Raw genomic sequence first — 72,089 nt, 5'->3', positions numbered from 1 at the left:
CCTGTTTCACATCACCTTCTTATTTCAACTTGTCACATGGCTATTAGTCCTAAACTTTTTTGGAATGTGTTGCATGCATTAATTTCAAAATAAATGTTTATCTTCAAAAAAAAATAGGCAGTTGATTAGGTAAAACATCAAATACCTTGTCTTTATATGTTTTTTTTTGTTTAAATACAAGTCAAAGTATATTTACAAATCACTCTTCTTTGTTTTTATTAGGATTTTTCATACTGTCCCAACTTTTTCGGAATTGGGGTTGTATATTGAAAATACGAAATGTTTTAAACAGATCTATCTACATGTGCAATTTGAAAACCAAGTCCCATGTTTACTTAAATATACAGACAGGTGACAAATTAAAAGAAAAATCAACAGGTGTCTTAAAAACAACATGCAGCTCCAAAATCTCCTGCAGGTGTTAAATTGGGTTGGAATGTGTTGTTTGCAAAGGCCATAGCATATGATTTAAATCATTTTCTTAAGCAGTTTTTTTTACTTTAAAGACAGATATATACTAATCTAGTGTGTTTTTTTATTCAAAATTATTGTGAAAACTACTTTAGTAAAGATTACTGTTATGCAATTTGTAAAAGCAATGTTATGTTAACTTTTTTCCATCTGTGGTTTCAGGACATGCAGAGTGATGAATCTGAAATGATTGTGAAAACAGTGAAAGAAGCATGTGTTGAGGGCTTAGTCGTGACTGGTGGAGGGAAAGAGGGGATATTCATCAAAGAAGTGAAACTAGATTCACCTGCTTCCAAACATCTAAGTGTGAAAGAGGGTATAAAAAAGATTGCAATCTTAGCTACTGATCCCCTATTTAATTTGTAACTTAAAGTTCTAATTTTTTTCTAATTTACATCCCACCAGGTGATCAAATACTAAGTGCTACAGTATACTTTGATAATGTTTCATACGAAGATGCACTTCAAATTCTTGAGCATGCTCAGCCATATAAAATGGAATTCTGTCTAAGGCGCAAAGTGGAACCAAGCATACCAGAAAATGCTGAAATTATACATACAAAGGTAATTGTAATCAAACTTTTCTTACTTTAGGTTTTGATCTGTAGTGTAATTAGTACTCCTTTTTTTCCTTCCCTAGGAAAAAGAGCAGGGTCCACCAATGATGAGAAGTCAGAGAAAGATGAAAAAACAGCAAGAACGTATCTCATGGCCAAAGTTCCCATCCTTTGGCAAGGGACCCAGAGTGCAATTCAAGAGATCTCACAGCACATCAGAAGCAGAGGAACACAGGAAATTAGAGATGAGCCCACCAACAAGTGATGCTGAATCTCCACTGAAATGTCCAGATGGAAAAGACAAGAAAAAGAAACACAAAGTTCAACTAAAAATGAAGATGAAGGGCCACAGGAGCAAGTCTGTTGAGGAACCCCAGAGAAATGAACAGTTGGTTTGGGAAAATCAACAAGTGGAGGATATATTAGAAGAAAAGGTTCCTGAAAGACATGAGGAACAAATGCAAGAGATCCCACAGGTCCTGGGTGGAGCTGAAAATGAGGTTTCTTCCAAGACTGGGACTGATGATCCATTTCAGAGTTTGTCAGCAATGGAACGGCATGAGGCTCATTTAATTAGCTTGGGCAACACATTAAAGACTACAGATATTTCAGTCACTCTTGCAGAGGGAGGAAAAATAGAGAGTTCAGAAATGAACATCAGAATTCATCAGAAGGCAAAACCTGATATTGGAACAGAAAACCAAGCAAAAACTATCAAAGCTTTGTACACAATTTCAGATCCATCAGCCTGTGACAATATTCTATTATCACAGGCAGAGGCAGAAATATCTCAATTTGACAATGACCTCAACAGACAGGGAACAGAAAAAGATAGTTCTGAGAAAAAAATGGAATCTGGAAATGCAGAACTTAGCATGCCAAATTTAGATACATGTGTAGAAGTAACAAAAAAATCTCCAAGGATTGGTGATGAAAAGCAATGGAAGGAGGTGTTTGAAAATGAGAGTTATGGGATTCGAACCAGAGGTCCATTGGCAGACATGGCCACATCAAAGACCCACTTTGTGAGCACAGTCAATGGGCTTCAGTTCATTTCACCAGATTTTTCTGAGATAACACAAGTGGGGAAAATGTCTGATGGCATCAGTGATACAAAGAAACCAACTGTTACTTTCCAACCAAAACCTGGAAGTACTGATTTGGCTGGAGACAAAGAATATTCACCTTTAGAAATCAAAACTTGCAAGTTACCACCAGAAACTACTGATTTCATTCTAGTAGATCTAGATAGAAGATCAGCATCAAAGTTTAAATTGCCAAAGGTAGATGACACTGGATTTGTAACCCATGAACTAATCAAAATGACAGCGGTGGAAAAAAATACAACCCATCTACCAAAACGAGAAGATATTGAAATTCCAGGAATGGAAAACAAAGAAACAAAACCCAATCTTCAGACACCTGAAATTAAGGTTCCAAAAATTGAGAAAATTATAAATGTTACAAAGCAGAAAGAAATCCAGGATCTACAAACAGAAGAAGAGTTCAATGTTGAGGATGTTAAAGTGGCTGTTTCCAAATTCCCTGCTTTTAAACTGCCTGAGGGGGACATAACAGGCGTTCTTGTGCAAAGAGAAATTACAATTATGGAACTAAAGACAGATAAGTCTATGATGACCCCTAGGGGATCTCCACATAAAACATCCATCACAAGTACAGACAGTAGCACGAGTTACCCTAAAAGTAAAGTAGGTGAAGAAAAGTCACCAGCTTCTGATACTGTAGATAAGGGCACAGCAATCAAGATGCCAAAAGTTGAGCTACCTTATATTGATGAGCAAACATCAACAGCTTTGATGAAAATAGACCATTCACAGATAACAGATTATGGGAGATGTAGAGACATAAACTTCAAGCTCCCAAAGCGGGAAGATATTGAAATACCAGGGATGGAAGCCATAAAGGAATCACAGCTACAGAATACAGTAAAAGTAGTCAGTGACACAGACCTTAACCAACCTGAAAAGCCGAAAACTAAAAAATACGGTGACAAGAAAGGTCATGAAAAGAAATCAAAGAAACCAAAAATATCCATCCAAGGATTTGAAATAACTAAATCTGATATTGAGTCTACAGATATTAGTACTGAATTACCAAAGAAGGATTCCTCTAAAATGGATACTGGAGAAACAAAGATCCATGAAAAACACAAATTCAAAACCCCCAAAATAGGGGAAGTTGAGAATAAAGATGTTCCAGTACAGGAAACCAAAATTTTAGAAGATAATATGGATAATGGCACTGATATAAATGAAGATGGACAGTCTGCCAACATGTATGGCAGAGCTCAGGATACTGAAACTGAAGGACAAGGGAGGAAGTTCAAACTGCCAAAATTTGAGATTAGTTTTCCAGAAGTAAAAGCACCAAGAATTAGTTGTACATCAAAGAAAGATGATGACAGTTCTGTATCAGAGGAAAGTGGTAAAGTGCCAGTAGTGCATTCAGCTAAAGCTGAACTACCAGAAGTAAAACCTGAATTGAGCACAGACCTACCAGAAAGTGATTCTGAAATAACTGAAGTGAAAATTAAAAGGCCAGGGTTTTCATTCCCCAGGTTTGGGATATCTAAATCAGAACATACAGCCCCAGCAGCTGATGTTAGTCGCACAAATGTTGATATGTCTTTACCAGAGGCACAAACAGTCATGGAGGATACAAACACAAATATTGCAATATCAGTGAAAGAAGGTAAACAAAAGGATGCAACAAAGTTTGGTTCTCCAACAAGGTTCAAAATCCCTTCAATCAAGTTTCCAAGTTTTGGAGCTAAAGTTACTAAGGCAGCAATGGAGACCTCTGATGTACATGTTGGCGTTAAACGAGCTGATACAAGTCTGCCCGATACAGAGTTAAAATTATCTGCTGAGCCGATAATTGAGCCGATTTTAGTTGATATAAAAGAGCCTGATGTAGACAAACAAAAGAAATGTGTCAGTATGGAATTTATTAATATGGACATCCAAAATGAGGCACAAGTGGGTAAATTCAAATTGCCACAATTTGGAATCAGTGTTCCTGAAATAAAGGGACCAAAAGTAGATGTAAGTTCAGACAAGGCAGAGATTGACATTTCTGTACCAAAGGCAAAAGTAGAAGTTCATCCACCTGATGTTGAATTGCAAGGTCTAAGAGCTGAAATAAAAACTGACCTGCCAGAAATAGATTCTAAAGATCTTGAAGTGAAAATGAAGACACCAGGCTTTCCGTTTCCTACAACTGGATTTAGTAAATCAGACGTTAAGGCTTCTGAAGGTGATGTGAGTCTCCCAAATTTTGATCTGTCTTTGCATGAAGGAAGTATAGAAATTGAAAGACCAACTACTGATGTTACTATATCATTGGAAGATGGAGAACAAAAAGACCCACTAAAGTTTAAATTGCCATCAGTTACCTTCCCAAAATTTGGAGCCAAAGGCCCAAAAGGTACATTAGAGGTCTCTGATGTGGGTGTAGATGTTAAAGGACCTGAAATAAGTCTACCAGATGCAGAGATAAAATTGTCATCTGAGCCCCTCTCAGTGAATATAAAAGGGCCTGGTGCAGACAAAGAAATGAAATCTCTCAGTATGGAAATGAAAGATCAGGACATCCAAATTAAGGAACAAGGGAGCACATTCAAATTGCCAAAATTTGGAATCAGCCTTCCTGACGTAAAAGGGCCAAAAATAGATATAAGTTCAGACAAGGCAGAGATTGACATTTCTGTACCAAAGGCAAAAGTAGGAGTTCATCCACCTGATGTTGAATTGCAAGGTCTAAGAGCTGAAATAAAAGCTGACCTGCCAGAAGTAGATTCTAAAGATCTTGAAGTGAAAATGAAGACACCAGGCTTTTCATTTCCTAGATGTGGCTTTAGTAAAACAGAAGTTAAGGCTCTCGAAGGTGATGTGGGTCTCCCAAATGTTGATGTGTCTTTGCCTGAAGGAAGTATAGACATTGAAAGACCAACTACAGATGTCAGAATACCAATGGAAGAGGCAGAAAAAAAAGAGCCAACAAAGTTTAAAATGCCTTCAATCAACTTCCCAAAGTTTGGAACTAAAGGTCCAAAGGCCGCAGTGGAGCTCTCTGATGTGAATGTAGACGTTAAAGGACCTGAAATAAGTCTACCAGATGCAGAGATAAAATTGTCAGCTGAGCCAATCTCAGTGGATATAAAAGGGCCTGATGCAGACAAAGAAATGAAATCTCTCAGTATGGATATGAAAGATCAGGACATCCAAATTAAGGAACAAGGGAGCACATTCAAATTGCCAAAATTTGGAATCAATGTTCCTGAAATAAAGGGACCAAAAATAGATGTAAGTTCAGACAAGGCAGAGATTGACATTTCTGTACCAAAGGCAAAAGTAGAAGTGCATCCAGCCAATGTCGAAGTGGAAGGTGTAACGGCTGAAATAAAAGCTGACCTGCCAGAAGTAGATTCTAAAGATCTTGAAGTGAAAATGAAGACACCAGGCTTTTCATTTCCTAGACTTGGATTTAGTAAATCAGAAGTTAAGGCTCCTGAAGGTGATGTGAGTCTCCCAAATGTTGATGTGGCTTTGCCTGAAGGAAGTATAGAAATTGAAAGACCAACTACAGATGTCACAATACCAATGGAAGAGGCAGAACAAAAAGGTCCGTCAAAGTTTGGTTCTCCAACAAAGTTTAAAATGCCTTCAATCAACTTCCCAAAGTTTGGAACTAAAGGTCCAAAGGCTACAATAGAGGTCTCTGATGTGAATGTAGACGTTAAAGGACCTGAAATAAGTCTACCAGATGCAGAGATAAAATTCTCAGCTGAGCCAATCTCAGTGGATATAAAAGGGCCTGATGCCGACAAAGAAATGAAATCTCCCAGTATGGATATGAAAGATCAGGACATCCAAATTAAGGAACAAGGGAGCACATTCAAATTGCCAAAATTTGGAATCAGTGTTCCTGAAATAAAGGGACCCAAAATAGATGTAAGTTCAGACAAGGCAAAGATTGACATTTCTGTACCAAAGGCAAAAGTAGAAATACATCCACCCGATGTTGAAGTGCAAAAAGTAACAACTGAAATAAAAGCTGACCTGCCAGAAGTAGATTCTAAAGATCTTGAAGTGAAAATGAAGACACCCGGCTTTTCATTTCCTAGAATTGGATTTAGTAAATCAGAAGTTAAGTCTCCCGAAGGTGATTTGAGTCTCCCAAATGTTGATGTGCCTTTGCCTGAAGGAAGTATAAACATTGAAAGACCAACTACAGATGTCACAATACCAATGGAAGAGGCAGAACAAAAAGGTCGGTCAAAATTTGGTTCTCCAACAAAGTTTAAATTGCCTTCAATCAACTTCCCAAAGTTTGGAACTAAAGGTGCAAAGGCCACAGTGGAGCTCTCTGATGTGAATGTAGACGTTAAAGGACCTGAAATAAGTCTACCAGATGCAGAGATAAAATTGTCAGCTGAGCCAATCTCAGTGGATATAAAAGGGCCTGATGCCGACAAAGAAATGAAATCTCCCAGTATGGATATGAAAGATCAGGACATCCAAATTAAGGAACAAGGGAGTAAATTCAAATTGCCAAAATTTGGAATCAGTGTTCCTGAAATAAAGGGACCCAAAATAGATGTAAGTTCAGACAAGGCAGAGATTGACATTTCTGTACCAAAGGCAAAAGTAGAAATACATCCACCCGATGTTGAAGTGCAAAAAGTAACAACTGAAATAAAAGCTGACCTGCCAGAAGTAGATTCTCAAGATCTTGAAGTGAAAATGAAGACACCAGGCTTTTCATTTCCTAGAATTGGATTTAGTAAATCAGAAGTTAAGTCTCCTGAAGGTGATGTGAGTCTCCCAAATGTTGATGTGCCTTTGCCTGAAGGAAGTATAAACATTGAAAGACCAACTACAGATGTCACAGTACCAATGGAAGAGGCAGAACAAAAAGGTCGGTCAAAATTTGGTTCTCCAACAAAGTTTAAATTGCCTTCAATCAACTTCCCAAAGTTTGGAACTAAAGGTGCAAAGGCCACAGTGGAGCTCTCTGATGTGAATGTAGACGTTAAAGGACCTGAAATAAGTCTACCAGATGCAGAGATAAAATTGTCAGCTGAGCCAATCTCAGTGGATATAAAAGGGCCTGATGCAGACAAAGAAATGAAATCTCCCAGTATGGATATGAAAGATCAGGACATCCAAATTAAGGAACAAGGGAGTAAATTCAAATTGCCAAAATTTGGAATCAGTGTTCCTGAAATAAAGGGACCCAAAATAGATGTAAGTTCAGACAAGGCAGAGATTGACATTTCTGTACCAAAGGCAAAAGTAGAAATACATCCACCCGATGTTGAAGTGCAAAAAGTAACAACTGAAATAAAAGCTGACCTGCCAGAAGTAGATTCTCAAGATCTTGAAGTGAAAATGAAGACACCAGGCTTTTCATTTCCTAGAATTGGATTTAGTAAATCAGAAGTTAAGTCTCCCGAAGGTGATGTGAGTCTCCCAAATGTTGATATGCCTTTGCCTGAAGGAAGTATAAACATTGAAAGACCAACTACAGATGTCACAATACCAATGGAAGAGGCAGAACAAAAAGGTCGGTCAAAATTTGGTTCTCCAACAAAGTTTAAATTGCCTTCAATCAACTTCCCAAAGTTTGGAACTAAAGGTGCAAAGGCCACAGTGGAGCTCTCCGATGTGAATGTAGACGTTAAAGGACCTGAAATAAGTCTACCAGATGCAGAGATAAAATTGTCAGCTGAGCCAATCTCAGTGGATATAAAAGGGCCTGATGCCGACAAAGAAATGAAATCTCCCAGTATGGATATGAAAGATCAGGACATCCAAATTAAGGAACAAGGGAGTAAATTCAAATTGCCAAAATTTGGAATCAGTGTTCCTGAAATAAAGGGACCCAAAATAGATGTAAGTTCAGACAAGGCAGAGATTGACATTTCTGTACCAAAGGCAAAAGTAGAAGTGCATCCACCCGATGTCGAAGTGGAAGGTGTAACAGCTGAAATAAAAGCTGACCTGCCAGAAGTAGATTCTAAAGATCTTGAAGTGAAAATGAAGACACCAGGCTTTTCATTTCCTAGAATTGGATTTAGTAAATCAGAAGTTAAGGCTCCTGAAGGTGATGTGAGTCTCCCAAATGTTGATGTGCCTTTGCCTGAAGGAAGTATAAACATTGAAAGACCAACTACAGATGTCACAATACCAATGGAAGAGGCAGAACAAAAAGGTCGGTCAAAATTTGGTTCTCCAACAAAGTTTAAATTGCCTTCAATCAACTTCCCAAAGTTTGGAACTAAAGATGCAAAGGCCACAGTGGAGCTCTCTGATGTGAATGTAGACGTTAAAGGACCTGGAATAAGTCTACCAGATGCAGAGATAAAATTGTCAGCTGAGCCAATCTCAGTGGATATAAAAGGGCCTGATGCAGACAAAGAAATGAAATCTCTCAGTATGGATATGAAAGATCAGGACATCCAAATTAAGGAACAAGGGAGCACATTCAAATTGCCAAAATTTGGAATCAATGTTCCTGAAATAAAGGGACCAAAAATAGATGTAAGTTCAGACAAGGCAGAGATTGACATTTCTGTACCAAAGGCAAAAGTAGAAGTGCATCCACCCGATGTCGAATTGGAAGGTGTAACAGCTGAAATAAAAGCTGACCTGCCAGAAGTAGATTCTCAAGATCTTGAAGTGAAAATGAAGACACCAGGCTTTTCATTTCCTAGAATTGGATTTAGTAAATCAGAAGTTAAGGCTCCTGAAGGTGATGTGAGTCTCCCAAATGTTGATGTGCCTTTGCCTGAAGGAAGTATAAACATTGAAAGACCAACTACAGGTGTCACAATACCAATGGAAGAGGCAGAACAAAAAGGTCGGTCAAAATTTGGTTCTCCAACAAAGTTTAAATTGCCTTCAATCAACTTCCCAAAGTTTGGAACTAAAGATGCAAAGGCCACAGTGGAGCTCTCTGATGTGAATGTAGACGTTAAAGGACCTGAAATAAGTCTACCAGATGCAGAGATAAAATTGTCAGCTGAGCCAATCTCAGTGGATATAAAAGGGCCTGATGCAGACAAAGAAATGAAATCTCTCAGTATGGATATGAAAGATCAGGACATCCAAATTAAGGAACAAGGGAGCACATTCAAATTGCCAAAATTTGGAATCAATGTTCCTGAAATAAAGGGACCAAAAATAGATGTAAGTTCAGACAAGGCAGAGATTGACATTTCTGTACCAAAGGCAAAAGTAGAAGTGCATCCACCCGATGTCGAAGTGGAAGGTGTAACAGCTGAAATAAAAGCTGACCTGCCAGAAGTAGATTCTAAAGATCTTGAAGTGAAAATGAAGACACCAGGCTTTTCATTTCCTAGAATTGGATTTAGTAAATCAGAAGTTAAGGCTCCTGAAGGTGATGTGAGTCTCCCAAATGTTGATGTGCCTTTGCCTGAAGGAAGTATAGAAATTGAAAGACCAACTACAGAGGTCATAATACCAATGGAAGATGCAGAACAAAAAGGTCGGTCAAAATTTGGTTCTCCAACGAAGTTTAAATTGCCTTCAATCAACTTCCCAAAGTTTGGAACTAAAGGTCCAAAGGCCACAGTGGAGCTCTCCGATGTGAATGTTGACATTAAAGGACCTGAAGTAAGTCTACCAGATGCAGAGATAAAATTGTCAGCTAAGCCACTCTCAGTGGACATAAAAGGGCCTGATGCCGACAAAGAAATGAAATCTCTCAGTATGGATATGAAAGATCAGGACATCGAAATTAAGGAACAAGGGAGTAAATTCAAATTGCCAAAATTTGGAATCAGTGTTCCTGAAATAAAGGGACCCAAAATAGATGTAAGTTCAGACAAGGCAAAGATTGGCATTTCTGTACCAAAGGCAAAAGTAGAAATACATCCACCCGATGTTGAAGTGCAAAAAGTAACAGCTGAAATAAAAGCTGACCTGCCAGAAGTAGATTCTCAAGATCTTGAAGTGAAAATGAAGACACCAGGCTTTTCATTTCCTAGAATTGGATTTAGTAAATCAGAAGTTAAGTCTCCTGAAGGTGATGTGAGTCTCCCAAATGTTGATGTGTCTTTGCCTGAAGGAAGTATAGAAATTGAAAGACCAACTACAGATGTCATAATACCCATGGAAGATGCAGAGCAAAAAGGTCGGTCAAAGTTTGGTTCTCCAACAAAGTTTAAAATGCCTTCAATCAACTTCCCAAAGTTTGGAACTAAAGGTGCAAAGGCCACAGTGGAGCTCTCCGATGTGGATGTAGACGTTAAAGGACGTGAAGTAAGTCTACCAGATGCAGAGATAAAATTGTCAGCTGAGCCAATCTCAGTGGATATAAAAGGGCCTGATGCAGACAAAGAAATGAAATCTCTCAGTATGGATATGACCGATCAGGACATCCAAATTAAGGAACAAGGGAGTAAATTCAAATTGCCAAAATTTGGAATCAGTGTTCCCGAAATAAAGGGACCAAAAATAGATGTAAGTTCAGACAAGGTAAAGACTGACATTTCTGTACCAAAGGCAAACATAGAAATACATCCACCCGATGTTGAAGTGAAAAGTGTAACAGCTGAAATAAAAGCTGACCTGCCAGAAGTAGATTCTCAAGATCTTGAAGTGAAAATGAAGACACCAGGCTTTTCATTTCCTAGAATTGGATTTAGTAAATCAGAAGTTAAGTCTCCCGAAGGTGATGTGAGTCTCCCAAATGTTGATGTTCCTTTGCCTGAAGGAAGTATAAACATTGAAAGACCAACTACAGATGTCACAATACCAATGGAAGAGGCAGAACAAAAAGGTCGGTCAAAATTTGGTTCTCCAACAAAGTTTAAATTGCCTTCAATCAACTTCCCAAAGTTTGGAACTAAAGTTCCAAAGGCTACAATAGAGGTCTCTGATGTAAATGTAGACGTTAAAGGACCTGAAATAAGTCTACCAGATGCAGAGATAAAATTGTCAGCTGAGCCAATCTCAGTGGATATAAAAGGGCCTGATGCAGACAAAGAAATAAAATCTTTCAGTATGGATATGAAAGATCAGGACATCGAAATTAAGGAACAAGGGAGTAAATTCAAATTGCCAAAATTTGAAATCAGTATTCCTGAAGTAAAAGGACCAAAAATAGATGTAAGTTCAGACAAGGCAAATATTGACATTTCTGTACCAAAAGCAAAAGTAGAAGTGCATCCATCCGATGTCGAAGTGGAAGGTGTAACGGCTGAAATAAAAGCTGACCTGCCAGAAGTAGATTCTCAAGATCTTGAAGTGAAAATGAAGACACCAGGCTTTTCATTTCCTAGAATTGGATTTAGTAAATCAGAAGTTAAGGCTCCTGAAGGTGATGTGAGTCTCCCAAATGTTGATGCGTCTTTGCCTGAAGGAAGTATAGAAATTGAAAGACCAACTACAGATGTCACAATACCAGTGGAAGAGGCAGAACAAAAAGGTCGGTCAAAGTTTGGTTCTCCAACAAAGTTTAAAATGCCTTCAATCAACTTCCCAAAGTTTGGAACTAAAGGTCCAAAGACCGCAGTGGAGGTCTCTGATGTGAATGTAGACATTAAAGGACCTGAAATAAGTCTACCAGATGCAGAGATAAAATTGTCAGCTGAGCCAATCTCAGTGGATATAAAAGGGCCTGATGCAGACAAAGAAATGAAATCTCTCAGTATGGATATGAAAGATCAGGACATCGAAATTAAGGAACAAGGGAGTAAATTCAAATTGCCAAAATTTGGAATAAGCCTTCCTGACGTAAAAGGACCAAAATTTGTTGTAAGTTCAGACAAGACAGAGATTGACATTTCTGTACCAAAGGCAAAAGTAGAAGTGCATCCACCCAATGTTGAAGTGCAAAAAGTAACAACTAAAATAAAAGCTGACCTGCCAGAAGTAGATTCTCAAGATCTTGAAGTGAAAATGAAGAGACCTGGATTGTCTTTTCCCAGATTTAGTAAATCAGACAGTAAAGCTCCAGCAAGTGATCTGAGTTCCCAAACTGCTGATGTTTCTTTGCCAGAGGAAAGTATAAAAATAGAAGGGCGAACTACAGACAGTATTGATTCAATGGAAATTGCTGGACAAAAAGATCCAACAAAGTCTAGTTCACAAACAAAGTTAAAACTTCCGTCAATAAAACTACCAAAATTTGGAGTTAAGTCTTCTGTGAGGACAGATGTTAAAGGACAAGAAATAAGTTTACCAGATGAAGATTTGTCAGCTGAGTCATTGTCAATGGATATAACAGGACACGACGTAGACAAAGATGAAAATTTTGTAATTGCACAGCCCGAAGTTAAAGGCCCAGAAGTGAAAATACAGTATCTTAATGTTAAAGTTAATAATGTGGAAATAAACAATGAAGTAACCATACCAGAATTGGATTCCCAAGTGGGAAAATGTGGAGATGAGGATACACCTGTAAATGATGCTCTAGATGTCGTCTTAGAACCAAAACAAAAATCCACACAAAGAGTCAAGACATCCTCCAAATTCAAAATTCCAGCACTTGGTGATGTTTTCAGTGGCTTTGAAGTTGAATTCAATGTACCTAAATTTGATGAAATTGAAGAATCAATGAAACCATATTCAGATCTTCTGAAACATGAACAAAACATTGCAGTTAGTGGTCATGTATCAACAGAGTGTGTATCAAAATGTGAAGATGGAGAAGCTCAGGAAAAATCGAAGACAGACCAAAACAAAGAGGGTGGGCAAAAACAAACACAACCTGAAAACAGTGACTGGTTTAGATTTCCCAAGTTTTCCTCTCCAACCAAAACGGCAAAAGACAATAAGAAATTCATTTCCCAATTACCCAAAAAAGCTGAACACAGTCCACAGAGTGACATAAATGAAAATGAATCCAAGAAAAGTTTCACAAGAGAGATTGATGAGGATAATGTCAGTCCAACTTTGTCACTAAGTTCATCTGATGCTTTTGCTGATATAAGTTCTGCACTTACAACTGAACAGATTGACCTGTCGCTGGCCAGCCCTACAAAGGTCAAAGTAAAATATTCTGAACCCACTCCTAATGCTGAAGTGAGTGGCATACATGGTGATATTATTACTTCAACAGCCAGGACTAAACTAATATCCATGGAGCCTCATCAGCCAGAGAAAGTGAACATTCCATTCTCTTCTGAAACATCCTCTTCTTCAGTGGATACTCTGAAACAAATGTCAGGACACATAGTTGTGTCAAATGTAAAAAGTGTGTCTAAAACAGAACATGCTACAGTCCTCACTAAAGTAGACACACAAGATACCCAAACATTGCCTCCAGAAAAAGTAGCTGACTCAATGTTGTCAGTTGAGGAAACAATAATGCGAAAGGGACATACTATAGTGGAGAAGCATGTTGTAAAGGAAATCTTTGGTGATGACAAAGAGAAAATATTTGTGACACAGAGAATACAGGTTTTTGATGGAGATTCTACTGAGCCTATCTCTGATGACACAGCATCCTCAATTCAAAAGTTAAGAGAAACTGTACACACTGAAAAAATTAGATTTTTTGAGGGGGCAGAGTCAAGTAAAACAATTCTAATGAGCACTGAAACATTACTAAGGCATGTAGATTCCTCTACAGATGAGAATGAGGGGAAATGATTTGAGGTGACACTTTATTAGAACCAGAATGATGGCTGTGTAAACCAGATAAATCAGGCTGGTTTCACAAATCCTGCACATTTTCCTTTAGCTTGGCTTGTATAAATTGGTATTATGCTTCAGAATGCATTTTATTTCTTGTGTAACCAAATGTGTTGTGTAAACATAATGCAAGTTAGGGCTAACACCAACACTTATTTAATAACATAATAAATTAACTATGGTTAGTTAATAATACTTAGAATACTCAGTATAGAGAAACATGGGCATTCGGCACCCATTACAGTAAAATTACTCTCTGTCCAAATTGTTTACAGTGCCCTCTTGGTCATATACAAGTAAATGTAACTGTGTCACATTTAGAGATGTTCATGGAAAAATATATAATATATGTGACTATTGAAACATAATAATAGTACAGCATTTTTTGCAAAAGTCTCATTGTCATTGTCATAATTATTGTATTGCCATGAACTACACTCATAATTAAATTTAAGCATCTAAAATTTTGCAGCTTTGTGAAGAGAAAGTACTTTTTTTTTAATAGTCTGCCAAGTTCCCTTTCATTTCCTACATTATTGTAAAACAATATATTTACATCCAAATGAATTACTGTATTTACATGCAAACATATGCCACAATAAATCTTATTTAAAAAATTGTTATCTAATTCTTGAATATTCATGATATATTTTTATGGAGAACTCAGAGACTTTGGGGGAAATTTCTTCAGTCTCTGAATGTGCACTAGATGTGTTTGCTTTGGCACAGGAGTTCAGTTGTGGTAATACAAAGCCACCAAATTATAATTTGTTATTTATTTGCTATTCAAATCTACTGTCTGACAATTCATGTATTTAACATTAAAGTAACAGTTATACTATTATAATTAGTCAAACTTCATCAAACTTCATTAGACCTCATCTAAAACCCATATATTCTGTATAAATTCCATAGCAAATACACTATATGGCCAAAAGTATGTGGAAACCTGGATGCCATTATACCCATACATGTGAGACTTCCCCAAACTGTTGTACAACTTTGGAAGCACACCGTTGTATAGAATGTCTTTGTATGCAGTAGCATCACAGTTTCCCTTCAATGGAACTAAACCTGCCCAAAACTGTGCACAAAGCAAGGTCCATGAAGGCATGGTGTGCCAATGTTGGAGTGGAGGAACTCCAGTGGCCTGCAGAGAGCCCTGACCTCAACTCCACTGAACACCTTTGCCTTACCTCACTAGTGCTCTTGTGGCTGAATGGGCACAAATCCCCACAGCCATACTCCAAAATCTAGTGGAAAGCCTTTCAGAAGAGTGGAGGTTATTATAACAGCAATGGGGGAACAAAATCTGGAGTGGGATGTTCAGAAAGCACATTTGAGTGTTATGGTCAGGTGTCCACAAACCTTTGAGCATATAATGTAAACCACTGAAATCAAGTTCTTGTGCATATGCGCATGCATATCAAGATCTGTCACAAAGTTCTACAGTCAGGTCCACAATTATTTGGACTCCTTGAATTAAATGTGAAAGTCTACACTTCAATCACATTTTTATTGTTTCAGTTTAATTTCAGTTTAATTTAAATTACGAAAATTGTGTCGATGTCCAAATACTTATGGACCTGACTGTATTTTACTCCTTCCAAATGCCAGAGGGATTTTTAACATCTGAATATGCTCTCGTTCAAGTCAGCACCATGTTTCTGCAGACCTTCATACTATACCGTCAAACACAAAGTGACAGTGACATAGTATTTCCTACAAATACCTTAACACCAAGTCATTTCTTCTTCTGCATGTAGAAGTCAGAGCTATCCTTTGCAGCTTGTGACTGTGGAGCTACAATTTTTTTTGTCCTCCTAACCTGTGGTAGACGTTAGAGAGAAATAGTTTGTATATAATGTAACCTTATTTTTGACAGGTATAGGTCAAAGGTCAAAAAGATACATATTCTCACTCTATATATCTAGGTCAAAGGTCATGATCGTAAAAATATATATAGTTATGTTAAATTGGTATCACATACATTCCTGACACAAACGTTACCATACATGGTACGGCCATGTGTATTCCAGACACCCACACACGTTGCACACATGTTCTTTCTTTTCACATAGAATATGAAACTCTCTGAGGTAGGTCATAAAAATATATATAGTTATGTTAAATCTGGACCACATACATTCCTGACACAAACGTTACCATACCTGGTACGGCCATATGTATTCCACCCACACACGTTGCACACATGTTCTTTCTAACACTCTGAGGTAGGTCATAAAAATATATATAGTTATGTTAAATCGGGATCGCATACATTCCTGACACAAACATTACCATACCTGGTACGGCCATATGTATTCCAGACACCCATACACGTTGCACATGTTCTTTCTTTTCACATAGAATATGAAACACTCTGAGGTAGGTCATAAAAATATATATAGTTATGTTAAATCTGGATCACATCCATTCCTGACACAAATGTTACCATACATGGTATGGCCATATGTATTACACATCCAAACAAAATATGACACACACACACACACACACACGCACAAACACACACGTGCACGTACAGACAAACGCATGCATACGAACCTGTTTATAAAAGTCGAGCATCCCTCTAGGTTTTATAATACTCTGTACTTAGAACAACGTGTGCGAGCTTACAACATGGCTGATGTTTGTCCTAACGTGCCGAAAAAAGTTCACCCTTTTTTGGGAAGAATAGAAAAAATGTTAGAACATGAAAAGATTCAATATTGGGTAATGTCAAACGGATGTACAGCCAGGTTTTTTTTCAATGCAGAAAAAGGAACCGTTTTGCTTTTCAAGTTCTCGGTCCCGGGGCACACGATCTTTCCTTTCACATAGAATATGAAGCACTCTGAGTCAGGCCTAGGTCAAAGGTCAACACCGTAAAACCCCGTTCTGATGCATTCCCACACACACACACCCCACACACACTAGCATGCATACGAACCATCTATAAAAGTCAAGCACTTCGAAAGTTTTAACATCGGCAAAGGTTTGACCGAATTTCCAGAGTCTATCCTTCACTACTTCCAGAATCAAGCACTTCGAAAGTTTGAACATCGGCAAAGTTCAACAGAATTTCCAGAGTCTATCCTTCACTACTTCCAGACACCATGGATTTCTCAGCAGGTAAAAATATGTATTTTAATCAATTAATAGTTAAATATAAATTGAAATACAATGTTTATGTAATTATCCAATTGGCAATGATATTGATATAAACTTAGAACTAATCTTTCTGAGTACAAAAATCATCATCCTTATCTGGTCATTATGTAATCTGGTACGATACTTTATCTAAAATTTAAATATTCATTACATTTATATTACAGTGCAAGACCGAGTTAAGCTCATCTGATTCTAGTGTATAGGTAATTAAAATTTGTCTCTTAGAGCTATGTAGTGATCTAAAATGGAAATGTTAAGTTATTAAAAGTATGTTTTACTGTTTTATAGACAGCTTGGTGATTATTTCTGATGATGAGATTCCCAAAACAACCGCTGATGACCTTTTGAATCTGAGCTCCACACGTAAGTCATAACATAAAATTATGAATGTTTCATGCTGTAAAGTCTTTCATACGTGAATATAACATTGTTTGTATCATATTCAGAAGTTGAGGGAAACGTGACTAACAGTGCTTACGACGGAGATATTTCAGGTGAGTTGATGTATATTTTACCTTCTATTTACCCAGCACAATAAATAAATAAATAAATAAATAAATAAATAAAAGCTCTTTCACATGTTCAGTGACTTATAGATACGAGTGATGCAATAGAAGACCAAGAGGAAATCATCTCGGAAACCGACATTCAACAAGACATCGAACTACAACAGATCTGTGCAGTGTGGCGTGAATTCTTCGAAGCAAAGACTGATTTATTGGAAAACTTTGGACAGATTGATTATACACTTGAATCTGGTCGAGGTACAGATTTTATCCCTTTACTGTACAGCACGCTTGAAAATGTGAATAGATGTCTCTCAGTGAACATAAAGTTGATTAGAAAATTGTATGATAGATATGGCGCAGAAACGACTGAAATGCAGTTCGGATATAGAGACTAAAAAAAAAAAAGAGAACCGAAAATTCTCCATTATCGCATGATTTCTTTTATGACGGAAACCAGAGTTTTTCAAATGGTCCGTTATATCATGATTCGTACACACCCCTGAACCCATGTTTAACTGAAGCAATCAACCGGCTGAACGAAAGTTTAATTCTGTCACACCAAGTCGTTAGTGAGAGACCTAATCAGAGTCCAAATTACGTCGTATCAAACACATCGGTGACGCCAAACGATATATTTTCTGAATTAAAGCAATGTCTGTTAGAGTTACATAATAACCTAAATGAACACGGTCATTCAGTACAATTAAACCCTGATCTAATCGATGCAGTCAATCAGTTGAATGAAAATTTAAGATCGTCAGACCAGAGCAATACTCAAAATGAAAACCCCAGCCGAAATTCCAGTCAAACTGTATCAAGTACACCGGTGACGTCACACGACATATTTTTCGAATTAAATCAATGTCTGTTAGAGCTACAAAATAACCTAATCGAACAAAGAGAATCTATGCAGATAAATCCATGTTTAATAGACGTGGTGAATCAAATCAATGAAAATATGTCATTATCTCCCGTTCAGAATATTGTCTCAACTCCAGAAAACGCTCAGGAACCTAGACCATTATCTTCTCATGATATGATACACGAACTTAATCAAAGTCTTATGAGGATAAATGACAGTCTGGTTAACTTAATCGAAAACCCTGCCAATATTGCACAAAATTCGGAAAACGATAATGAGTACAACCGTCCAATGGAAAACATACACTCGCCTAATACCCAAGATTCCCAAATGGAAAACACACACTCGCCCGATACCCAAGATTCTCAATTGGAAAACATGCACTCGCCCGATATCCAAGATTCTCAAATGGAAAACATGCACTCGCCCGATATCCAAGATTCTCAAATGGAAAACATGTACTCGCCCGATATCCAAGTAGAGCAAGAGGGTGATGGATTAGATCTTAATATCCAAGTTGAGCAAGATGGTGATGGATTAGATCCTAATATTAGAATAATTAATCGGGGAAGATTCAACAACACTGAGATTAGGAGAAGAGTGAATTTTTCTTCTATCGCGAACATTGACAGCTTTGCAGATTTTTATAATTATGTTTTAGAGATTTTAAACAGTGTGATTGAAATCGCTAACAATTTAATTTCTGCTAAGGATGTAGTCACCGTTGAAAGGTGATACGATCAATGTTTCATCACGCGTTCAATTAGACAATGGTGTCATCGATTTACGTTCTTTTCTGACCATGCTCGAAAATGCAAATTCAGAGTAAACGTGAAATTTTTACCGATAATACCCTTGAAATAGTCATCCAAATCGTCCGACCACCGTGGGGTGTTGGAATTAGAAGGAAAATAGGCCATATATTCAAATCAGAAACCATGCAGAAGAAAATGCAGCATCTATACATTTTTCACAACAGAGACAACATGTGCTTCGCCTTGTGTGTTAGCCAACTTTTGAATCGTGAAAAAAAAAATTTTGAAACCGAACAAATCGCTAGAAAATTACAACACGATGTGGGATTATCCGTAAACACCGCGGTCAGCTTCGCTGACGTATCGAGATTTGAGAGACATTTGAATTGTAAAATCGTAATCGTACACTGTTCTGCTAGCAAAGCCGGATACTCTTTCTTTCAAACTAGCAAGACTCCCCACGAAAAAACAATTTACTTGTTTTTACATGACAACCACTATTATGGGGTTAAAAGTATCACCGGACTTTTAGGAACGAGTCATGTTTGTCATTTCTGCCATTCGGGGTTTGACGTTTTATGGAAACATAAATGCACTTATAGCTGCAACGTTTGCCCCGATTGTTACAAACACCCTAAGAATGTTACTAAATGTCCAGAGTGTCAGAGACTGTGTAGCTCACATTACTGTTTCGAGAGGCATAAAGCAAAGATTCAATCGCGCAAAGGCAAATATTCTATGTGTGAAACGGGATTCTACTGCGGTAAATGTAAACGCGTGATATGGGATAAACCTTCTAATCGTGAGAATCACGTATGTGCCCATTCGAAATGCATACTCTGTGACCAAAAACTCGATGAGGATATCGAGCATAGATGTTTTATACAGAGGGCTAGGAAAGAAAGCGATAATACGGATTATGTGTTTTACGATTTCGAGACTAGGCAGGAAACAGGAACGCATGTAGCTAATTTCATATGCTGTATTGATTTTAAGGGAGAGGAGTGGGTGGCTGAAGGGGATGATTGCGTCAGTGCCTTCTTTAAAAAGTTTCGGTGTAATACATACCATGGTTACAAGTTTATCGCTCATAACGCTAGAGGGTTCGATTCATACCTTTTGTTAAACCATTTAGTGAAAGAAGGAATCACACCCGAAATCATAGCGCAAGGCGGTAAAATTTTGTGCTTCATCGATACCGCGTTTCTTCAGTCCTACGTTGATAGTCTATCGTTCTTACCCATGAAATTGAGTAGCATCCCAAAAGCCATGAGGTTTTCGGAAAGCAAGAAAGGCTATTTTCCCCATTTCTGGAACACCGTAGAACATCAGGATTACGTAGGGCCATATCCTGACCCTAAGTTTTACGGTGTAGATGGCATGATGCCTAAGGATAGAGAAGAATTCTTTAAGTGGTACAGAACGGTTTCTGACAAAGTCTTTGATTTCAAGAAAGAGATGGCGGAATACTGTGTGAACAACGTAGAAATTTTGAGAAAGGGTTGTATAGCTTTCAGACAAGAAATTCTGGATAGTACAAAGGTCGATCCTTTTAAATGCATAACGATCGCATCTGTGTGCATGAAAATCTTTAGAACCAAGTTCCTGCGTAAAGACACTTTAGCTATTCCGCCGCTTGATAATTACATCACCACTCAGAAATCTTTCTCAACACCTTCCATACAATGGCTCGAATATGTTTCAAAAACGCAAAACCTACCCATTCGCCACGCGTTGAATGAAGGTGAAGTCAGGTTTGGTACCTATTACGTAGATGGTTACTGTGAGGAAGGGGAAAACCGTAAGGTTTTTGAGTTTCTTGGATGTTTTTATCACGGCTGTGAAAAGTATTTTCCCTCAATGACCCCGCATCCTCTTACCAAATCAAACGCAACCTTCGGAGATATCCGTCAAAAATCGATGGAGAGAATTAAGAATTTGCAAGACACTCTCAATTTGCAAGTCACTCTGATGTGGGAACACGAGTGGAATGAAATGAAGAAAAACGACAATCTTGTGCTAAATTTTCTAAAAGACTTTGACTTTCCTGAGCGTTTAAACCCGCGAGATACTCTTTACGGCGGTTGAACAAACGCGTTAAATTTGCATTATGTAGCTCAACCCGGTGAGAGAATCGATTATTTCGACTTTACCTCTCTTTACCCATTCGTAAATAAGACAAAGACGTACCCGATCGATCACCCTATCATCAAGTCACCCTATTATCGTGACTTTCGACCTCTGAAATATTACTTCGGTATCATTAGAGCAAAGGTATTACCACCTAGGGGTCTGTGGGCACCTGTTCTACCATTTCGTGTAAAAAGCAAACTCTTCTTTCCTCTATGTAGAACGTGTGCCGAACATCAGCTAAAACAATGCGATCATACGGCTCAGGAGAGAGCTCTTACCGGAACATGGGCATCTATCGAAATTGAGAAAGCCGTCGAAAAAGGTTACAAAATTCTAAAAGTGTTTGAAGTGTGGCACTTTCCTAAAAGGTCTGGTAAGCTTTTTACGAGATATATTAAAATGTTCCTCAAGACCAAACAGGAAAGTTCAGGTTATCCGTCCTGGGTCGTTGATGAATCATCTAAACGTGAGTACATTTGCAAATATAAGGAGAACGAAGGGATTACGTTGGATCCGAAATTTATCACCGTTAATCCTGCCAAAAGATCAGTGGCTAAACTCGCACTAAATTCGGTTTGGGGTAAGATGTGTCAAAGACCAGACAGATCAAACACGACCTTAATTCGCAATCCTGCTGAGTTTTTACATTTCATGTTCTCCGATATTTATAATGTGAGTCAGTTGTCTTTTTTGAATGAGAAGGTGGCGATGGTACAGTGGCGTTACGCAGACAAGAGATTGATTAAACCGCTAAACGCTAATGTATTCATCGGCATTTTCACTACAGCGTACGCTAGACTTGAGCTGTACAATTTGATGGATCGATTGGATCAGCGTTGTTTGTACACAGACACCGATAGCGTCATTTTTAAAAGTAAGGAAGGTGACTGGATGCCGCCCTTAAGCGATTACTTGGGTGGGCTTCCAGCGAACTAGATGATGGCGATCAAATCGTGGAATTTGTAAGCGCAGGTCCTAAAACCTACGGTTACAAAACCATAAAAGGAAAAACAACCATGAAAGCTAAAGGCATTACTTTAAATTGTACCAATTCTGAAATTGTCAATTTGAAATCACTAACAGAACTGGTGGACAAGCGAGTGAAAAATCCGGATCATACCGGTCATCTCATAACCACGCATAACCAAATCGTGAGAGATAAAAAGGGGTTTCATTTGAGAAACAAATCACAGTTGAAAAGGCTCAGGGTTGTGTACGATAAGCGTGTTTTATTATCTGATTTTACAACTCTCCCTTACGGATATTAAGACTATTCTTGTATATATGTGTATATATTTTCTGTTGATGTGTTTTGTAAAGGAAAATATGAACGTGACTGCTTTTGACGCTAGGATGCAACTTCCCTTTTCATGTATCGTATGTGGACCGAGTAATATTGGAAAATCTTATTTTATCAAAATGTTGTTGGAAAACTGTAAAGAGGCAATGTCGGTTGTTCCGGAAAACATTGTCTGGTGTTATACGTGTTGGCAGCCTCTGTACGATGAATTATTGACCAGAATAAATATAAATTTTCTTCAAGGAATCCCTGATTCTTTGTGTGATGACAAACTATTTGCTCCAAATAAAAAAAACTTGTTGGTAATCGATGACTTGATGGAATCCGCCAGTAAAAACGACGAAGTAGAAAAGGCTTTTACAAAATACACACACCACAGAAATCTGAGCGTCATCTACCTCATTCAAAACTTGTTTTTTCAAGGCAAGACCAGTAGAACAATCAACCTGAACACCAACTACATGGTTCTTTTTAAAAACCCTAGAGATAAATTACAGATCAGCATACTGGCTCGTCAAATGTATCCGGGTAACAGCAAGTATTTTTTAGAATGCTTTCTCGATGCCGTCTCTAGACCTTACGGGTATTTATTTGTTGACCTGAAAGCTGTCATGATTCCCCCTTGAAGCAGCGTGCTCTAAGCGCGAATGCGCGAGCGCCTGCTTTTCCATTGTTGACCGTAGTGACATCTGGACACGTGTGTTTTGTTTATGTTTCTGTCATGTCTCCTCCCTGTTCTGTCATTGGCTGGGATTTCACGTGTGTCTGTATTGCTCTCAGCTGCTAGCGGTTTAGACGCTGATCATGTCCGCTTATATACCGCGCGCCTCCAAGCACACAACGCGGAAGATTACCATAGAGTTCGTTTAGTAGTCATAGGCACGGTCCATGTTTAGAGTTAGTTCGCGCTGGATTATCCCTTCCAGTTCCTCGTCATAGTTCGTTTCTCGTTTTGTTAGTCGACCCTGGTTTTCCGTGACCACGACCTAGATTCCAGCCTTACCCCGTGTATGCCTGTTTGCCAATCGCCTGACCTCTTGCATGTTTGTGGATTACGTTTTGGATCACGTTTTGGATTTGTCTGCCTGTCTCTCTTTCAAATAAACAACTGTTTATACTGCACTTGCATCCGTCCTATCTCTGCTCCGTCACGATTCGTGACAAAAGCACAAACGCCAGAAGAACTTTGTCTCCGGTCAGGGTTGTTTCCGGGGGAGAAACCGGTTGTGTATGTTCCGAAGAAGAAGAAAAAACTTTAAAGTATCGACAGCAAATGTCTGAGCGATTGAAAAAAAGCCCTCCCGTTGCTGAATTCATTACACAGGTCTCCATCCCGAAGGAGAAAGGATGTATTACGTGATGCGCCCACAGATCTCATCCTCAGCATATGTGATATGCCTTACACGTGCTCAGGGGAAACATACCACTGACAACAAAACAGTATCAGGTTTTAAAAAAACAAAAAAAATGGATCAAACTATTTGCTGATAAAAGAGCGTCTGTAGAAAGAAAAAGGAAAGTTATTAATCAATCCGGAGGATTTCTTCTGCCTTTGCTCAGTGTAGCCATTCCTTTTATAAGCAGCTTAATCGCATCCCGCAACAATGAACATGGAGACTGCAGAGAAAATGTATTTAGTCCCTCTACATCGATCGATAAACTTAGAAACATCGCAGCAGAGAAGGAAACCATAAGAAAGACTGTTGAAAACAACTTGGACGATGCAATACGAGGTATTTTATCAAGGACTGATCTGAACGAATACGATAAGGCGAAACTCTACGCGTCTGTGCTGCAAAATTTTTAAGCTTGGTTAAAGTGGGAGAGCAGGAAACCGCTCAATTGACCCTGTCTCTACCTAAAATATCGGAAAGCAAATGGGAAGCAGTGGTGACCGAACCACCCAACGACGAGATCGTGCAAGAGGTCCTCGCTAACATTTCTGCGAGAAACAAAAGAAACGCTTCGTACGTTATGGAAAAACTTTTAAAAGCCGGTGCTGCGTGGAACGATAGCTGTGAATTTATTTTTAAAGGAAACACTATCAAAGGATCTCACATGGTGGATTTGCTTAAAAATCTCACGGCCCCTCATCGAGTATCCGACAAACGGAGGCCTTTAGGTTGGAAAGAGTTCTTACAGACAGTAGCCAACCTAAATATACCCTTTTCAGCAATACCTAATGTCGGCGTTCGACGCAAAATATCTGACATAAAAAGATCTAAAGATATCTCTCACCTTGTTTCCCTACCTAAAAGCAAAGACTATGATTCCAAACCAGTTTTCAAATCCCCCATTTTTAACCGTTCTGACTGGTTTGGTTTTTGAAATGACGAGGGACAAAGAATGTTATGTTATGTTACCCTTTATTTCAATAAAATAACTTTTGTTTAACATTTTTCTTGTGAAGCATCGTCATTTAACATTCCACTACACATGCAAATGAAACATATCTAGAGAGTTAACACATTGTACACATGTAATTGAATGCTTTTTATTTACTCTAGGGTACATTTTTTTAACAAAAGACACAACAGTGTTATCATTTCTATTTAAATCTTTGCTATACATAGACATAATACGGTTAAACGAATAACCTTTAGCTTTGTGACACAGAAAAAACACACAGTGTTGCCTGCAGCAAACCGACGTAAAGTTTTGAACTTGTACAGGGTTATATTTTATTTTGCAACAGTTCTTTGTCAAAAAATAATGAATCGATCGAGGAAAGAGTTCGTAGTCTGGAGGGTTTCCGTACGAGTCAAAAAATTCTCCTGTGTTTTCGTCATTAAGGCATAACGCTAGCCAGTGCTCACCCGGCATGTGTCTCAGATGTGTGTTTACGATGAATAAAGCTGGAAACTTTCTCAGAGTACTTGTAGGTAGCTCGTCACAGGCCATCACGCCATGAAATATTTTATCTATTTCAGGACAACTTCTCATAACCTCCATTAGTTCTCTGGTATCCATGAGTTACTGGTAATCAATGAGCACGTTTCTTCGATTGTTTATTTCTAGAATGCTGTCAAAACTGGCATACACGATTAGATTCACCGTGCTCGGAAGTGGTTGACGAAATCTGAGTTCCAATCGCATATTGCCCGATTTTATTAATGACAAATGTTGCCCACAATCATCATCGGGATTCAGGTTGAATGCGAATAAAGTATATCCGTTCAGGTACTCTTCTCTGTTTATCGACAAAGCCTGATCTTTCAGCTGCTTTCCTGATGCTAAAATTAAAGAATGGAATTCACGGACCACGTTACCGGACTGAAAAACCGGACTGAAAAGGTTTTGCAGGATATTGAGTACCGTCTACATAGAGAGCAATAAACTCTGCATCGTAATGTTTAAAATTAAAAGGGTTTTTATTGTACGACCCGCTGAAGGCATCGTTGTCTACCATCCCAAATATAATGGTTTTAGGTAAAGGGCAGAGGAAAAGGTTCTCTTGTGAACAAATGCGGCTCCCTGCAGCTAGACTGAAGGTCTTCAAACAGACTCTTTCGATCGGATACTTGGCTGTGGCGCTGAGAAGTGCTTGTCCGTGACCGATTTTTACAGACGGTGAGACGGTTACTTTCTTCACAAAAAGAGAAGTGTTGAGTATTTTCAGATTGAAATTTGCATTTCCTTCCTTCATCAAACAGAATTCAGCTTTGCTGCAAACCATTTTAATCCTCAAATCGATACCGTTCAGTAAAAGTTTATCCTGAAAAAATATATCCGAGTGAATGTGTCCAATCAGGTCGAAGGTGTTGCTTTCAGCACTGAAACTGGCCCTTTTTTTGAGACCTTCGTTTCGTCCGTCCGGGTCTGTGGCGTCTATATGCCCCGCTGTGTCTTTGTAGAATAGCCCGGTGCAAAATTATGTTTCCAGTGTATCTTTTCTATAGTTGAGAAGACTTTCAAAGGTAGCACGGTATGGGTATGTACTGCTAGATTGAGAAATAAGATGATCCCCGAGCATGACATCCACTTGTGACAAAAAGTGAGGCTACGGGGTAGTTAACGACCCCAACCTTTGCATCGTTAGCTATATTGGAACCGTCGGGGTTCACGATTTTACAGGTCAGATGTAAAAAAGTGTTGTTCAAGTCGAGGTAATCCTCCCCGTTTCAGGCCACATAGAACTCCAGGGGTCCGTTGTCCGTAAGAGCGGAAAGTGGAGGTATTTCGACATAAGTGTACTTTTCGATACTTGTTTGGGTATAAGGTAATGTGAAAATATCCAATTCTGTCTTGGTACACTCTGAGGATAGACTGTGTAAGAAAGCCATGATGTTAGAAAATGTTCAGCCGATTTCTCTTGTGAGAGATGTAAGGGTGCCTGTTGCCTCTCTGCTCGGTCTTTTTCACACTGGTCTTGATTTTAGTAACCTTACGTCTTTTATTAGGAACCACGTGTCGACGCCCTGGGAGTCTTTTAGATTTTTTACGCACAATCAACGCAAGCCCCGATCCGTCTTGATTCTGAGCTTGTGTCTTGCTCATAATGTTGCTGAATACGTCTCTTACGAACACTTTAGCAGCTGTTTTTAAATGAGGCTTTGCAATAGCAAAACCCCTTTTGAGGAACGGAACCGCCATTCTAAAAAGACCCTTGAACAGTCCTCCTAGCCCCGACCCATACATGGTGGGGGCGCCTTGAAACCCAGGAAGACCATTTCCAGCCTGGTGGACATAATAATCCACGTAGGTCTGCGGATGAACGTAGCCCCTATCCATCATTTTACATACGGAACGAATGTTTAGCGGGTCTAAAGTGTAGTTTAGCAATAAATTTCCCGTAACTAAAAGGTATAGGCTTGTTTTGATCCGTTTTGACTTCGATTACTATATCGGTAATGTGGTTCTTGGTGAGAGGTACGTAATGCAGCTTATCATAAGTAATTGTGACGACTTTGTTGTTTTCACCCGTTATATGTACGCATCTCAGTAACAGGGCAAAACTGTCACCAACTCGTTGATACTCGATAACGTCTGTATATACATACATCGTGTAAAAGCCTGCTTATCGGAACACCGGGGTTCATACCGAGCATATATGCTAATTTTCCATTAGCTTTGAACGCAAAATGTTTTTGGGATACGATGCGTATTTTATTTTTCATAGGGTTATAGAATAGCTCTATTCCGAGTTCCAATTTCTTTATGTTGTTGTTGATTTCACTAACCACTTCATCGATATTTTTATAATATCCTGGAGTGATATTAAAGTTACTGTTTTGTGTTCTCTTTCCATCCCTCTGAATAATATGACACATACTGTCTTCCTCCGTTAACGAGTACCAACTCTGGATATATTGAACCTCTGCGAGCGAGACTTCCCATATTCCGTTCAAATCGATTGGTTTGGCGAATTTAGTAGTGTAGTGCGCGATCTTATTATTAGGGTAAATATCCAAAGACGTGTTGCTTGGAAGGGTCACAAAGAATCCACACTCTTCCATGGTTTAATGAATGTAGTTTTCAGTTTTGTTCACGGTGATCCTTTTGTTATGTTAACAACGTCTTCGACCGGAACCCACGAATTAAATTTATCGGGCCAACCCACTCATTTCACCAGGCAGACTTTTTTCTGGTTTCGGGTCTTTTCAGACAAGATTTTCTCAATTTTAAACATCTTGTCCTTACCGATAATTATCTTTTGTAACTCGGGGTCATAAAATGTTCCCTCAATTTTTTCACCATCATAGTCTTGTAATTTACATACTGGGGGATCTCTCGGTATCCGTTCGGAGATTGTAAAATACTCATCCGTAAAGTTTTGCTCGTATCCTTTCTCAAACTGTCTTTTTAAACGAGAAATTCTAACGATATCACCGACTTTAAACTTGAAATTTAGTTTCTTTAATTTAGGTGTGAACAGTCCGTAGAGGGTTTTAAATACTCTGAAGGAATTGGATTCGTTGACCTCGGCAGGTTTCATTTTGATGCTGGAATGGTAATTGTGATTGTACGCTTGAATCAAATCCTGAACTATGTCGATGTATTTTCTCGTGTTAAAAGCAGTAAAATATCTCCACATCCTGGTCTTTAGCGTTCTGTTGAACCTTTCACACACCGATGCTTTTTGCCCTGTACCCGTAGCAAAGTGAATAATCTCATGTTTTTTCATTAATGTTTGAAAATTTTTGTTAAAAAACTCCTTCCCTTGATCAGTTTGTAGTTTTTTGGGGACCCTACCTTCATTTAGAATGGAATCAAAAGCTTTAGTTACTTCGATTCTGGTCTTGTTTCGTAACACACGTACCCAGGCATATTTGGATAAAATATCTATACACGTGATCATAAATTTCGCATTGTCGTTACTCTCTGACAAGTTGCTCATATCGACTAAATCAGCTTGCCATTGTTCATCGATGTTCTTCACAAAAACCTTGTTTCTTTTAAACTTTGTAGATACTGGTTTATGTAGACTGTATGCATCCTGCTCTGCTAACCAGTTTTTTATTTCAGTATCATTAGCTCTTTTACCTATTTTCTCAACAATAGCTCTTTGCAAACTCTCAACACCACCATACGAACCAGGTTCTGACGGTGTATAATATATATTCTTCATCAATCGTTCAGTCATTTCGAGTGTCAAGGCAAGAATGATCAAACACCAGTGTAGATTAAGCATTTATCTCAGAACACGTGAGTAAGGTATTACATATTCAATCAAAGTAACATTTTCCATTCTAAACACACGCTGGTTTAGATACATGTTTAGTTTACATTCAAATGTTTCAGCAATACATATAAAAAACTTGTTACACACCTATGTGTTAAGGACACACGCTATTTACGAATGTCTTCAGCATTTTTGTTTTAATCGGCTTCAGAATTTTCTCGCAGTCAGAATAGACGTGGCTTGTTTTGAAGTTTCCCATGTATGCGACGGTTCAGCAGGTTCCAGAGATGAGTGAAAGGTCCAGTAATCTACGACGTCTTCGCACACTTGCTCGTTGAAAACGTCTTTGGTTTTCTCCTTGACCTCGTTCAGCACGGTTTTGATGTGAGGCTCGTCTTGCCATTCACACACGGTGGCTTCAGCGATGCCTTGAATTTTTTCCAGGGAAGGAGTGTGTTTGATTCCACACAGTTTCAGACCTCTTGCCAATGTGTATTTGAACCACGGTTTAAACAGTTTTTTCAGCAATCTGTAGGTGTTTAGGTGTAGATAGTACTCTTCAGGATCGAACAAACACACGTGTTGGAGTTGACTCGGATGATCGATCGCGCAGCCGTGACAGTTGTCCTTCAGATCTTGTTGGATAACTCTGTCCAGCAGTTCCCATGTAACAGCACGTATGATGGTTAGCACAGTGTTGGTTATACACCCGTCGGCTTCATCGTTCGTTGTCAGATAGGTCAGATTTCTTTTTCCTAGGTTTTCACCGTCTTCAAAACCCGAACTGGTCACATCATCATCATCATCATCATCATCATACAGGGGTGCACCAGAGTTGTAGAAAACGGGGTTGAATTCACAAGACATATTGCTGGTTGATGCTCAGAATACTTTGACTCGATATGTATTCAGACTCATTGATATAGCGTGTGGGAGGAGTCTTGAGGAAGGTGGAGTTTCTGATCAAGAGTAGTATATTGATGATCTCAGAAGAAGACATCTTCTAGCCTTACTTTTGTTTGCATCATTTCTTTGTCTCTTCCAGTTTTTTGGAATAATTCATCGATTTGATGGAAGTAGCGTTGCAGATCGTGCCAGCTGGTTCGGTCATACCTCACTTCACAATTCTCTTTGTTATCAGGGGCGTTGTCACCGGTTAATACAGCAGCACAGTGCAGTGAAACCTGGTTCTTGGAGAAATTTGTTGCTCTGATACAGTATTTGCATTGAAGAGATGTACTGTTCCATTTACGTCTGTACGCATCCGGGGAAAAGAAGTCCATTCTAACAATGTAGTCAAAATCCTTGCACCATTTTCTGAACTTTTTCCAGTCACCTTTGTTAAAAGTTACGTTCTCTGTAGCACGGCTCCAGTGGATGTGTCCCGAGACCGAGAACTTGAAAAGCAAAACGGTTCCTTTTTCTGCATCGAAAAAAAACCCGGCTGTACATCCGTTTGATATTACCCAATATTGAATCTTTTCATGTTCTAACATTTTTTCTATTCTTCCCAAAAAAGGGTGAGCTTTTTTCGGCGCGTTAGGACAAACATCAGCCATGTTGTAAGCTCGCACACGTTGTTCTAAGTACAGAGTATTATAAAACCTAGAGGGATGCTCGACTTTTATAAACAGGTTCGTATGCATGCGTTTGTCTGTACGTGCACGTGTGTGTTTGTGCGTGCGTGTGTGTGTGTGTGTGTGTGTGTGTGTGTCATATTTTTGTTTGGATGTGTAATACACATGGCCATACCATGTATGGTAACATTTGTGTCAGGAATGGATGTGATCCAGATTTAACATAACTATATATATATTTTATGACCTACCTCAGAGTGTTTCATATTCTATGTGAAAAGAAAGAACATGTGCAACGTGTGTGGGTGTCTGGAATACATATGGCCGTACCAGGTATGGTAACGTTTGTGTCAAGAATGTATGTGATCCCGAATTAACATAACTATAAATATATTTATGACCTACCACAGAGTGTTAGAAAGAACATGTGTGCAACGTGTGTGGGTGGAACACATATGGCCGTACCAGGTATGGTAACGTTTGTGTCAGGAATGGATATGATCCCGATTTAACATAACTATAAATATATTTTATGACCTACCACAGAGTGTTAGAAAGAACATGTGTGTGCAACGTGTGTGGGTGGAATACATATGGCCGTACCAGGTATGGTAACGTTTGTGTCAGGAATGTACGTGATCCCGATTTAACATAACTATAAATATATTTATGACCTACCACAGAGTGTTAGAAAAAACATGTGTGCAACGTGTGTGGGTGGAACACATATGGCCGTACCAGGTATGGTTACGTTTGTGTCAGGAATGTATGTGATCCCGATTTAACATAGCTATATATATTTTTATGACCTACCTCAGAGTGTTAGAAAGAACATGTGTGCAACGTGTGTGGGTGGAACACATATGGCCGTACCAGGTATGGTAACGTTTGTGTCAGGAATGTATGTGATCCCGATTTAACATAACTATATATATTTTTATGACCTACCTCAGAGTGTTAGAAAGAACATGTGTGCAACGTGTGTGGGTGGAATACATATGGCCGTACCAGGTATGGTAACGTTTGTGTCAGGAATGTATGTGGTCCAGATTTAACATAACTATATATATTTTTATGACCTACCTCAGAGAGTTTCATATTCTATGTGAAAAGAAAGAACATGTGTGCAACGTGTGTGGGTGTCTGGAATACACATGGCCGTACCATGTATGGTAACGTTTGTGTCAGGAATGTATTTGATCCCGATTTAACATAACTATATATATTTTTTATGATCATGACCTTTGACCTAGATATAGAGAGTGAGAATATGTATCTTTTTGACCTTTGACCTATACCTGTCAAAAATAAGGTTACATTATATACAAACTATTTCTCTCAGACGTTTTCTTTTCTGTTTTCTTCTGTCTTCTTCTCCCTCTATGGTGAGTGTACCCATTTCATTCTCTGTTGGAACACTGGCTGTCATTTGCCAGCTATAACTGCTAAATGCTCCCGTTGTTTATTAGCTTACATTATGCAGTCTGAGCCATAAACTACTGTTCCAAAACGCTTGGTCTGCAGACTCATGTCTACCGATTGCAGGAGAAAGCACAGCACCCAGTCCAATAGTGCACTGCCCAACACCTAAAGTGCTTTTTACAGAGTTTTTACAAACTTTCTGGATAAAGTCCACATCTACGTTGAAGGTGTATTTGGTGCCCATTCTGGCCCATTACAACACAGTGGATGGCACCTTGTTACGAACTCATAAGCCCATACTAGCATTAATCATATAATCTAGGTGCCTCCCCCTCGTATTGGAGTCACTCAAGACCTGTTTCTACGAACCCATTCAGGATGTTGATCTGAAATGACTATTATTGAAATGGGTGTTGATCAAGAGTATTGGCAAGAAAGGTTGGAGAATTGCACAGCTGAGCAATAAGCTCACCCTGCATGTGTTACTGGCTAGATGACTCTGGAGTCACATTGTGGCTGAACTCTGGGTTCCTGCCTTAGGTGACGTCACCCAAGTTTGTGACTCAGGAGGTTGACCTTGTGGTATTCTACAAAGGTCAACCTGCAGAAAGTTCCCTTCTGCATCCAATAAGTGCTTTATGGTACAAGTTAAACAATGGTCATCACAATGGCCTATGAACTGGCTGGACATCCAGCCCCTAGCTTGACATTTCATTCCATGATGAGAGTTTCATCTTCATGGGCATTATTGAGAAGATTACCACTTCAGGATATCTGTTCTGCAGTATCACTACATACCTTCTCCAAGGTCAAGCTCGCCCCTCCTGATGGCAGTCATCTCTGAATGCCATCCTGGCCAATGATTGTCTTCTTGCCAATGATTGTTCTTCATGACCTTGTGGCAGGGGGTAACGAGCTGTTAAATACCAGCCCTGATGATTAGAAAGGGTGAAATCCAGTGCTAGTTAAATAGTAAATGGTGCACTTATATAGCGCTTTTATCCAAAGTGCTTTACACTGTGTCTCATTCACCCATTCACACACACATTCAAACACCAATGGTAGCAGAGCTGCCATGCAAGGCGCTAACTTGCCATCAGGAGCAACTTGGGGTTCAGTGTCTTGCCCAAGGACACTTCGGTATGTGGAGTCATGCTGGCCGGGAATCGAACCGCCAACCCTACAATTAGTGAACAACCCGCTCTACCAACTGTGCCACAGCCACCTCCACTAGTTATGGATGCAACTGTGGTTCTGTGAACACTAGACAACTGCCAAGGTTCCCTAACACTGCTACTGACCCAACAGGTATTTAAAGATAATATGGTGCACACAAGAGTATATCCAAGTGTTAAACGCTGCCCCAGGTAGTTATTCTGTGTTCACTGAATTAGAGTTACATCAATAACCAGCATATACTATATGTCTGATGCAGTAGTTATACTAAACACAACTGTCTTACAGTTATCTTTCCCTGGAAGCTGATCTGCTTTGAGGGGAATCCACCTAGGTATCACCAGTGAAAGTATAAGTGGAAACCAAGGTCCTGCCAGTTATATCATTGCCAAGAATAGGCACTAGTTGCTGATTTATGTATAATGTGGGATGAATCAGTGGTAGAGGAGGAAAAGTACAGTAAGAAGAATTGTTGCTCATGTATATCAAACAATTATAAACACAACACAGGTTTACCAAAATAATCTTTGTTAAATATAGGTGTGCAACAATTACTGGCACCCCTATGAATTCATAGGAGAAAAATATATTTCAAGTATATTCCCATTGATATTTTAAAAATTTTCAGTACATCTGGGTGACTAGAAACAGGAAATTGTTCAACCATGACTTCATGTTTCACAGGAGTATAAATATGGAGGTAACATACAGGCCAAATTCCCTTACTCATTCATAACAATGGTAAGAACAAGGAATATAGCTGTGATGTGTGGCAAAATGTTGTTGAGCTTCACAAAATGGGAAGTGGATATAAGAAAATAGCACAAGCATTGAAAATGCCCATTTCCACCGTGAGAGTAATAAGTAAGAAGTTCCAGTCAACTGGAAATGTTATGAATCAACCTGGAATTTGTTACGAAGCGCTGACGGAGACAAGCGCAGGCGAGCGGAGAGATGGGGTGTGACTGAACACAGGACGAGAATCGACTCGGGACCGAGCAGGTAAGCTGTATATCAGGGACGTAGGCAAAAGCGTAGTGAGGGACGAGCGTGAAATCGAGCACCAGGGAAAACACTTATAATGTAACCGGCTTGGTAATCAAACAGAGACGAGGCTGCTGAGCAATTACTTCGCAAGCAGCTCATGCTAGGGAGGCCCTTATATAACCTTAGGTGTGTACAGGTGTTCGTAATCAGAACTCCGGCGAACTCGAGCGCGGGTATCACTGGGAAGTGTAGTCCTCCTCCGCCACGTCCCTGGGCGGCACTACACTTTGTGAGATGCCGCGCCGATTTCGCCATGTCGTAACAGAGCCCCCCCCCAAAGGGCTCACTCTGGGAGCCGAAGTTCTCCGAGGCCTCCCCCCCTCCGGGGGGCCGGTTTGTCTGGATGAGCCGCGTGGAAGTCCTTACGCAGACCTGCGTCCAGAATGTCTCGGGCTGGGACCCAGCACTGTTCCTCTGGTCCATACCCCTCCCAGTCTACCAGATACTGAAGTCCCCCTCTCCTCCATCTGGAGTCTAGAATGTCGTGGACGCGGTAGGCTGGGCGGCCTTCTATCTGCAACGGTTCCGGTGGGGAATCCTCCGGCACCGCTGTGGCCAAGGGGCCTGAGATCACCGGTTTGAGAAGTGAGACGTGGAAAGACGGGGCGATGCAACTGTGTCTCGGAAGGTCCAGACGATACATGACTTCATTAATTTGCCTCAGTATTCGGAAGGGCCCGATATACTTCGGTTGAAGTTTTGTGCCCGTGAGGGGTCTCAGATCTCTTGTGGAGAGCCACACCCGGTCCCCGGGTCGATAATTAGGGTGAGCCCTCCGGCGCCGGTCGGCCTTTCGTTTAGCGATGTGGGATGCCTGCACCAGCTGTTGATGGGCACGTTCCCAGACCTGTTCACTTCGGCGGAACCACTCATCCACTGCTGGCGAGTCCGTGTGGGACGCGTTCCAGGGGAATAATGGCGGTTGGTAACCCAAGACACACTGGAACGGGGTGAGCTGGGTGGCGGAATGCCGTAGCGAGTTTTGAGCGTATTCCGCCCATGGAAGGTACTGACTCCAGTCCCCTGGGTTGGCAGAGCAGTAAGTCCGAAGGAACCGTATGATTTCCTGGTTGGCTCGTTCTGCCTGTCCGTTGGCCTGGGGGTGGTAACCGGACATGAGATTAATGGCGACCCCCATCTTCCTCATAAAGCTGGCCCAAACCCGCGATGTGAACTGTGGCCCCCTATCAGTCACAATCTCCTTGGCGATGCCTAAGTAGCGAAAGGCGTGTTGAAACAGGAGTTCCGCTGTGGTGAAGGCAGATGGGATGGCTGGTAATGGAATTAAGCGCAGGGACTTCGAGAACCGATCTACGACCACCAGTATCGCGGAGTTCCCCTGCGACTTTGGCAGGTCGGTTATGAAATCAAGGGCCAGATGGGACCACGGACGTTCAGGTATGGGTAAGGGCACCAACTTCCCAGCCGGGAGCGCACGTGGGCCTTTGGACTGAGCGCAAGAGGAACACGAGGATACAATGCGCTGAACCTCTCTGGGCATGTTGGGCCACCAGTACTTCTCGGCCAGCAGTTGGTAAGTGCGGCGGGCCCCCGGGTGGCCCGTGGCCAAAGTCGTGTGGGCCCAGGTGATGAGTTCAAGACGGTACCGCTTGGGCACGAACTGCTTGTCAGGAGGACAGGCTGCTGGGATTCTTGCACTGGGAATACGGGCTAAGTTCTGTGCTAGGGGCCACTCCAAGGCACCCACTATGCAGGAGGGAGGCACAATGTAACTCTCTTGCTCCGTCGGCCATTCTGGGGCATAAATGCGAGACAGGGCGTCGGCCTTTGTATTCCTTGAACCAGGTCGGTAAGACAGGGTGAACTGGAACCTGGAGAAGAATAAGGACCAGCAGGCTTGGCGAGGAGTGAGCCGTTTGGCGGTTCGTAGATATTCCAAATTCTTATGGTTCTGTGAAGATCACAAATGGGTGTACTGCCCCCTCCAACCAGTGTCTCCACTCTTCAAGGGCCAGCTTGATGGCCAGAAGTTCACGGTTCCCCACATCATAGTTGTGCCCTGCTGGCGACAACTTCCGGGAAAAAAAGGCCAAGGGGCGTAACTTGGGACTCTCGCCAAACCTTTGCGATAGAATTGCTCCCACTCCCACCTCCGACGCGTCGACCTCCACGACAAACGGCCTGGAGGGATCCGGGTGTCTGAGAATGGGAGTTGTGGTGAAGGCCCGCTTAAGTCTCTCCAGGGCCTCCTGGGCAGCTGGGGTCCACAGCAGTCGCCTGGGCTTACCTCTCAGGAGCGACGTCAGGGGTTGCGCTACTTTACTGAAGTCTCTAATGAATCTTCGGTAAAAATTTGCAAAGCCAAGGAAATGCTGCAACTCCCTGACGGTTCGCGGAGTGGGCCACTCCACGACCGCCCGAATCTTACGCTGGTCCATGGCAACTCCCCTTGGGCTAATGATATACCCCAGGAAAGAGATTGTGTGCTGGTGGAATTCGCACTTCTCGGCCTTTACGTACAGCTGGTACTGCAGGAGGCGTTGCAGTATGTGCCGGACATGCTGGACATGTTCCTCCAGGGAGGTCGAATAAATCAGGATGTCGTCAATGTAGGCGATGACGTACTTTCCTAGCATGTCCCTCAGAGCGTCGTGGATCAAGTTCTGGAACACGGAGGGGGCGTTAGCGAGCCCATACGGCATGACCAGGTACTCATAATGTCCAGACGTGGTGCTGAAGGCCGTTTTCCACTCGTCCCCCTCCCTAATACGAATTAAGTTATAAGCGCTGCGGAGGTCCAGCTTAGTGAAGAGGGTGGCGGACCGTAACTGCTCCAAGGCTGAGGGGACGAGAGGCAGCGGATATCGGTACTTAACGGTCACTTGGTTGAGGGCCCGATAATCAATGCATGGTCGGAGGCCCCCTCCTTTCTTCTCCACAAAGAAGAACCCGGCAGACGCGGGGGATGTGGACGGTCGGATGTACCCCTGCCGGAGAGCCTCCTGAATGTACTCCTCCATGGCCAGCTGCTCCACTTGGGAGAGCGGGTAAACACGGCCCCGAGGTAGGCTGGGCCCGGGGAGGAGGTCAATGGGACAGTCGTAGGACCTGTGAGGTGGGAGACAACTGGCCTTCTCCTTGCTGAACACCTCAAGGAGGTCGTGGTACTCGGGGGGAATTTTAACTGAGGCAGGCGACAGGGGACTCTCCACAGTCGTGGTGGCCAAAGGGACCGTGGGGCCCCTCAAACAATTCTGCAAGCAATACGGGGACCATTGGGTGAGTTGCTTGTCAGTCCAGGAGATTTGGGGGTTGTGCAGTTCCAGCCAGGGGAGTCCGAGTATAACGGGGTGTCTGGTGGAGACCGTGAGATAAAGCACCAGAGTTTCGTGGTGAAGGGCGCTAACTTGAAGGCAGACAGGGTGTGTGCTGTGAGATATTACGCCTCCCCCGATAGGCGACCCATCAATGGATTGGAGCTCACAAGGACGGAGGAGGGGACGTATGGGAAGGCCGAGCTCCTGCGCCGTCTTCTCATCTATGAAGTTCTCCACCGCTCCGGAGTCGATGAGTGCTGAAAGAACAAAAGAACGGCCTGAATGTTCTATCACGACAGGTACAGAAAATGCGTGAGACCTACAAGACTGGTTAGGACTCACCCGGGCATGACAAGGTGGGTTGTCAGTGTGCCCCCCGTTCCCTCGGCGCCTCCTGTGTGGGCATTGGCGGATGGCGTGGGTGTCCTCACCACAGTAGAAGCACCGGAACTCATTGCGTCTTCTCTCCCTCTCCTCCTCGCGGGACCGTGCCCTTCCGAGCTGCATGGGTTCGCTTGCTGCGCCCGGCTCAGTTGGCAGTAAACCGTGTGATATGGAATGGTTGGTACGGCGCAGACAGTCCAGCCTTATGGTCAGATCCACGAGGTCATCAAAAGTTAGCTGTTCACCCCGACAGGCCAACTCATGCAGTATCTCCGGATCGAGGCCACAGCAGAACGCGGTCTTAAGGGCTGGTTCGTTCCAGCCACTTCGGGCAACGATAGTGCGAAACTCTAGCGCATACTCTCTTGCAGTACGAGAGCCCTGTTTGAGTTGCATGAGCTCATCACCAGTCTCCCAGCCATCAGGAGAATGATCAAAGGCGCACTGGAACCGGGCAAGGAAGTCATCTAACGAGGGTCTGACACCCCCTCCTCGCTCCCACTCAGCCGTGGCCCACGCCAAGGCTGTTCCGGAGAGTAATTCCATAAAATGGGTCATCTTACGGACCTCAGGCATCTCTGGATGACTCTCGAAGAACAGCGCACATTGTAACATGAAGCCCTTGCATCGCTCCGGCTCCCCAGCGTATCTCTCTGGTGTGGGCAGAGGCGGGTTGTGCGCCGGTGGCGCAGGAGCATGAACAGCTGGGGCAGGAGTGTGAACAGCCGGCGCTGGAATGTGCGCAGCTGGTGTCGGCTGAACATGCGCTGGGGCGGTCGGCAGTGGTGACGCGAGGGCCGGGGGCGTGGCGTTGGTGGATGCGGAAACGCTCAGTCGCGAGACTTCGGCACGCAACGCGGATATCTCATCCCGGTACACCGCTAGCGCGCGGTTTTGTTCCAGGACGAGACGTTCCCAATCCGAGGCGCCCGCTGCCTCCATAGTACGTCGAAGTAATCTGTTACGAAGCGCTGACGGAGACAAGCGCGGGCGAGCGGAGAGATGGCGTGTGACTGAACACAGGACGAGAATCGACTCGGGACCGAGCAGGTAAGCTGTATATCAGGGACATAGGCAAAAGCGTAGTGAGGGACGAGCGTGAAATCGAGCACCAGGGAAAACACTTATAATGAAACCGGCTTGGTAATCAAACAGAGACGAGGCTGCTGAGCGGTTACTTCGCAAGCGGCTCATGCTAGGGAGGCCCTTATATAACCTTAGGTGTGTACAGGTGTTCGTAATCAGAACTCCGGCGAACTCGAGCGCGGGTATGACTGGGAAGTATAGTCCTCCTCCGCCACGTCCCTGGGCGGCACTACACTTTGTGAGCTGCCACGCCGATTTCGCCGTGTCGTAACAGAATTGGACGTGTGTCTATATTGTCTCAATGCACTGTGAAGAGGATTGTTCGAGTGGCCAAAAAGTCTCCAAGGATCACAGCTGGAGAATTGCAGAAGTTAGTTGCATCTTTGGGTCAGAAATTCTCCAAAACTACAATCCGAAGTCACCTACATCACCACAAGTTGTTTGGAAGGATTTCAAGAAAAAAGCCTCTACTCTCATCCAAAAACAATCTCAAGAGTCTTCAGTTTACCAAAAAATACTGGAACTTCAAATGGGATCGGGTTCTATGGAAACCAAAATAGAGCATTTTGGCAATAAACACCAGAGGTGGTTTTGGCGCATGCAGAGAGGTAGCCATATGGAAAAGTAGCTCATGTCCACGGTTAAATATGGTGGTGGCTCTTTAATGTTTTTGGCCTGTTTTTCTGGCAGAGGACCTGGACATTTTGTTAGGATACATGGCATTGTGACTCTATCAAATATCAACAGATTTTAAATGAAAAACTGACTGCCTCTGACATAAAGCTTAACATGGCCCCATGGTTGGATCTTCTAGCACAATGATCCAAAACATACATCAAAATCAACACAAAAATGATTTACATACCACAAAATCAAGGTCCTGCCATGGCCATCCCAGTCCCCTGACTTGAAACCCATAGAAAACCTGTGGGGTGAACTGAAGAGGAGAGTTCACCAGCATGGACCTGGAAATTTGAAAGATCTGGAGAGATTCTGTATGGAGGAATGGTCTCAGATCCCTTGCCATGTATTCTCCAACCTCATCAGGCATTATAGAAGAAGACTCAGAGCTGTTATCTTGGCAAAGAGAGGTAGCACAAAGTATTGACTAAAAGGGTGCCAATAATTGTTGCACATATTTAACAAAGATATAGTTTTTATAAATCTGTTTTGTTTGCAAATTGTTTGATATCCATGAGATATTTTTATCCAGAGTATTTTTGTGAATCTTTTTAACAAAAGATCTTTGCTCATATTTACCAAGGGTGGCAATATTAGTGGAGGGCACTGTATAATGACTGTATGTTCCATTTTAATAGAAGATATACTATCATCCTTGCAATAACAAGCAAGAGAAACAATCCAGAATGATAATTTTTTGTTTTGTTTTTTAAATTGAATTTATTCTTGGATTAATATTACTCTACAGCCATAATCTGTTCTTTTTTTTCTGAGTTTGGCTGTTTTTTCGAATTAAATGGTCCTGTGGTCCACTACAGTGGACATGCTGTAAAATTAAAAATAAAAATACAATTTTAAAAGTCTAAATTGTAGATTTTTTTTTTTTTTACCCAAAATAGGTAGGAAATCAAACAAAACAAAAAAATTTGATTACACTTTTTCCTTGGGTCTCAGGAGGATATTAATTTGTGAAATTATATATACTCAGCAGAAAAAGAAACATCCTCTCACATTCAACTGCTTTTATTATCAGCAAATTTCTTAACATGTATAAATATTTGTGTTAACATAAAAACATTCAACAAATGAGACATAAACTGAACAAGTTTCACAGACATTTGATGAACAGAAGTGGAATAATGAGTCCCTGAACAAAGTCAGGGTCAGTATCAAAAGCAACAGTCAGTATATGGTGTGGCCTCCAGCTGCTTTAAGTACTATAGTGCATCTCATCCTCATGTACTGCACCAGATTTGTCAGTTCTTCCACCAAGGCATTTGCAAGTTCTTGATCATGTCTGGGGGGACACATGGTTACATGTAATTTTCCACTACAAAGACAATCAGCTGTCCTTCCTGTCTCCTCTCATCCAACGTGTTCTAGACTTTTACTTTCATTTGTGTTTTTGAGTATGATTACTTCTGGGAAAAGGTAATTAGCACTTCTAGTCTTTTTTGACACAACAACCGTATAAATTGAAGTTTATTGCTCTGGCCACATCTGTGGTCCTCATGCCTCCCTGCAGCAGGCCTATAGCATGTTCACGCAGGTGAGCAGGAACCCTAGGCATCTCAGTAGAAAGTTCTCTTTATGGTTCATTGAACAAGCATGAAAAACATTGTTTAAACCCTTTCCAATAAAGATCTGTAAAGCTTATATGGATTTTACAAAATTATCTTTAAAATACAATCTCCTGAAAAAGTGATGTTTCTTTTCTTGTTGAGTATATATTATTTTGATACAGATATGAACCAAAACCTTTATTTATACCGCTGAGAAAATCATTTTTGCCATTTACTCCTCATTTCAGCCCTGTGAACCCATTATGGAGTTTTGTGGGTGTCACCAAATGCAAATCAGCTGTGATGTGCACATGCCTTGTAATATATGGGTATTCATAAACAAGCCCTTGTAATTACAAAGAAAATCAGAAACTTTCTGAAACTTTTGTAAATCCAGAGGAAATTTTTAGTTCAGGTTGGCTTACACAAAGATTTACACACAACTTTACTGAAAGATTCATAAACGGGATCCAATGTGTCTGTTGAAAGTTGAGCCATGCCTTTAACCCTGCTAGCCCAATTATACCAGCTGGCACTGTACGTAGGTTGTGTTGTGTCTTATACATCAATGTCATGTACCTATGGGGGCAATGTTAACTCCTAAGCAAGGCCCTTAACCCTCAACAGCTCAGTTGTATAAATGAGATGTCAATCGCTTTGTATGAGGCCATCTGCCAAATCCCACATGTTATTGATGTTTGTTTGGCACCTTTGAAAAATTATCAATTTCAATAACAGTACAGCAATGTCAGTACACTATCTAGTCAAATTCATATATTTAAATTCAAAACAGAAAAGCACATTTATTAAGCCCATTTAGACATCACAATGTTTCGTAAGCATGAAAGGAATTAAAGCATGAAAGCAATAAAGAAAGCTGCTTCAGTCTAATGATACGTGGTCAGTTGTCATAAATGTATAACAAACAGCACCATAATACTTTCAAAGTGTAAGCTAGAAGGTTACACAAATCTCACCTCCTTTTAATAATATACAGACTTTTAATGGCTTATACTATATTTGAGCTGGCAAAGAATATATTACTGGATTATAATTTAATGTTGGGTAAATTACTCAAAAAACGTAATCCACTGCAGATGACTAATTACTACTTTAACATTGTAATCTGATTACATTACTGATTACTGCATGTAAAAAGTAATCAGATTACTAATTACTTTCATGTTACTTTCAAAACCTATCAAACCTACAAAAATACACTACAAAGTGAAAGTAATTTTAGCGTGCAATGTATGACATGATCAGAAAAAGTTGGATTTATCGTATCACTTGCCTCGGGTGTTGTCACTGTTTGTAGGACTACCAAACAGAAAAATTATAAAACTTTTCTAACTAGGCTAGTTTGGTGTCACAAATCAAGGCAAGGCACAACTAAGCTATCATTGTATGGGTTTAGCTGCTACAGCACCATGAAAAGTACATTATCTTTCCTTATGGTCTGCTCATATCATGTTCAAGTAAACTGGAACTCATATAGATATTTACACACCTTATTTTCCTGCTCAGCATCAGAGGATGTTACTGCTTCAGTTTCAACCTATCTACTGGTTAAAAAGAGATTGGCATATATCCATTTTTCCTCACACTGACTGTGAGCTAGCGTTTGGCAGAATTGAGAGCTGTCAGCGAATAAGACACGAGTATTTCCACATATTTTCATGTAAACCCTGTCTGATTGGTCTCGCCTCCATTCACTGAAGATATAGAATTACACGTTGTCAAACTGCTCCAAGTGGAGAATTATTCGTGGCTAAAGAAAAAATCTTCGGGGCAAAACATAATTTATTTTAAAAATACATTTTACTTAATTTTGTTTTCTTAACAGTAAATTTGTAATGCAAGTAACGTAATTTTATTGACATCAGTAACTGTTTTCAAATTATATACATTTAAAATGCAATGTGTTATATTACTACATAATCTAAAAGTCATTAGATTGCAGTAACATGTTACCCCCAACTCTGTTTATATAACATGCAACACCTTCTGTGGCTCTCCATCTAGTGGAAACTACCAGTAATGTACAGAGAAAGATGTCTCAAATAGGAATCCAAGTTTCATGAATGTATACAAAAAACACAGTAGCTGTAGGGTAGGGTAGGTTTTATAAAGGATCTTAATATATAAAACAACAGGAATATGAAAATGAAAATGTGTATTCTTTTTAAATATGAATTTTGTGAAAATATAAAAATTGTGAATCAAAATTCAAACGTACCTTTAGCCCAAACAGATAATTACATTTGTTAAAACACCTTTTAAACACACCCCAACTACTAATATGTTGTAAACAACTAGGCTATTTTACAAGCAGATTTTTTAAAAGTTTATCACTGTTTTCATTTACATAGGCTACAGCTAGCATTCTCATCCTATTTCACATATTTGTTATTGATTAACATGTAAGATTTTACTACATATTCACATTTTGTCATGTCTTTGACCATATTTCCACCACAAACTCAATTTCCCATCATCACACACACACTATATACAGTCATGGTGAAAAGAAGTACATCCTCCTTCAATTCTAGGTTTTCATTTAACATGGGATGAATAACAATTGAGTGGTCCAATTTTATAAAGGCAGTCACATGTTCCTGATTATTAATTAATCTTGTGCATTTCATTAATAATGTCTAGCTGCTAATTACGTGCTTAATGATTGTGGAAGATGGAAGGGTGTACTTATTTTTTCTGAATGTTGGTTTACTTTTTTGGGGGAAATGACTACATATTGAAATCTGTTGTATTTTTTTTGTTGTCACCTGATGTGATGATTTCCACTCGTGCAAAGCGCTGGAGCATGCGGCGCGCTCTGAAACCCGAAGCGCGAGCTCAAAGCGTGAGCACGCGCTTCTGGGTTTGTCAGTGACATTGACTTTGTTTACTTCTGACACGTGTGTTTTGTTATGGTTAATGTCCTATCTCTGCCCCTGTATTGTCATTGGTTGTTCCCTTATGTGACATCATTAGTCTCAGCTGTTTTGTATTCACCCTTAATTACGTTTTTTATTTAAACCCCTCGTGTGTCCATTGTTTGTCGTGAAGTATTGAGTATATTCACTGTACCAAGTCGTGTTATATTGTTCTCGGGTATGTTTTTTTTTTTTGGATCTTGTTTCTCGTTTGTGCTTTGCCTTGATTGATTCATGTCCGTTTGCCGTTCGCCTGACCCTTTGCTTGTTCTGACCACGCCTATGTTTCACAATTTGGATTTATCTGCCTCTCTCCTATAATAAAGCTCTTATCTTCACTTGCATCTGTCCTAACCTCCATAAGAGCTTATGTTTGTTTGTAGGAGTTCATGAGGACCACACAATTGTTATTTAGGCCTAAAAATAAAAAATGTAGAACTAAAGGAGGATGTGCCTTCTTTTTTCCCATGACTGTATATATTGTTTGTGTGTATATACAGTATATACAGTGAGGTCCAAAAGTCTGAGACCACAATGACAATCAGGATTTTTCTTTTCATTTAAAATTGGAAATAAACAGAAGGTTTTAGGATATTTAAGTATCTAAAACAAAGATAATAAATGTTCAATATCTTGAATATTTTAAATTCAACATTCTGCACTATTTCTAGGTCCCTATTTAAATGTAAGCAAATTTGTGATATTGACTAATTTGATATCCTAGTAAATGAGACCTGTATCTGCATTATTATTTTTTTCAGTGTCTGTTTCTTGACCACATTCTTTGAATGTTCTTTTAGATTTGTTTGTTGGGTTGTTTGTTTTAATAAAACCTGTACTTGCATCCAACCTGAACTTCCTTCATGACACAGGTGATTGAGGTCATCAAGGATTAGGGACTTCTAGAAGGGCACCAGGCTGATGTCTGTTTCACTAAAAATTAAAGAATTGATTTTTAACTCTTATAGGAAATGCCATACATATATTAATACAGAAAAATATATAACTCTGGTGTGTAGTGGTAATTAAGGCTTTATAGTGATTATAGCATGTAATTTTATCAGTTAGCACAAGTACCTTGATGTCACTGAAGAAGGTGCGATTTCCAGTATTTTCTGCTTTCCCGTTATCTATCTTCCGCTTAAGCTCCGTGAAACACTGAATGGCCGGTGACCTCTCAAACTTTAAACTACTGTCTCTGAAGTATAGAATAGCTGAGAGTTGCTTTTTACTAGAAATGGAAAACATTTAGTTAGAACATGTTATCTCAAATGTACAGTACTATGGGATAAACATGCAATATTTTAAAGAATGAGAGACTGTGCTTACCTTATGTCTGGGTAATTTTCAACCAATGGCGTTAAGACGTTCTTTATATCTTTCTCATTTTGCTGTTCAATGATTTTACTAACTTGATATCCTAGTGGGTGAAGCCAGTCTAAGGTTGATCCCTGAATTAGTAACATTTTAGTATACATTTTTACATTTTAGTACATAATCATGAGTATATGCATAAATATTTTTTTTGATCTGAACACATCTCTTCTATCTTACCATTTCACAGAACAGGTTCTTAAGCTCAGTCCACTGCTCATCTATTTTAGCAGCGGCATCCTCATTCTTCTTGCCTTTGCAGGAGTACTTATTCTTGAGTAATTCAGATATGTACACTTTCACTACATGGTAATGCACATCATTGGCAAAAGACTGCAGGACAAGACAGTGTTAAGATAGCATGTACCATATTCCTTTCTGAATTAATTCACCAAGAGTCCAAATCTTCAAACTTACTTGTGCAGCTGGACGTCTCATGGATTTGCTGTATCCAGAGTAAGTCTCTATTCTGTTAAACAGTTCATTGAAATCAGCATCTGTGTTGAGCCAATTCTTGGTCATTAGACCACCCAGGTAAGGCTGCAGCAAAGAAAGGAAAAAAGAAAGGCTAAGGAGTCCACATTGACAATGCTTACAAATCCACTGGCTGCATTTTTATCAATGTATAGCAATACACACACAAATGGGATCATTTAACTACTACATCCAAAACAGCCCACCTCAATTTCAACTCTAAATTGCTCCAGCAGAGCTTGTCTCAGACAGTCAATGAGTCCATCCACCTCTATCACAAGTTCTTCCACCTGCCCTGGGCACTTCTTTCTATAGCCCTCCATGTGCTCTCTGGAACAGAAACACACAATATAAAACATTTATCATACAAATCATAACCAATGCAGAGACTGCATAACTGTGATTACTGTCATGTTTGTAACGTGTTTCTGACAAAACCTACTTGACTCAAACGTAAAGTTATGTAGTGAATTACCTGCCTAAGCTTAGTGAACAAAGACTCTGGAGCATTACTTTTACTGAAGACTTACTTGAGAGAGCTAAAGCTGTTGATATAGGCAACATGATATTCAGCCCACAGGCAACAGTCCAGTAAGTCTGACCCCAACAAGGAGTGGCTCTGCTTTAAAAACCCCTCTTCAAATCTAGACCAGAAATAAGGCAACACTGGAAATGTGTACATTGATTGTACAATAGATGTCAAATAAATTTTACACTTCAGTCAGGTTTTATATGCAAAGTTTATAATAGATGCAATAGATGAATGCACCATGTGTCATGTCAGCATGTAAGAGCTTTGTTTACCTTTTGGGAAAGTGTTTCAGAGCCTCCATACATTTGCATACAGCCATCATTTCCAGATTCTCATCAATCTTTGCACAATTCTCAGAATATTTGTTGACCATCTAAATGTGAAAGAGACTGTTTTAATGAGAGAATGAGAGTACCCTCACATTTCATTAAATATCACCGGTTATCTTTGTCACAAAGGTACTAAGATTGTAAAGAACTGAACATTTTCAGGAAAATGCTTAGCCAAAATTATAAAACATACTGCGAGTTGACGAAGAAAGGCAGCACATTGTAGGCTAGGTACTGACAAAAACCACAATATGCAATGTTGTAAAGATAGATTTCTTCATGTAAATATGGTTTACATACTTCACAGACATCTGTATAAATGTCAGAGGTGAGGAATAGTCCATCTTTTGTTCTTTTGGGTGTTACTTTCTTCTTCCATACTTCATCCTGTTCAGCAATAATGACATTGCCCAGTGAGGCATGTAGAGTCTCCTGATTTAAAAAAGAAAAAAAGGAAGGTTATGCACACAGTTAGCAACAAAACAGAGCATTTTATTGGTCAGCATGGCTGTTTCTTACTTGTAGACAGTCACAGTATGCTTCCTTAATCTGGCCTAGCAAGTCACCAGATAGTGTGAGAAACTTCTGCTCTTTCATCTCTGGCTGCAAAGAGGGACTACTCAGAATCATCTCACTGTACGGTACAAATGTAAAGTTGGGGTAAATTAGATTTTATTGTCAAGCTGTTCAATAGAAATATCTGTAATACTCATTGCAGCTTCTCACCTATGATAGCGGTTGATAACAAAATCCAGCATGGCATTATAATCGTTCAGTTCTGTGATCTTTCCCAGAAGTAATTTTAGGTGTTCACCTACAAATTCATGACAAGATGAAGCATAGGTTTCGAACACTTCGAAACTCGGTGGATACAAATTCAAAATCTCTGCTTTTACCATCTCCAGCAGCTCCACAATCTTTTTACCCAAAAGCTCCAAGTGTACTCCTATACAGGAAACATTTTGCTCATGGCTATTCAGGTGAATCTTCCCAAGAGTCTCTTTCACCCCTTGCTGTATTGCAATCCTCCAAACTTCTCTCCATCCCCCCAACCCCTCCACATCTCCTTCTCTCTTTTCCTTATCCTGAATGATACCAGCCACCTGTACTAGTAGCTCTTTGTTACAAGAAGGCTGGGCACAGGATTGATGGACAATTTCAGTCAATTTTTCCCTCAGGTTGTTGTAAAGCAGATTCAGGTCTTTCTCTTTATGGGCCAGTTTCACTGGGGAAGCTCCTTCACCCAGAGCTTCCTGCTCACATTGAACCTCCTTCTGCAGAGAGAGTATATTCAGATAGGCCTCTTTCAGGGCAGCCATTTGAATGAGATTGCTAATCTCCATTACTGCACAAAGAGATATGAAAGAAAATGAATAAGATTAAGGCATAAAAGCAGAATTGTTTGACACATTGACAGATATAGACAGATATTCATCATATCCTATTCATCATATAGTGAGATCTTAGTAAATTCTGTGGTTTTTAATAAATTCCTTCCTTTTTCAAACAATAGTTTGTTTAACAGTTTGTGACATGCCAACATCTTTTTCGAAATAAAGATAGAGAAAAAAAAAATTCGTATAATACCTGACAACGGTGGTGGCAGAATATTATGGGTGAAGTCACAGTTATTAGTGGTCTCTTTCTCCATTACAGAGCTGGATGTGGCACCATGTACTGAGACAGATTTAAATATTTCCCGGATAGATTGTCGCCTGAAACTTCTTCTCCAATTTGTCAATCTAAAGCCATCTTCTGTTGTAGGTGACTCTAAACAACAAATAAATGAAGACATACAACTTACAAACTGCAAATCTACAGTCCTTCAAGAGTTCTTCCTGTATTTCCTTTGAAAAATCCCTTAAGAACTCTTTAAACCTTAAAAAAAAATCTTAAGAAGGACTTTAACTTTTCTTTCTAAGTGTGGCTTTATTTATCTTGATTACAGATTACACAACAGTGCACTTGAATTGTAATCAGCAAATAAAATATTACACAATCTCTATGAATGTATTTTCATTTTTTGAAAGGTTTCAGCTTGGCTTTATAATGTTAAATGTAACAGCCCTATTAATTTATTATTTTGGATACTACATTCAGTTTTGCCCATTCCTTTTTTATTGCCCATTGCTTGATTTCTATTGATTTCTTTTTCATGTTGTACTATTATTCAACTGTGTAAGTGAAAAGTGAAAATTAAGTGAATTAATTTTACTTTGTGTGTCAGGAGAAGGAAGCTTGGTATTAGAGGTAGTGCCATCTGCTGCGCCATCTTCATTTTCTATTCTTGTTTTGAACGAGAAGGCGCGTATCAAGGACCTCATAGTCACTGATCCACTTGAGCTCTTTTCAGCAGCATTTTTGCTTTCTGCCATTCTGTGAACATATATTATAGATGAGATTTCCAACTGAACTTCCATGCCAGATTATCAATCTGTCTATCTATCTATCTATCTATCTATCTATCTATCTAGCAGTGTTCATCAGCCAACCAATTATCAATACTTTCAAAATAGTCAATAATCCTAACTAAATTTTATTTAGTTTGCATATTTTCTATTCAAAGTCACCTCTCTGTGAAAGTTAATTTTTTTTCCAAGAATTGTGTTTATTTTATGAAAGCCATAAACAATACATAAAGCCATATATCATGTGCAGGGAAATGGAGGATTATCTATTTTTTAATAATAATAATAATAATAATAATAATAATAATAATAATAAAGAAATTAAAAAGGCAATATAATTAACAATGTATACAACAATGTCAAAAGCTTACTCTAAACACCATCCCAGTTGAACTTTGGGCTTTCTGGCTATCAGTTTTGGTGAAACATACTGAAACAAGACCCTTCCATCGCTGACAGTACAATGAAACCACATATACCATAGGAACATATTTTGAAAAAGATTTTGAAAACGTGTACGTGTTTACCTTTTTTAAAAAAAAACACACAGGCCTACCTGGGAGGCGGGTCGAACAAAGCACGCTGCATTTAATCACAATAATGTATGTCAAATCATCATTTCACATGCCATTTCTAGTCTAATCTGATGTTAAAACAACCATTTTGTTATATAACAGAACTTTTACTAAGAATAAAAGAAAATATTTATACTTAATACGGAATCCTGGTCTCACCTGAGCTGTTCCTTGAAACTTGCTGATTGAATTACTTTCGCTTTCACCTAGGTAAACAGCAGAGTCAACACGTCATCAGTGTGACCCTTGTGCAAGCAAATTAAAATGTATTTTACTTATTAATCCATCCATTTTAATTTAAAATTGTTTCTTACATTAATAATAATAATAAGAAGAAGAAGAAGAAGAAGAAGAAGAAGAAGAAGAAGAAGAAGAAGAATAGAAAGAAAAGAAAAGAGAAAAAAGAAAGAAAGAAAAAAGACTGAGGCTATTTATGGACAGCGAATTAAGTCAGAAATATAACATGAACTGGACAAAAATATTCTTGCTCAGTAACTAACTATAATATTATTAAAGATTATGCACAAGTAACTTACATTCAGGTTATTAATCCTGACGTACTCCAGAAATTCAAAGTCTTTTAGAGACCTGATTTATAGAAATACTGCTACAGCGTTTCAGTGGGCTATTTAACTATCAACTGCAGTGTTCTTTCTTTTCTTTCTTTCGGTTTTTCTTTTCATTTTAGCCAGTCTAAGTTAGGATGTGGTTTATTTAAATATGGCTGCAATTTCACTAAACTTCTGCAAGTTGTCTGCAGTGTCCTCCTGCCCCTTTAATAATCATTAACAGCAGCAGTCGTCATTCAACAACATGGGTAAATGCATTTTGATATATTTTCTCTTAATCGATGTCAGACTCATATAGTCTTTCTTTTCATAAAAGAATGTTTTTTCATAAATCTTAAATCTTAATAAATCTGTGCATAGCCTATGTGTGTAGCACGTTTACGTCCGAATGTGCGCAAAAATAGGAAGTGATTTCAACACAGACCCATATTTATGTATAAATATAACTTTTCGTCAGACAAGTTAGTGAGAGTACTCAGGACAGACAGGCTTGTTAGGTGTTTTTGTTTGTTTGTTTAGGTTTTTTTTAACACCTGGTTGAAATGGTGTGTCGCTTTAATACCTGTGGTGTGGTCATAACGACGGGCAGGTGATTTCCGAAGGGTAAAACGAAGGTAACGTTTAAAGCACGGAAAGCGAAAGGAATATTTCGCATTTGAGGTTTTCAGGTGTCTACTAGTCTGACCTGCAGTGGCTTATGGTAAGTGTCTGCCAATTACCAAATCATATCACACGCTATTTGAGCTCAGATATAAGTATTGAACTAACTCATTGGAGTGGTAACACAGGGTTAATACTCGGCTCTTCTTGTTGCTTTACACTTTGGTAGCGCTGTGTTCGAGCAATACCTAGCTCAAGGTTAAAGGGAGTCGATTCAGTCGGCTACGTGTGGAGCTTTTCTCCCTGTGCAGTTTATCACCTAAAACTTTCAGACTTTCTGAAGACTACTAGAAATAGTTTGCTTGTCACTAAAAGGTAATATAGGCTAAGCTGGGGTCAATGTGTAAAATGTTATATTTCATTGAATGAAAAGGGGTCACATATGGCGAGCATTAGACTTCATTATAGCGAGTAGTGCAACTATAATACTGTTATGTTCTCGTTCTGTAAAAAAAATAAAATAAAATAAAAATAATAAAAGACTTCAGTTTTGTAAACAACTGTTTATGGTTAACATGTCCAGCCAGGCTTTACTCTCAAGTGTTCCACAATTTACCAAATTTAAAAAGCTGATTTAATGACATTGTGTGAACAAATATACAGCCTTCAAAAACTATTGGAACAGCAAGGTCTATTCTTTTTTTTTGTGCTAAATACCAAAGACATTTGGCTTTGAGATCGAAAGATTGCTATGAGACGAGGGTTTTGGATTTCAGCTTTTATTTCCTGGTATTTACATCTAGATGTGTTAAACAACATAAAAGAGGAAAAAACGTTTGTATCAGACCACCCGATTTTTAGGTGATCAAAAGTTTAGGAACAGATACGTCCTGAAGTAAATTAAAGTAAATAAAACTTCATATTTGGCTGCATATCCCTTGCTTGCAATAACTGCAGTAGCGGTCAATTGTGATACCTTCACCCCTGCCCTGTGGAGGTTGTTGGTGATGTCACTGACTGTTGTTTTTTGGGTTTTTCTTCACAGCTCTCTCAATGTTTCTGTCATCAGCTATTGTTGTTTTCCTTGGCTCAGAACACCAGTGGTTTCTTTCTTTTTCAGGACATTTCAAATTGTTGTATTGGCTATGCCCAGTGTTTGTGCAATGCCGTGAATTGATTTTCCATATTTTCTCAGCTTAAAGATGGCTTGCTTTTCTCCTATCGACAGCTTTCTGATCTTCATATTGGCTAACAACAAATTTCACAGGTGAAACTGAAGGCTAAAACCGGGAATAGTTGTTCAGAGCTATTTACTGTTTAAACAATCAATCTAACAGGACATAAGTAACAAGAAACGCCTGTCAGTCACATGTTCCAGTATTTTTGCTCAATTGCAAATTGGGTTGTCAGATATAAAATGTGCTAAGTTCTATGTATTTAACGTGTCCTCGAATGGAAGAGACAAATCTTCAAAGACAATGACCCAGTTGCTCCTAAATACATTCCTAAATACATTCTTTCAGTGAATACGGTTTATATAAGAAGTGCATGTTGAAATGTATTGTGGAACTGCATTGACAGGATTTTCCTGACTTACTATGCCCATTGTACTCTATTACATCATGTCACTTCAGTTACAACTATTTGCCATTCAAATGAAGGCATTTTGGTGTAAAGGTTACGTTTGATGTTTTTTTATGTCTTGTTGGCTTGTGACTTTTGTTCTCATACACAACTTTTGTTCTCATTATTCAACATCAGTAACGGCTTTATCCTGGTCATGGTCATTGTGAATCCGGAGCCTGTCCTGGGAATACTGGGCACAAGAGCAGGGCAATTAATTCACAGGTTCAATTTAGAGTATGCATGCCCCCCACTGGCATGTTTTGGGAGGTGCGAGGAAACCAGAGAACCCAGAGGAAGGACATGGACATGGAGAGAGCATGCAAATCTCCACACAGATCGTTACTAGGGTTCAACTAGGGACCCTGAAGCTGTGAGGCTGTGATCTTTGCCCCCTTTTGCATGCATGAGCTCACAGAAGACCATAATTCGTTATAGTGTTGCTGTGATTGATAGGGTGATCAGGGAAAGAGAATTCCACCCCCGTCTCCAACGAATGGCTGTGGCATAATCAGAAATCGAACTCGTGATCTACGGTGAACTCGTGATGATAAGATCTATGGTCGAACTCGTGATGATACGGTGAACGATCTCTTGTACCATTCGGGAGCCCAATATTTGTATTCTTACTTAAGTAAATTTACAAAGGAAAAAAAAAATATTTTTCTTTCCTTACATTTTTATTTTGACCTTCAATATACCTTAAAAACTCAGTGAGATATTTCTTTGTACCAGGTACTAAACCAGCCACTTGTGTTCCTGCTTATTTAAAGCTGTAATAGTTTTATTTTGTTAATAAAATTAAATGCTGGCAGTGCTTTTCCAGGGTGGAATCTGTATAAAGTTTTGAAATGGCTGAATAGCTGGCTTTACATAGCAAATGAATTAGATACTTTTCATTACAAAGAAAAAAGGACAGGAACTGCATTCATGAATATTCTCATAAATCATTATGAGCATTAAGATTTTGCATATTTATAAAGTTACAACTTGCCTTTCAAGTAGCCTGTCATTTAGCTAGTGAAGCTAACATGCTAATACCACAGCTTAGATCAAATGAACTTGTGACCATTCTCAAAAATCATTATGAGCTGAAGTATATTGTGTTATGTTGTTGGAACTTTGCTTTAAAGCAGCTGAATGTCAGACTGTGCTTGAAAGTATTGTCATGATAGTTTGTGCTAATACTAACTCTAGTTAAACCACCATAGTTTCTGGGAGTGGAGCTTTGTGTAAATGGGTAGGCTCAAGGAGATAAAAAAAAAAAAAAGTTGATTCAACTCTAACTGTGTAACTGTTAAATACCTAATCTTATCATATTTTCTTTAGATATCTATCTTTTCTAACGCACCTTTAAATATAGACACTTTTTGACTTTTACTCTAGTAGATTTTTTTTTTTGCCCCACATTTCAACTTTAGTTGAGTAAGGATTTGATATAGTGCCTACAATATACTTGTAGGCAATATATACTTAAATATTGTTTCTTTGTAAAATTTTACACTGCTGGAAAGCATTGAGGACCTGAGGAATGCGTTACTGGCACATTTTTGTGTTTTCCTGAGGATATTTCAGTATTGTTAAACTGGGTCAAGAGAAAGGAATAAAAATAAAAAAGGTGATATCTCTACAGAGATTGTTGATCACAGCAAAAGTGTGTTTTTTCCACTCTTTCCACTTTTCACATTAGGACACTAGAGTGGGCACAAAGCGTAAGCTTTTATTTCATGCAGTTTTGGACAAATCTTGTCTTATAAATATAGTCCATTGTACTGACACTCTTGTAGACCCTTAAGAGTTATTTGGTTGTCCCCTTAAGGAGCCTATACAGTTTCTATGTACAGTATGTAGAACCCTATAATAGAGTGGGTCCTGATCAGAAAAGTTAAGTAGAATAATAGAACAGTTTTAGGAGGATAACAACCCTTAATTTTGCAATGTTTTTTCTAAGGGCATTCTGTGGAGATTTCTAACAAAATATTAAAATGTATATAAACATTATTAAATATAATAAAAGTATTCTATTAATCAATGTTGGTATATCATTTAACATTTCCCTTTCATTACTTGAATGCAGTATTGTAAGGTAGTGTATTTGTGGTCACATAGGCACCTTCCCCCTCTCAGGGCAAATTATGTTTTCAGTAAACAAAAAGATCATGTGTTGAAAAAAACAGCTTACTGCATTCACAAAGCCAATTCAACTGATATACACCCTTAAAACCAAGACTAATTACATGATTATTATGTAATAATTATTTATCTTTCTTGAGCATATCTCGTATATTTTTCTCTGTCATACTTTTATAGATCACATGCCTTTGGCTGGAAGGATGGCAGATAATGTAAGAGGTGAAGCAGATGGACCTAGTGACATTTCAGCATGTGGTGAGGATGTATTAGCAGAAATGACAGAAAATAACAAAAGACAAAATTTAAAAAAAAAGAATAGCATAATAAAGTCTGTCAGAGAAAGCTTTCGACTGCCTTTGGCCCTGAAAAACAAAGAGGCAAATAACAAAATAGAGAAGACAAACACTGGAAATGACCATGGAAATTCCTCTGACGATCTGGTACAATCTCCAGCCTCACCAAGTAAGAAAATTGTTATTTATTTATTTATTTATTTTTACTATACGGTATAGTATATTTTTAGACTTTGAATTTTCCAAGGACAAGATGAGTAGTGGTCTTGTTTAGGTCTACCAATAGTTTTTCTGAATAAATAAACATACCACTGGCAAAAACACTACTCTTGTGCAGCTTGAAATTAACTATCCAAAGTATAATTTGCAAAAAGTGGAGTTTCATTTTTCATGATTTTTTTTTTTTTGCTAATTTAATAATAAGATTAGCTAAATAATTCTAATCAATTTCTAAAATTCAGTTTTAAAAGAACATTACATTATTCACAATAACTTGATAAACAACAGGTATACTAAATGCTTACATACTAAGAGATATATAGAATGACAGTCACCAATTCCCAGTTCTTTGTACACTCTTTATACCTGTCTTTTTCTTCTTCCAGTTTTTTTTTTTGTTTTTTTTTTGCATAGGATCAACATTGGCCACCCTAAAGGCTTTATGTGATCTGTTATCATGTATTTTTAATGTGATTTATATTTTACTTGTCCTTTTGTTTATGACACGGTAGAAGAACAGCTTACAAAACAGGAATCTAAGTCTTACATCCTAACTGAGATCCCCCCAGTACCTTTATCAGGTAATTGTGTTCATTTTTAAAAATATTTTTTCGCTTCCTTGTTTATAGGCACGGGTAAGGAGTGGGCCCTAAGTCTCTAAGACCTCACACTTTTACGCTCAGTTGCCAGCTCCCCCCCAAAACATTTTCCTACATGCCTGATCTTGTTACTCCCACTCTTAAAGAAAAGAAAAAATACAACTGGTTCCAAATCAAAAGCTTTCTGTATACACAGATTAATCATCTAGTTTTCTGGTTTGTGAAGTGTGTTTTTTTGTGAGGGTAACATTTCCTATATCATTATTCCATTTTTTTTTCTTTTAAAAACTGAAGTTACTGAAGTGTCAAATATTTTATGTGTATCTTCATTATTCTGACTGCTTTTCTCTGTCTTGTCTGTCTGTTTGTGTAGTAATGGAGATTAACAATCTCATTAAGAATAATATCTTGGGAGAGGCCTATCTCAATATACTCTCTTTGCGGGAGGAGGTTCAGTGTGAGCAGGATGCATTGAAAAAGGATGAAAAAGCTTTTCCACTGGAACTGTTAAATAAAAAGAAAGATGTGAGTCTGCTCTACAACAACCTGAGAGATAAGCTTACTGAAATTGTCCATCAATCCTCTACCCAGCCTTCTTGCAATAAAGAGCTACTAGTTCAGGTGGCTAGCATCATCCAAGAGGAGGAAAAGAGAGAAGGAGATGCGGAGCAGATGGGGGTATGGAGAGATGTATGGAGGGCTGCCATAGAGAGAGGAGTGAAAGAGACACTCAATAAGATTCACCTGGACAGCTATGAGGAAAATATTTCCTGGTTGGCAGTACATTTAGGACAAGTGGGAAAAGTGATTGTTGAACAGTTGGAGAAAGTAAAAGCAGAGCTTACAAGCTCTTACCCCCCAAGCTTTAATGTGTTCGAAACATACGTTTCAATCTTTCATAAAGTTGTGGGGGAACACCTGAAAGGGCTTCTGGGAAAAGTGACAGAACTGAAGGATTACCACGCCCTTCTGGATTTTATTTTGAACCATTACCACAGGTGAGGAGCTGGTTTGTGATTAATAGAGTTCTTCCTGAGTAATTGCAGTCACATTATAAGATGTGATGCGTGGGGAGTATCATTATCCATTATCACATTAGTACAATGTGTACATCAGTGGTTCTCAAACATGGGGCTGCGGCCCACCGAGGGACCGCCAGATGGCGCCAGGAGGCTGCATAGAAATTCTAGAACTTTTTTTATTATTATTATTTAATTTTACCAGTATGTAAGTCGGAATTGTCAACCCTTTAACTATAATGTACATAAAAATGAGAAATATTAAGAAATTAAATCAATTATACACAACACACTAAGACACACACCAAACAGAGACATCTGTTGACATACTAGTGTACAGTACTGTTAGCCAAATGCTGATAAATCATAAGACTATTTAAAACGGATACATTTTTAGATGGCTTAGCTAAGAAAGTTAATACAGAAGAGCCTAGCATGAAAAAAAAAATTAAATTTCGAAAATGTGAAGACTCTAAGGGGCTCAAGAGATACACTCTACACAAGGGAGGCCTCACACTGAATAATATTGAGAACCACTGGTGTACATCACCTATTATTAATTATTGATGAATTCAAATCTTGTTAAATAGTTCGCATAGTACCTTCATTATCTGGCAATAAGTTGATTAGCTGTGAAAGAAAGCATTTTATAAGTAGCTTGGAAAGTGTTGGTGTCACAATATTATTGCTAAAGAACAACCTTCCCGTTTTTAGACGTGAGAAGAAGACAATAGCATTTTCTAGTTGCTGAATTATCTTTCTGTTGTCTGTAAATTTGACTTCCCTTTGAATTTTGGATTCACATGGTATAAAAACTATGGAAAGTAGTGTGTCTAGATTCATCAGTTTTGGATACTGTTAGTCTGATTTTTTACATAGTAGTATAGCATTTAATGCTGGTAAACATGACCCCTTTTGCAGGTTATGGATTTAATTGTGAATGTCTCTGAAGAACTGATTATTGCTAGACATTGTAAATACATCGTGACTACACACTTCCCTAAGATACCTTAATACTTCCAAACACATGAACAAATCTTAAACTCAAATGACAGAGACATTTACAGCAAATGCTTTATCTTACAAATTCATATTAGATACATATTAGATAGTTGTTCCACCACCCATTTCTTATAAATACCTTATCTTATAAAGATCAAAGTCTACTACTGTATTGTTATACTGCCATATTATTATATTACTACCTTAATAAACAGTCTCAAAGTTGTTTTTTAAGAAACATTCTAATGGATATAGGGATGATTAATCTGACAGTGTTCCATTTACCACAGTGAGAAGATTATGGGAAGCAATTCCTTGCAGCCAGAACTGAAGGAGGAGCTGAAGACTCTTAAACTAGATGAAGATTTTCTAGATCAGATCAAGAATGCATACTGCAATCGCTTACAGGTAAGGTACAGATGCATAGAGGTAGTGTTGATGTTTTGTGCCACTGAAACAAAACTACTGTGATCAAATAACACACTCAGAAATGAAAATGTATTTTCTGTGTATGAAACAGGCAGATGTTAGATCATCTCTGGACAACATTATTAAGCTGGAACATGATGAGATGTGGAAAGATAAAAATAAACCACAGATTAATGAGGAACTTTACCTCTCTCACGTTCACATGGACATCCTGATGGTATGCACCACAAATTTGCCCACATCATTAATATGGTTGAATTTAAATTGAATATGATTTACAGTTTCACTGAGCAGGCAGATGTAATAATCTAAGATTTAGATGCAAGGCATCATTTTAACTATAGAGGGCAATCAAGTTTTTATATATACTGTATATTATAGATGTACTCTTCCTCCCTCAGTATATTTCAGGACGAATCCAGGTATCCAGTTTGCTTGATGTAAAATTGGAGCATAGAGTTATGTGCTGCTGCCTTCATGAGCTAAAGGAATTTCCCAAACGGTTTGTAATTTGTACAGTTTTAGGGTAAAAACTTAACAACTATCTATCATGGGGACCCCAACATCCCACTGGCTCAGTATTTCCTATGATGTTTGAACTGTTTGACATATCATTAGGAAATTTACCACCCAAATATAGATATATGGTAATTACTATGTAATTCTGTGAAACAGTCTGGAAAACACTGACCCTTTATGTCTTTTCACTTTCATTCTCTATTATATTTTTGTGTTGTAAGATTGGTGTTTTCTTGCCTACTTCAGACCTCTAACTGAGACTTCATTGATTATTATGAAACATGTCCTGGGACAGCTTTTATGAAGGAATAAATCCTTTTAAAATAGGATGTTACATATGTCACTGGATTATATCTATCTTATTATATAAGTTCTTCTGAGCACAACTCAGTCAGTGTTGAAATGCTAAGCTGAGCTTTTAAAAATTTTGGGTCAACATACCATATATTGCTTTACTTTGTCACTATCTCTACCTTTCCAAAGATTTGAGTCGGCCTTTGTACAATGGAACAAAACTCTTCTGGATCCCTCCCTATGGGTTGAATATCACATTACTTACATCAACAGCTTTAGCGATTTGAAGTAAGTACTTTATTACACACTGTGAATTCCTAAAATATGTAACAAAACATCAAAGAGTGTAAATGCTGTAATCCTCTAATCCATTCAGGTCTGGCAAATATCTAAAGTGAAGCACAGTAGTTTAAGTACAGCTTTTTCCCAAACTCCCACACATTGAGTTTTTGTATTTAGAGAGTTACACTGTGTTGTTATTTGCATGGTCATAAATTGAAGGAGCCTGCACTGAAGTCGTTGAATGGAGCAATGTGGTGGTGTGACATTTAAATCTTCCAGCACAGTGCTGTTTTAAAACCCACTCAGAACCAACAATGTTATTATGTTACTAGGATCTGTGACATTCTTTTACTAGAAACATAATGTCAATACAATATTTTTCTGACTTCAAGTAAAGCCTTGTTTTTCCTTTGCCATATCTTAGAATCTATTTATGAATTATGTGGCCCTACTTCAACATAAATTGGATAATGCACCTACATACCAACTATATTAAAAAGACTTAATTATTTTATTCATAAATAAACAGTCGCCAATACTAAATGCCCATACATACTGAATACATATGTGTCATGCAACAAATAAGGTGCTATTTACACCAGATATGAGACAGGCAATCCATTGACTAAAGGTTTTTTTATGTTAACTAGTACATAGTTGCATAGAATTATATGTGCTAAATATATTTGTCATTATAAAGAATGATCAATTATAAGAAAAAAAAAGATGCCACAATGATTCAGGTACACAGATTCAGGAACACTTGCAGTTCAATGGACTTATATTTAAGAGCATCCGTTTCACAAAACATTAAGTCATGTGATTATAACTGGCTAGATGTTAAGTCACATGATTTATAGGAAGCAGCACAACTGGCACAGGAAAGATTTTCATATAGCTCACTTTCAGTGTTTTGTGGGGAAAGTCCCTGATTTCTGAATCAAATTACACTCTAACCAGTTATTTATCTCTAGAACAAATCATAACACAAAAAGGCTACACAATACAAACCAGTTTGTATTGCTGCTTCAGTGCTTGACAGTAGTGTAATTTAAGGATTAGTAGTAAAGATTTCTCACAATGGACAGCAAACTAACATAGTCATAATGAAAGAAATCCCACAAAATACACACCCTACATATATTCTTTCATTCATTCATTCCTTCATTCAGTTATTTTCCTTCTGGTTTTCCTGATGGCTATGGCAATTTCAACAGACTGAGAAAATCCCCAGCCCTAAGCCAGACTTCTCTATACCTGGGCACAGTTGCCAGCTCTTCTTCATAGGGAATTCCCAAATGTTCCCATGCCAGATATAATCTCTACAGCAGGTCCTGGGTATTCCCAAGTTTTCCAAACAGTGGGGCATGTCTGCTCTGGGACATACAGCCCAAGTGGGAGCAAACAGGGGGCTTTCTTAAAAGTTGCCCAAAACACCTTAACTGGGACTTTTCAAAATGCAAGAGCAGTAGCTCTACTCCAGTGCTTTCCCAGAATGCCAAAATCCTCAATCTACCACAGAGTTTAAGCCAAGGCCATCCAGTGGAGAATCTCTTTTCATCTATCTCACACTTGACCAGGGGAAAGGTCTATTTCCTGAATCCCACTCATTTCTGGGAGAGAAATTGCCTCAGACTTGGAGGTGCTGATTTTCATAACATTTAATGTACCCAAAGGCAGTATACAAGGCTTTATGGAAACCACACTGAGGCCTGCCTTCAGGAGTGGCTCTTAGTAACCCAGACCTGGGCAGCATATGTCATGGAATCTAATTCTGCAGAAACACTCTAGGAGTCTTAGGGTCTTGATGTGAAAAGGTAGACTTTATTATACAAACAATAGAGTCAAATCAGTCTGCAGTGTGATTGACAAGCATTTTTGGTACATGCTTTTATACTATTCTGAAACACTGGTCTCATCTGGCTGGATTTTCCCTTTGTTCATTAGGTCATACCTTGGCCTTACGCCACCATTAATTAAAAAGTCTTCTCTATAATGGTGGCATGGTACCACCAGTCAATTTTTTTCAAAACTCCCAAAGAGGTTACATACTTTCCCAACACAGACAGGTACCAGTTTACTGATTAACATTTGGTTAAACATACAATCTGGTGGATTAAATAACTTGATTCTCTGATTAATCATAGGTTGATACTTTTTCACACCTTATACATTGATACAGTTAGTATCCGTGTTCTATCTGTGCACTGGGAGAAAAGAGAAGACTAGAATTATTAAAAGGTGAAATAATATTTTAACTATAGATATTTTACATATGCCTAATGACAGTAATACAAAGTAAGTAGCATGGGCGATATAGAAAATTATATAACGATATTTGAACTCTTTTTCAATACACAATATACATGACAATATTTATGTTTGCTAACAAAACCTATAAAAAATGCCCACAAAACAGTATTGGCTTGTTATACAAAGACTCTGGAACACTACAAGAATATTGTTACATTTAATGTCCATTAACGTTTATTATTTAGAAAATAAGGAAGATTAAAATGACGAGTACACAAATAGATTTTACCATCCAATCAGCTACTTGTCACCATGAGTATCTATGGTGTCAGTGTTACAGCAGTATTGATAATACCCATGATATCTCAAAAAAGTATACTGTGAAATAAATTATGACAATATAGATATTATTTCTTGGCCCTGCCGTAAAATTAAGTGTATAAAACTATATTGGCCTACTGTATTCACTGGTCTCATGACATGTAAAAGTTCTGGTACATTGTAGCTAACATGAGATTATATTACCTTTAAATATTACCCAAATTAATTATTTTACATACAATGTGCTTAATAAATTGAACTTTAGAACCAAAGGTCAGCTATATTGACTATAATGTGAAATGTTTTTATATGGTATTTTAAGATAAAATAGCTTGTGCAAGAACATATTCAGATTCACTAAAGTAAAATTCATCTTACATTTTAGATCTTTGAAAATACATTCAGAAAAATACATTTAAAGGGTGTGTTGTGCCACTTATAGAAAAGCCACATTTTAATTTTCTCTGAATTTTTGGTAATGTGAATTTGAAGTAACTTGACGTGTAGGCCTTGTTGTATGTAAATCACAATACTTGTGAGAATTTTGCTTAAAATGGCTGTAAACCCAAATAGTAGCCACAACTATTTGAGTTTCTGCCAAAATTACTAGGCTGGTACTATTATTGTTATTGTATGTTACTGTCTCTGGGAAATGAAGGACAGAATTCATATGACTTGCTCTGTGATGTTTAAAGTGTAGAGTGGGGTCTTTACTATTTTTGAGAATGCTATTAACATCATTCATTATTAAATAGCTTGTTTGTGTGTGTGTGTGTGTGTGTGTGTGTGTGTGTGTGTGTGTGTGGTCTACTAGAGAGCAAATTGAGAGCTACAGACAGAAGTGTCGAAGTCAGGTGGAGCAGCTGGACAAGGAGATAAATGGACTGGTTAAAATGCTGAGCCAGGCTCTACTAGACCATTTCAAAAATGACACTAAGGTAAAGAAAATCATGAGTGGGTTTCTCTGATACTTTTGACATATAATAATAAATTTTGATAAAAGTTGTAACCTCTTAATACTCTTTATAGCCTCTTCTAAAGATGATGATGACAAAGAAGTGGCTGTCCTCCGATGAAGACTTTCAACAGTTGCATAAGAGAATTGAAACTCTCTCCCAACAATGCAAACATATGAGTCCCCAACATGTACAGGTATGAAAACTTACATATATGCCATATTTTTCTCTCTGTATCTGCACACACAAAGGCTAATTTGATGACTTATTGCATGGCACACAAAAGATTATGCAACATTATACCTGTAGAGCTAAGAGTGAGGAACGTCACCAGGGAGGCATCATTCAATTTTGGAGGGGAGCCAACCAGTCTTGCACTCCAGTGAAATAATTTGATATAGAAATCATAGCATGGCATAATGGGCATAAAAATGAATAATAATGATGTAACGCAGGGCTTTCTAGAAAAGTATTTTCATTTCAAAATTGTAAAATGGTTTTTCTTTAGTCAAGTGATTATTAAAGTGTCATGGAGGCAGTTCAGGTGGGATGCAAATGCAGGTTTATTTAGCGAAGCAGACAAATCCATAGGAGGTTTTAAATGACAGACTCATAAAAAGGAAACAGAACAGTTCAGGTGATCTGCAAACAGCATTCAAGGCCAGAAAGATCAAAGTAACGAGACAGGATCAAAATTATGAGGCTCAGTAAAAGCGTGCGTGTGTGTGTGAGTGTCTGATTGAGAGCAGTGTCACTAGTTAAAAGTTTGGTGAATTTGAATGTGGGTATAACTCATGTGACTGCATCTGTGTTCCTTGAGGGTGTTGAGAAATGGAGTTGGATGTCGAAGTGTCATGTGGAGGATTCTGGTTATTTGTATGTGGTGGAAACAAACGAGGACAATCAGAACTTTTGATATCAAAATTTTGATATCATTTTGATGACAACTGACAAACAGGGAATACCAGTAACTTACTTATTACCACTTTTAATGGACATTGTTAGAGTGGCATATAATTGCAATGGATCTTGTATGGTAGCACTACTTGTATTTTTCTCTGCTTGATATATCGCTTTGCTTGTATTTTCTCATTTGTAAATCGCTTTGGATAAAAGCGTCTGCTAAATGAATAAATGTAAATGCAAATATAATTTAACAGGTACTATTCCCACATTGTTAGTGCTATTGAAATGAGTACGTCTCCTCCACTTTTTAATTCCTGCTTTAACCCCTGAATGAACACAGAAAATATTCTAAAATACACGTGGAATAAAATTGCTATGGTAGTGTCACAATAACGAGTCTTGGGAAATCCTGTAGATGACCAAGTAGTCATAGAGGAATTTCTGAACCCACACAGTTACAGAAGACACACAAACATAAACATTTCACATATTCACAGTGAAAAGTTTTGCAGTTCCCTATTTCGTTGTTAGAATGGGCTTCCCCTTAAGTTCTAATGATCTGGCCAAAAGGAACATTTAGCCTCTTAAGAAAAAAAATCTCAATAAAACAAAAATGTTTTCTTTCTTTTTTCTGTCTTTGTGTCCTTTGTATGTTTTACTACAGGAATTCGTGAGTGGTGTGCATTACTTTGTTGTGAAGGAGTATATATCTCAGTTGATGAAAAATAACTACTCATGCAAAAACAGGAAGAACGAAAACGCTGCCGCCAAAATAGAAGTGCAATGGGGAGAACTCCGTGAGCTCTTTGAAGAAATGGTACAGAAACCACACTTTCTTTTTCTCAGGGCTTATTGGTTTAAAAAACAGTCAAAACACCCAGTACAAAAATATTAGACATAATAACATAATAGCTTTTTCTAGTTTAAGCGAATTCTCTGCTAATTTGGACTAGCGTAGCAAAATTCTATTTTCGGACAAGACCAGAATCCAGAGCGAAGTATTTCAAGTTAGCAGCAAAAAAAAGGGGAAAAAAACATTTTCTGTGATAGTGATAGTGATAATGTTTACCAGATAATGCACTTTGCACCATGATAACTGATGATTCTTTTGAAATTTAATACCAATTTATCAATCTGAACCTTAAACATTTTTACTATTATTGGTGTTTGTAATGTGAGTAGCTTTATATTGGTTTACAATTAAGGTTTATGTCATTTTGAGAATTGTTGCAGCACAGTGATTAAATTGTCAAGCAGCAAATAAGCATCCTGAATGTACACAACATGTGGGCGAAATGTGTTTTATATGAGCCACATTTTATAATAGTCCTTTTAAGTCTCAGGACGAAAACTTTTAATTTCACGGTAATTGCTTCATTGTTCTTTGCACACCAAATGAATAAACATGTTCACATCTTGTATTGGCTTGTTCTGGATTAGTGGCAGAATAAATATCTGAGCTAGTTTACTCATATTTATATCTGACAGCAGATTTCTCATTGCAGATTCATAAGCTTTAGCTATTTTGCATAGTTCTGTAAAGTTTAAAAGTCATTTCCATGTGTGGAGCCATTATGCTGACTTGGATCATATGGTGGTTATTGCATAACCTGTATATGAAATTCAGGGGATTAAACAATCCCCTGAAATATTCTCAAGAAGTGAAAGTTAGCATGTGCCTTTCACATTTAAACACAATTGTTCCATATTACACCTTATACTACCAAGGCAGATAGGTCAGTTGTTCCTGTGGCTGGTACCAGCTGTAAATATGGTTTCAGTCATGATTTCAAAACATTTTACAGTACACGGTAAGCCAAAAAGGCAAAATGGACTTTTAAATAATTTTATTTATTTATTTATTTATTTATTTTTAGCATTTTCTTGGTTGCTTTGCAATAACTTAACATATTATAATAACTTAAAAAATAAAGACTAGCAGGGTTTACTTAAAAAACAATGACACTTCTAAATATTTGTGATAGTTACCTAAAAAACAATTAAATTATACAATCAACCAAAAAAAATCCCCTAGTAGTTTTAACTTAATATAAATAGGCAGCTTTTCCAGGCAGTCCTCAAAGATCCTATGTCATGCACGCAATTTCCCGGAGGATTGTTGAGCTTGTTTAACACCTCACTTCCTTCCTCTCCATCTCTGACATCTCTGTCAGTGCTTTGTGTTTGGAGTCACTGCTAATTATTACTCGGAAAATAAAAAATCAAGGTGATGGTCTACAGGACTTGATCACTACATTGTCTTGCGATTATTTCTCCATAGAATTCTGTTCAACATTGGCTCTATCCAGTAGGGGAACACCTGCAAAAGATCATTGGAGAGAGAAAGAGTGAAATAAAGAATTACCTACAGCCATTAGTTGATGACTATCCAGATTTCAGGTGAGGTCCCTTTTTTAATCTAGCCCCACAGCTGTCATCACCGATGAGGTTTAAACGATTGAAGTCAAATTCCATACTGAAAGAAATTATTCCTTACTTAATATTTCATTCAAGACAAATACAGTATTTATTTATTTTTTTGCCCTTTAATGACCAATATGATTCACTGCTCCTGTTTTTGTTCAAGGAAACCAGATATACAGTATCTCACAAAAGTGGGTACACCCCTCACATTTTTGTAAATATTTGATTATATCTTTTTATGTGACAAGACTGAAGAAATGACACTTTGCTACAATGTAAAGTAGTGAGTGTACAGCTTGTGTAACAGTGTAAATTTGCTGTCCCCTCAAAATAACTCAACACATAGCCATTAATGTCTAAACTGCTGGCAACAAAAGTGAGTACACCCCTAGGTGAAAATGTCCAAATTGGGCCCAAAGTGTCAATATTTTGTGTGGCACCATTATTTTCCAACACTGCCTTAACCCTCTTGGGCATGGAGTTCACCAGAGCTTCACAGGTTGCCACTGGAATCCTCTTTCACTCCTCCATAATGACATCATGGAGCTGGTGGATGTGGATCTCCTCCACCTTCCATTTGAGGATGCCCCACAGATGCTCAATAGGGATTAGGTCTGGAGACATGCTTGGCCAGTCCATCACCTTCACCCTCAGCTTCTTTAGCAAGGCTGTGGTTGTCTTGGAGGTGTGTTTGGGGTCGTTATCATGCTGGAATACTGCCCTGCGGCCCAGTCTCTGCTTCAGTATGTCACAGTACAAGTTGGCATTCATGGTTCCCTCAATGAACTGTAGCTCCCCAGTGTCGGCAGCACTCATGCAGCCCCAGACCATGACACTCCCACCACCATGCTTGACTGTAGGCAAGACACACTTGTCTTTGTGCTCCTCACCTGGTTGCCGCCACACACACTTGACACCATCTGAACCAAATAAGTTTATCTTGGTCTCATCAGACCACAGAACATGGTTCCTGTAATCCATGTCCTTAGTCTGCTTGTCTTCAGCAAACTGTTTGTAGGCTTTGTTGTGCATCATCTTTAGAAGAGGCTTCCTTCTGGGACGACAGCCATGCAGACCAATTTGATGCAGTGTGCGGCGTATGGTCTGCGCACTGACAGGCTGACCCCCCACACCTTCAACCTCTGCAGCAATGCTGGCAGCACTCATACGTCTATTTCCCAAAGCCAACCTTTGGATATGACGCTGAGCACTTGCACTCAACTTCCTTGGTCGACCATGCCGAGGCCTGTTCTGAGTGGAACCTGTCCTGTTAAACCGCTGTATGGTCTTGGCCACCATGCTGCAGCTCAGTGTCAGGGTCTTGGCAATCTTCTTATAGCCTAGGCCATCTTTATGTAGGGCAACAATTCTTTTTTTCAGATCCTCAGGGAGCTCTTTGCCATGAGGTGCCATGTTGAACTTCCAGTGACCAGTATGTGGGAGTGTGAGAGCGATGACACCAAATTTAACACACCTGCTCCCCATTCATGCCTGAGAACTTGTAACACTAACAAGTCACATGACATTGGGGAGGGAAAATGGCTAATTGGGCCCAATTTGGACATTTTTACATAGGGGTGTACTCACTTTTGTTGCCAGCGGTTTAGACATTAATGGCTGTGCGTTGAGTTATTTTGAGGGGACAGCAAATTTACACTATTACACAAGCTGTACACTCACTACTTTACATTGTAGAAAGTGTCATTTCATCAGTGTTGTCACATTAAAAGATATAATCAAATATTTACAAAAATGTGAGGGGTGTACTCACTTTTGTGAGATACTTTAACTCGGGCTCTAAATATAACTCAGTTAATCAGTGTACCCATTTTACACAATCATAGCTCTTTGACCAGACTGTTTGGTCAAACTTGGGTCTTGCTGCTTGGATTACAGGGTTTTTGTTTGTTTGTTTGTTTGTTTGTTTGTTTTTGTTTTTAAGGAATTTCTACTCCTTTTAGATTTCTACTCCTTTTTCAAGAAATGTGTGCCGGGCCTTAATGAGTCATACATATTTAGCGTAAATGGTGTCAGATCTGTGTAAGATCTTTTAAACACATACAGGATATTGTGGAGGAAATAATTTAGATGGGAGGGAAATGGAGTTTCCAGTTATGTTCCCAGAAACTTTAGGATTTATGCTGACACTGAAGTTACGGTACCTCTATCAGAACCAATTCAGTTCAATTTAGTTTTATTTATATCAACAATATATATAATCACAAAACAGGTTTACAAAACTCTATATGTAGATTATATTTACAGTGGTGCTTGAAAGTTTTGGAACCCTTTAAAATATTCTATATTTCTGCATAAATATGACTCAAAACATCATATTTTCACACAAGTCCTAAAAGTAGACAACGAGATTAAACAAATGAGACAAAAATATTATACTCGGTCACTTATTTATTGAGGAAAGTGATCCAATATTACATATCTGTGAGTGGCAAAAGTATGTGAAGCTCTAGGATTAGCAGTTAATTTGAAGGTGACATTTCAGGTGATTTCAATTAATGGGATTACAATCAGGTGTGAGTGAGCGATCTGTTTTATTTAAAGAACAGGGATTTATCAAAGTCTGATCTTCACAACACGTTTGTGGAAGTGTATCATGGCACGAACAAAGGAGATTTCTGAGGACTTCAGAAAAAGAGATGTTGATGCTCATCATGCTGGAAATGGTTACAAAACCATCTCTGAATAGTTTGGACTCCACCAAACCACAGTGAGACAGACTGTGTACAAATGGAGGAAAATCAAGACCATTGTTACCCTCCCTAGGAGTGTTTCACCAACAAAGATCACCTCAAGAGCAAAATGTGTAATAATCCGCAAGGTCACAAAGTAACTTGTAAGTAAGTAAAGGCCTCTCTCACATTGACTAATATTAATGTTCATGAGTCCACCATCAGGAGAACACTGAACAACAACGGTATACATGGCAGGGTTGCAAGGAGAAAGTCACTGCACTCCAAAAAGAACATTGCTGCCCCTCTGCAGTTTGCTAAAGATCATTTGGACAAGCCAAAAGGCTATTGGAAAAATGTGTTGTGGACGGATGAGACCAAAATATATATTTTTTTATTTAAATGAGAAGTGTTATGTTTGGAGAAAGGAAAACACTGCATTCCAGTATAAGCACCTTGTCCAATCTGTGAAACACGGTGGTGGTAGTATCATGGTTTGGGCCTGTTTTGCTGCATATGGGCCAGGACGACTTGCCATCATTGATGGAACAATAAATTCTGAATTATACCAGCAAATTCTAAAGGAAATTGTCAGGATATCTGTCTCTGAACTGGGTTCTTTTTGTCTAATTTTAGGATTTGTGTAAAAATCTGATGATGTTTTAGGTCATGTTTATGCAGAAATATAGAAAATTCTCAAAAAATAACAACCTTTCAAGCACCACTATAGAGCCATAATAACCAAGCCATAGTGATAGAAGCTTGTGATAGTATCAAGGAAAAACTCCCTAAAACAAATGTGATCTAATCCTGAATTGTTTCCCCATTTCTAGACAAAAGCATCTCTCAGCAGTATTGTATTTTCGTGGAGTAACACGTTGCAGGCAGAGACAGATGATCCTACAGACGCTTTCTGACCTGAAGCAAAATGCCAGGAATGCTGGGAGTACACAGCATGCACTATTCAATGAAATGGAGGCAGCAGTGAACACAGATTGCCTAGTCAATATGCCATGCTATCTCCACTAATTGTCTGTTCTTAACACAAGTGTTACCAGTTGAAAAAAACACGTATATTTTATACACTATTCTAAAGTAACATCAGGGGTTTTGAAACCCGTGTGCTATGGTTTTAGAACAAACACATACTACAGTGGCAGCCACAGGACCTGATTTGCTTTAAAGCTGGAAGGATGAGTTTAGAACATATTCACACTTCAGTTCCACTTTTTATTAGAAGAGTTTTGAATTGAGAGAGCCTGCTCACAACCTGATTTTGATCATACCATATGCATTGAATTTTAAGAGTAGCATTATACAGTAAAAGCCTATATGCTAATATGTATAGTAGCGAAAAGGAAGATTTCAGCCAGACAGCCCTCGTTTGCAAAGAATGTAAATATTTGGTACAGTTTTATAAATATTTGTATTTATAATAAATAACATATATTTTTAAAATGTGAATTTTAGGATGAATGTATTTAGTGGTGTGTCTAATAATTTTAAAATGATAACATCCTTCCAGTTACTTCAAATATATGTCTGGGCTGCACTTTCATCTTCTTGGCTATGACTTTACACACACATGGTTATATAAGATGCATTTCTAATTTATTTTCCAATCGTGATACAGAGCCTGTGATTATACAGTGTCTTTTGGGAAAAAATGATGTTGGGTTGTGTTCTAATTTTGTCTGCTTTTGAAATTCCCCAGCAATGTCAATATCAGAGAAAGATTTCAGACCATCTCAGTATACCACGGAAACACAGAAAGGTAATGAGCAGGACTGACAAGAAAAGCTAAAAGATAGTGATCAGTTGGGATAGGACCTGGACAAAAATAGAAATTGGCAGTTGTACAGACTTTACTGCAGTATTTAAAAGAGGCTTCAGATAGGAACCATAAGGCATGCTGGGGTTGCAACAACTTGATACTGATACTGAGCTGATGATAGTGTCCACCCATGTGTGATCTGATTGCAGGAAAGGGGTGAAATGACCACAAACATTATACGGCCTAAAATATTTTGTGTAAATATTATTATTATTATTATTATTATTATTATTATTATAGAATAGATAGCCAGACACTCTGTTTTGTCTATACTGTATTTCTATAGAGTGATAGCTAAATCGTTGTTTAACAATATAGCCTGAGTGTGTTGATTACTTGTATAGTTGATTACTTATTTTTATGTGTGAATAACACTCTCACTGCTCGAAATGAAGCAGCGTGTTTGATGAATCTGAAAATCTTTCGGTTTCACACAGTATACAAGCATGAGTAAAATTAACGAATGAGTACTTCAATATCCTTGTGCATTCATGAATTTTAGTATTCAGCTTTATTTACATTGTCTATGGACTTCAATAAGCAGAAGGTTGGAGAATTAAGGCATTGGGCCTCTATTAATGCTAATGAATTAATGTGTGTTTCCTGAAAAGTCTTTCTCATTGGGCCTCTGTGAATCCTAATAAACTAATGTGTCTGTCTTGAAATCTTTCTCATGAGTGTTTTTGAAATCTTTCTCATGAATGTTTTATGCCACCATAAGTATATTTCAGTTACTGAGAGTGTGTCATGTTAATGAGAGTGTCATATTTTGCCTCCCCTACACAGACCCTAACCCTCTGAATAGCTGCCAATTACAATCATGTGATGCTCACATTAAAGCAACAACATTAACATTAAAATGCAATGCTTTCATTTTAATGCATGGTTACCTGTACAGTATTTGATCCAGGGGAGTAACCTGGCCTGGGCATTCGGGCCTTCAGCCCCAAAGATTTTTTCTTTAGCCCAGAATAATTCTCCACTTGGAGCAGTTTGTCACTACACCACTGAACGTCAGTCAAAGAAGACGCAGTGTTGTAATTTTGTATCGTCAGTGTACGGAGTATTGTATTTTATGTTCAGTGAACAGAGGTGATACTAATCAAACAGGGTTTACAGGAAAATACATGGAAACACTTGTGTCTTTTTGGCTGACAGCTATCAATCCTGCCAAACGCTAGCTCACAGTCAGTTAGTGTGAGGGGAAAATGG

The 72,089-nt window shown here is 38.8% G+C and overlaps 3 protein-coding genes across 8 annotated transcripts in view; 2 read left to right on the top strand and 1 right to left on the bottom strand.

The window, feature by feature from the left end:
* The window catches only part of LOC128605060 (neuroblast differentiation-associated protein AHNAK), a 19,310-nt gene extending 5,995 nt beyond the window's left edge, over positions 1–13,315 (top strand). Inside the window, exons 6-11 of the mRNA XM_053620171.1 lie at positions 634–787; positions 877–1,034; positions 1,111–9,826; positions 10,142–10,335; positions 13,033–13,101; positions 13,289–13,315. Of these exons, the coding sequence (XP_053476146.1) occupies positions 634–787; positions 877–1,034; positions 1,111–9,826; positions 10,142–10,335; positions 13,033–13,101; positions 13,289–13,315 (9,318 nt within the window). The remainder of the gene's footprint in view (positions 1–633; positions 788–876; positions 1,035–1,110; positions 9,827–10,141; positions 10,336–13,032; positions 13,102–13,288) is intronic.
* Positions 13,316–40,721: 27,406 nt separating this feature from the next.
* LOC128605571 (exocyst complex component 3-like protein 4) lies at positions 40,722–50,542 on the bottom strand. Of its 3 annotated transcripts, XM_053621156.1 has the most exons (15): positions 50,449–50,542; positions 50,072–50,118; positions 49,145–49,305; positions 48,517–48,699; positions 47,656–48,274; positions 47,449–47,563; positions 47,230–47,361; positions 46,873–46,973; positions 46,599–46,712; positions 46,275–46,398; positions 46,012–46,134; positions 45,775–45,927; positions 45,550–45,671; positions 45,298–45,451; positions 40,722–45,153 (listed from the first exon to the last, which is right to left on the bottom strand). In XM_053621156.1, the coding sequence occupies exons 3-15, from the start codon at positions 49,302–49,304 to the stop codon at positions 45,151–45,153; spliced, it is 2,103 nt and encodes a 700-aa protein (XP_053477131.1). In that variant the 5' UTR covers position 49,305; positions 50,072–50,118; positions 50,449–50,542; the 3' UTR covers positions 40,722–45,150. The 3 variants fall into 3 exon arrangements, with proteins under 3 accessions (XP_053477131.1, XP_053477132.1, XP_053477130.1); XM_053621157.1 differs by lacking the exon at positions 50,449–50,542 and having other exon boundaries at positions 49,865–50,254; XM_053621155.1 differs by lacking the exons at positions 50,072–50,118; positions 50,449–50,542 and having other exon boundaries at positions 49,145–49,584.
* A 112-nt stretch (positions 50,543–50,654) lies between these two features.
* On the top strand, positions 50,655–71,542 carry exoc3l4 (exocyst complex component 3-like 4). 4 transcript variants are annotated; one of them, XM_053621159.1, is made up of 13 exons: positions 50,655–50,729; positions 55,015–55,299; positions 55,862–55,930; positions 56,322–56,946; positions 58,260–58,377; positions 58,490–58,615; positions 58,800–58,900; positions 59,401–59,499; positions 62,882–63,005; positions 63,097–63,219; positions 64,594–64,746; positions 66,211–66,329; positions 69,877–71,542. In XM_053621159.1, the coding sequence occupies exons 1-13, from the start codon at positions 50,726–50,728 to the stop codon at positions 70,070–70,072; spliced, it is 2,142 nt and encodes a 713-aa protein (XP_053477134.1). In that variant the 5' UTR covers positions 50,655–50,725; the 3' UTR covers positions 70,073–71,542. The 4 variants fall into 4 exon arrangements, with proteins under 4 accessions (XP_053477134.1, XP_053477137.1, XP_053477135.1 ...); XM_053621162.1 differs by lacking the exon at positions 50,655–50,729 and adding an exon at positions 50,820–51,095; XM_053621160.1 differs by lacking the exon at positions 50,655–50,729 and adding an exon at positions 50,822–51,181.
* Positions 71,543–72,089: the final 547 nt, after the last annotated feature.

The sequence above is a fragment of the Ictalurus furcatus genome, chromosome 3 (assembly GCF_023375685.1).
Source record: "Ictalurus furcatus strain D&B chromosome 3, Billie_1.0, whole genome shotgun sequence".
Classification (NCBI taxonomy): Eukaryota; Metazoa; Chordata; class Actinopteri; order Siluriformes; family Ictaluridae; genus Ictalurus; species Ictalurus furcatus.
Note: the sequence above shows the minus strand (reverse complement) of the source record. Positions and strands in the feature narration are given on the sequence as shown.

Bases quoted from the DNA above. Each gene is read 5' to 3' on its own strand.
- LOC128605571 (XM_053621155.1), bottom strand. From the start codon at position 49,349: ATGGAAGTTCAGTTGGAAATCTCATCTATAATATATGTTCACAGAATG. The intron at 47,564-47,655 runs GTGAGAAGCTGC...TGTACCGTACAG, and splicing joins GTTATCAACCGCTATCATAG to TGAGATGATTCTGAGTAGTC. The intron at 46,713-46,872 runs GTAAACAAAGCT...TTTCTGGTCTAG, and splicing joins CTGAAACACTTTCCCAAAAG to ATTTGAAGAGGGGTTTTTAA.
- exoc3l4 (XM_053621159.1), top strand. The intron at 58,378-58,489 runs GTAAGGTACAGA...TGTATGAAACAG, and splicing joins CATACTGCAATCGCTTACAG to GCAGATGTTAGATCATCTCT. The intron at 66,330-69,876 runs GTGAGGTCCCTT...CCCCATTTCTAG, and splicing joins GATGACTATCCAGATTTCAG to ACAAAAGCATCTCTCAGCAG.